We start from the raw sequence: 71058 nt of genomic DNA, 5'->3' as shown, positions 1-71058 counted from the left end.
AAGTTTCAAACTGTTCTAAATGCACATATTTGGAGGAGAAAACCCCCAAGAATCGCACTCCACTCATTATGGCGCCCCATCCACCGAGGAGGGTTAGGCATCCCCAACGTCAGTAAATATTATAGGGCCTCTTCTTTAGCACAGAGCTTGGACATCATGACCAAGAAAGCTAACCCGGTCTGGCTTAAATTGGAACAAGCATGTGGCAACATCCCATCCCTACCCAATGTACTGTGGTCCAAGTGCAACCATTCTTCCACGTCTTTATTGCCAAGCACAAAATTTCTTCTATGCTCCTGGAACTCATGGAGCACAATGTTATGTCCCAAAGAAGAACTACTTTACTTAGCTCCTCTAAGAGCTCTTACTGCGTTATCACCAGATCTTCCCATACACCACTGGCCAACACACGGTCTGACCAATGTTTACTCCTTATTTGACTCAACAGGCCTTCGATCCTTTCCTGACCTACAGTCCACTCATAACTTACTACATCGAGATATATTCCTTTACTTAAGAATAAAACACATAATACACACGGCTAATATCACACGCCTCGATTTATCATCATTAAGCCTGATAGGCCACACTTGCTACATGTCTGACAAATCTCGTTTCCCTCAGAAATTCCTTAAACTATGCTACCTAGCACAAGCAGAGGCCCGTAACCCTGTTAAACTCCCCTATATGATCAAATGGGAACGAGAGCTGGGCGTAGAATTTCACACACAAGATTGGCTCACAGCTATTTCATCCACTAAAAGATCCACTAAATGCGTAACTCTATGGGAGGCGTACTTCAAAGTGCTAATGTGATGGTACCTAGTTCCTAACAGACTTACCAAGATTTACCTTACCTCCACACCCACGTGCTGGAGATGCAACAAAGGTACAGGCTCATTCCTACACATTTTTTGGGACTGCCCGAAACTTCAAACCTTTTGGTATTTTGTAAAAAAAATTATACACTCTTTGTATGGCATGCAATTAACTTTAAACCCAGCAGGTTGCTTACTCCACTTGCTACCTGAGTTGCTATGTACCCCTATGAAAGTAGCGATTATCAATATCTTAATAGCTGCTAAATCATGTATTGCTACTCATTGGAAAAAGCAACATCTCCCCCTCTCTGCAAGAATTACTTAACAAAGTTAATACTATTTACTGTCATGAGAGAGAATGGGCCAAGAGAGTTGACTTGACCAATTTCAACGAACACTGGGAGAACTGGGAATCCATCTATAACCAATTTACCAAATTGATCTGATGCTCTTCACTACACCAACTACACTCCATAATTATGCATCACACTAGTGTGGCTCTCTAGCCTACTCCTCTTTTCACCCAATAACGCCTTGTTATTTTACACAACTGACACCCCCTACCTCCTATCCCTCTCACAAGTGAAGACGTACGCAACCTTGCAGCTGTGTGCAAACTTGCATTTAATTGAAGTTCTTTGTAAACGAGATACACTAAATGGCCCTATGTAATAGGTTATTGCACCCTCTACCTCTACCTGCTATTTATCCCTACTATTTGTCTCGGCAAAGACGTAAATGCACACACCAATATTATATCTTGCTGTGCTTCTACACATTACATCTTGACTGTGTTTATGATTACATATGTTTCTGTTTATATGTATAAGTTTATATGCATTTGCACGACCATAATTTTGGGTACATGGCCCTTGCAACCAACACACTGTGGTACAGTTTGCCATTACCTCCTATATGGCATAGTTGAAATCTTATCTGACGGTAAATGATGCTTAATCCTATATCTGCAAATATAATTAAGCGACGGTTTATATGCTATGCACACTGTTGTAACAGAATCTCTATGTTTTTATACCCACCTGTAACTAACCTGTAAAAGCGTAATATGACTGTGTCCGATCTCATCAATTATATCATAACGTACCTTTACCCCTTCCCCTTTTTCCTTTCTGTACCCCATTGTATGTTATTTCGAAGAAAATGTTAATAAAAATCAAACATTGAAAAAAAAAAAGAAGTAGTGATACACTCCCTCCCACATGAAAGAGCCCGGGCCAAGATGTCTTCACGGCCAAATACTACAAGAGCTTTTCCATCCAGCTCATACCCCCACTCCTAGACGCACTCAACTCCCTACTTAAAGACAATTCCATACCCCCACAGGCATCGGAAGCCACTATTGCACTCTACCCAAACCAGGTAAAGATTTGACCCAATGTGGGAGTTATTGGCCTATCTCACTTAAAAATATTGATTTAAAAAATGTTCACTAAAACACTAGCTAACCGCCTACGCCTCAAGCTCCCAGAGCTAATTCACCCAGACCAGGCTGGATTTATACAAGGCCGAGAAGCTAAAAAATAATATCACCAAACTCATTAATCTCATGCATCACTCTGAACACACAAACACCCAGACACTGTTACTCTCCAGAGATGCCGAAAAGGCTTTCAACAGGGTGGACTGGTCCCTGATGCTTGCCACCCTGGAACAGATGGGCTTTGGCCCAAACTGGCTAAGGTGGATGGGAGCTATATACTCCAGACCAACGGCTAGGCTACTCGTGAACGGCCAACTCTCACTCCCAGTACCCATCTCCAATAGCACCCCTCTTTGTTTCGTCCTGGTCCTGGAGCCATTCCTCCAGGGAGTTAGAGAAAATCCTAACATCAAGGGTTTCAAATTTGGAGGGGCAGAACACAAAATATCAGCATTTGCAGATGACATGCTATTCACGGTCTCCGAACCCAGCTCCTCACTCCCTCATATACTGGAGGAGATGTCTCTCTATAGCAAAGTGTTCACCTTTCATGCCACTCTAGGTAAATGTGAACTCCTCCCACTGAAAGTACTAAACTCGACCAAAACACATCTACAATCAAACTTCCCATTCTCCTGGGGAACAGAGCATATAACATATCTGGGGGTAGCACTACCATCCGTTATCTCACGACTATATGAAACCACCCCCCACCCCCCTGCTAATCCAAGCTAGAACCAAAGATCTTACTAAATGGCACACTTCGCAGTTCAGCTGGTTTTGCAGGATAAATATCCTGAAAATTAGTATTCTCCCAAGAATATTATACTTGCTGCAAGTTCTCCCGATCACTCTACCCACAACCTTCTTTGCTGCCATACAAAAACTATTTACGACATTTATTTGGTCCCACAAACGCCCCAGGCTAGCCTATCAGCTGCTCACAAGATCAAAGACGGAGGGGGGTCTGGGGCTGCCAGATGTGGAACGATACCACAGTGCAGTACTATTGGCCAGGATTTATGACTGGACAGGCAAGAACACGACCAAACAATGGGTAGATGTAGAGAATAACATCTTCCGTGTCCCCATACACACAATACCATGGCACAACTCTGGCCAATCCTTCCTTATGCACAAACAACACCCGACCATTACTCCGACACTGAGAATGTGGTCACACATGAGTCATTGGCGGCGGACATATCACCATACCCATCACCGCTATATCCACTGACTCACAATCCGCTCTTCAAGCCTGGTGAATCGGGAGCGGCATACAGAGAATATCATACCACAGCATACCTACCTTCACGAGACCTCCTTGACAATGAGGGAGTTAGGCCCCTGTCGTCCCTACACCCGCAGGGAACTCCCACGACCCTTCAAAAATTTCTCTACGATCAACTCATTCACTTTTTGCGGACCAACAAATACCCCCAACAAGGTCACCGAGCACTGACCAAATTCGAACTTACGTGCACCCAATGCACACTCAAAAAGAAACAGGTCAAAACCACATATGCCTACTACAGGACACTAGCCAACCAATCAACCTACTCTACAAAAAAGGACAGCAGGGAGTGAAAAAGAGCCAGAGGGGAAATACACTTTTTAGAGAACGGGGGGTAACCCCAAAAGTAACATAGCGACAAAAAAAGGCAAAAGTGTACCTATGTATATTGAGTGGTTGCTCAAAAATACGTTAATGCGGAGAGAGCTAAGGTGAGCTATACACAGAGTATTCAACTGTGGGACAACGTCTACCTTAGGTACGATGCTCAGCAAAAAAGAAAAGAAAAAGAAAAATAAATAAATTTTATTAATAAATATAAAACCACAACGTGCTAGTGTACAAAACTGTAAACCTAAGTTAGTGTTAACCAAAAAAAACAACATAGGTGTAGTAAGTGAAAGAAATTAAAAAGAGAGAGCAATCTCTTCCAGGAACTCTATCTTATTTATATATAGTAAGGAATATCAGGACTTATTGAGTTTATTCTAGGCCGCTGGGTAGGTGTGTAGAAGACCTCAAAACCTTCTTGCGGTAACACCCGGGAGATACGTATATTGTAGGCCCATATAATAAGGTTGCGTCCTTAATTGTGAATATATAGGTAAAGATAGACCGAGGAAACAGGCACTTTAGCACCGTGCCCGCGGGAAAATAGTGGCGGTCACAGTTGTATACACACTGTTACTGTGTAGCTAAATTAGTAATTTATTAGCGGTCTAGTTGTAAGATACTTGGTGACCGTAGGATTGTCCATATGATATCTGCAGCCTAAAGTCGTTGATAGTCAAATATTACATAAATTGTCGGCTGTTTGTATAATTAACGGACTCCTCACATGGACACTAATAAAGTGCTGTACACAGTGCAGTGGTTGTAATGACTTAGTGCGGAAACCAAGCAAAATCTATGAGCGGTCTAGTGAAAGGAACCGCCACTCCCCGTGCCTTCGAGGGCACCTAACACCCAACCCGCTCGAACAAACAAAGTAGACTGAGTATATAAAAATTAGCTTAGTATGGTTACTAGAGCGGAGTTAGTCAGTCGTCTTATGAGGAGAGAAATTTGCTAGTCCCCGTGCCTTCATGGGCACCTAACAGTAATCCCACTAAGTCGATTAAGATTGTCTTAGTTAATCAAAGTAGATAATTAATTTCAAAAGTCATTATCGCTAGGTGAGAAGGCTGGTCTGCCTGAGTGGCCAAGTTATTCTGCCATCGCCCTGGAGGACTGTGCCTTCGAGGGCACCTAAATGCTAACACCCCTGGAAGAGATGTCTATCCTCAGTGTAGCGAGGATCTGATAAGAACTTCTAACTGATAGTGCGCTGCCTAACGGCTCGAATGGGCACACAAGCCTTCGAATGTAGGAGAAATTCAATATAGTTAGAGAGTAGCGTGGTCGCTGGTTACAGTGCTTAACACTAAATCATAGGAGAAGCACTGGAGGACACCCTGACGCGCGCGTTTCGCCCGACCTGGCTCGTCAGAGGGGAACCGACCGGTACACTGCGTCTGGTTTAAATATGGAGGAAAGGATTCCTATTGGGTGAGAAGGACCATCGTCTGATAGGTGAATTCTCATTCCGTCATTAGTGACGGAGTGAGTGGGCGGGGCTTATTCGCGGAGTCGCTTAACCCCTTCAGCGCTGGGTTTGATGATAGGAACAAGGGATTCTAATAGTGTTGAATATGCTGAAATTGCCAGTACATGGGGCAGACATCCTGATGGGTGCCTGTATTTAGTTATAACTCGATGTTGATGGGGCTGCAGCGTAATTATATCATATTCTGCTACCCACTAGACTGTACCTCTGGTGAGAGAATGGGCTAAAAAATCTGTTAAATTTCGTATAAGCATGGACCGATCAAGTTGTGTATATATACATATTGGCCCGGTTCTAGTGGAATAGACCTCCAAAGGATGGTGCCCGTGTGTGTCATGTTCTATGCTTAAGGCAAAAGTTTCTTATAGGTTGTTCATTGGTGTATGAAAGGAGTGAAATTGAACTCTTCGTTCAGACCGTCAGGTGTTAGTGTTTTTAAGGCATAGATCCATCTGGACTCTTTCATCAGGAGAATTTTGTTAAAGTTCCCTTTTCTGGAGTTTAAAGTTAGTCTTTCCAGTGCCTGGAATGTAAGGTGTGTTGGGTCACCCTGATGAAAATTGCGGACGTGGTTCGATACTGGAGTGGAGATGTTTGGGTTAGTAATAGAGCAGATATGTTGTAATATCCTGCGTTTCAGTTGTTGATAAGTTTTTCCCACATATTGGATACTGCAGCTGCACGTGATCAAATACACTACTCTCGTCGAGCTACAATTAATAAACTCCTTAGTTTTATATTCTTTTTTTGTTATGGAGCTTGTAACGATTTTAGTGGGTTTAATGTATTTGCATGCCTTGCAGTGTCCGCAGCGGTAGGTTCCAGTAGTCTGCGTAAGCCATGTGGATTGCGATGGTCTGGTTGGTTCAGTATGGCTATGGACCAAAACGTCTCTCAGGTTTTTTGCCCTACGTGCAGTAATCTGAGGATAGCTGCCAATATTTTCACCAAGGTCTATGTCATGTTGGAGTATCGGCCAGTTGTGTGCCATTATACTTCTTACTTGGTCCCAATATAGATCACAGGTGCCTATGCAACGAGTAATTTTTGTTTCCAGCTTTGGTTTATTGGTTCTTATGCTTACGCTTCTGTCTATTGATAATGCTCGTTGAAAGGCGCGTTTTAAGACTCTATTTGGATATCCTTTCTGCTTAAACATAGTTCTCAGTTTACTCGCTTCCAGTAGGAAGCTTGTTTCGGTCGAGCAATTGCGTCTTGCGCGCAGATACTGGCCAAAAGGTATGCCTGACTTCAGCTTTATTGGGTGATAGCTTCTCCAGTGGAGCAGGCTATTGGTTGCTGTGTCTTTTCTAAATAGTTCAGTTTCTACTTTTCCATCTTCCAGGATTTTTATGTTTAGGTCTAGGAATACCAGATGTTCCGAGTCAATCACGTGGGTAAGTTGGAGGCCTATGGTATTATTGTTCAGGTCTCTTACCAGATTGAGAAATTCTTCCACAGAACCTAACCAAAAGACCAGTATGTCATCAATGTATCTATGCCAGCTGTAGATACATGTGTCATACTGGTCTTTGGTGACGGTTGGCAAGATGGTCTCCTCCCACCACCCTAAGTATAGGTTGGCGTAGCTGGGAGCACACGCCGTCCCCATAGCAGTCCCCTTAAGTTGCAGGTAGTGTTGGCCATTGAAGACAAAGAAGTTGTGCATTAAACACTAGCTAACCGCCTACGCCTCAAGCTCCCAGAGCTAATTCACCCAGACCAGGCTGGATTTATACAAGGCCGAGAAGCTAAAAAATAATATCACCAAACTCATTAATCTCATGCATCACTCTGAACACACAAACACCCAGACACTGTTACTCTCCAGAGATGCCGAAAAGGCTTTCAACAGGGTGGACTGGTCCCTGATGCTTGCCACCCTGGAACAGATGGGCTTTGGCCCAAACTGGCTAAGGTGGATGGGAGCTATATACTCCAGACCAACGGCTAGGCTACTCGTGAACGGCCAACTCTCACTCCCAGTACCCATCTCCAATAGCACCCCTCTTTGTTTCGTCCTGGTCCTGGAGCCATTCCTCCAGGGAGTTAGAGAAAATCCTAACATCAAGGGTTTCAAATTTGGAGGGGCAGAACACAAAATATCAGCATTTGCAGATGACATGCTATTCACGGTCTCCGAACCCAGCTCCTCACTCCCTCATATACTGGAGGAGATGTCTCTCTATAGCAAAGTGTTCACCTTTCATGCCACTCTAGGTAAATGTGAACTCCTCCCACTGAAAGTACTAAACTCGACCAAAACACATCTACAATCAAACTTCCCATTCTCCTGGGGAACAGAGCATATAACATATCTGGGGGTAGCACTACCATCCGTTATCTCACGACTATATGAAACCACCCCCCACCCCCCTGCTAATCCAAGCTAGAACCAAAGATCTTACTAAATGGCACACTTCGCAGTTCAGCTGGTTTTGCAGGATAAATATCCTGAAAATTAGTATTCTCCCAAGAATATTATACTTGCTGCAAGTTCTCCCGATCACTCTACCCACAACCTTCTTTGCTGCCATACAAAAACTATTTACGACATTTATTTGGTCCCACAAACGCCCCAGGCTAGCCTATCAGCTGCTCACAAGATCAAAGACGGAGGGGGGTCTGGGGCTGCCAGATGTGGAACGATACCACAGTGCAGTACTATTGGCCAGGATTTATGACTGGACAGGCAAGAACACGACCAAACAATGGGTAGATGTAGAGAATAACATCTTCCGTGTCCCCATACACACAATACCATGGCACAACTCTGGCCAATCCTTCCTTATGCACAAACAACACCCGACCATTACTCCGACACTGAGAATGTGGTCACACATGAGTCATTGGCGGCGGACATATCACCATACCCATCACCGCTATATCCACTGACTCACAATCCGCTCTTCAAGCCTGGTGAATCGGGAGCGGCATACAGAGAATATCATACCACAGCATACCTACCTTCACGAGACCTCCTTGACAATGAGGGAGTTAGGCCCCTGTCGTCCCTACACCCGCAGGGAACTCCCACGACCCTTCAAAAATTTCTCTACGATCAACTCATTCACTTTTTGCGGACCAACAAATACCCCCAACAAGGTCACCGAGCACTGACCAAATTCGAACTTACGTGCACCCAATGCACACTCAAAAAGAAACAGGTCAAAACCACATATGCCTACTACAGGACACTAGCCAACCAATCAACCTACTCTACAAAAAAGGACAGCAGGGAGTGAAAAAGAGCCAGAGGGGAAATACACTTTTTAGAGAACGGGGGGTAACCCCAAAAGTAACATAGCGACAAAAAAAGGCAAAAGTGTACCTATGTATATTGAGTGGTTGCTCAAAAATACGTTAATGCGGAGAGAGCTAAGGTGAGCTATACACAGAGTATTCAACTGTGGGACAACGTCTACCTTAGGTACGATGCTCAGCAAAAAAGAAAAGAAAAAGAAAAATAAATAAATTTTATTAATAAATATAAAACCACAACGTGCTAGTGTACAAAACTGTAAACCTAAGTTAGTGTTAACCAAAAAAAACAACATAGGTGTAGTAAGTGAAAGAAATTAAAAAGAGAGAGCAATCTCTTCCAGGAACTCTATCTTATTTATATATAGTAAGGAATATCAGGACTTATTGAGTTTATTCTAGGCCGCTGGGTAGGTGTGTAGAAGACCTCAAAACCTTCTTGCGGTAACACCCGGGAGATACGTATATTGTAGGCCCATATAATAAGGTTGCGTCCTTAATTGTGAATATATAGGTAAAGATAGACCGAGGAAACAGGCACTTTAGCACCGTGCCCGCGGGAAAATAGTGGCGGTCACAGTTGTATACACACTGTTACTGTGTAGCTAAATTAGTAATTTATTAGCGGTCTAGTTGTAAGATACTTGGTGACCGTAGGATTGTCCATATGATATCTGCAGCCTAAAGTCGTTGATAGTCAAATATTACATAAATTGTCGGCTGTTTGTATAATTAACGGACTCCTCACATGGACACTAATAAAGTGCTGTACACAGTGCAGTGGTTGTAATGACTTAGTGCGGAAACCAAGCAAAATCTATGAGCGGTCTAGTGAAAGGAACCGCCACTCCCCGTGCCTTCGAGGGCACCTAACACCCAACCCGCTCGAACAAACAAAGTAGACTGAGTATATAAAAATTAGCTTAGTATGGTTACTAGAGCGGAGTTAGTCAGTCGTCTTATGAGGAGAGAAATTTGCTAGTCCCCGTGCCTTCATGGGCACCTAACAGTAATCCCACTAAGTCGATTAAGATTGTCTTAGTTAATCAAAGTAGATAATTAATTTCAAAAGTCATTATCGCTAGGTGAGAAGGCTGGTCTGCCTGAGTGGCCAAGTTATTCTGCCATCGCCCTGGAGGACTGTGCCTTCGAGGGCACCTAAATGCTAACACCCCTGGAAGAGATGTCTATCCTCAGTGTAGCGAGGATCTGATAAGAACTTCTAACTGATAGTGCGCTGCCTAACGGCTCGAATGGGCACACAAGCCTTCGAATGTAGGAGAAATTCAATATAGTTAGAGAGTAGCGTGGTCGCTGGTTACAGTGCTTAACACTAAATCATAGGAGAAGCACTGGAGGACACCCTGACGCGCGCGTTTCGCCCGACCTGGCTCGTCAGAGGGGAACCGACCGGTACACTGCGTCTGGTTTAAATATGGAGGAAAGGATTCCTATTGGGTGAGAAGGACCATCGTCTGATAGGTGAATTCTCATTCCGTCATTAGTGACGGAGTGAGTGGGCGGGGCTTATTCGCGGAGTCGCTTAACCCCTTCAGCGCTGGGTTTGATGATAGGAACAAGGGATTCTAATAGTGTTGAATATGCTGAAATTGCCAGTACATGGGGCAGACATCCTGATGGGTGCCTGTATTTAGTTATAACTCGATGTTGATGGGGCTGCAGCGTAATTATATCATATTCTGCTACCCACTAGACTGTACCTCTGGTGAGAGAATGGGCTAAAAAATCTGTTAAATTTCGTATAAGCATGGACCGATCAAGTTGTGTATATATACATATTGGCCCGGTTCTAGTGGAATAGACCTCCAAAGGATGGTGCCCGTGTGTGTCATGTTCTATGCTTAAGGCAAAAGTTTCTTATAGGTTGTTCATTGGTGTATGAAAGGAGTGAAATTGAACTCTTCGTTCAGACCGTCAGGTGTTAGTGTTTTTAAGGCATAGATCCATCTGGACTCTTTCATCAGGAGAATTTTGTTAAAGTTCCCTTTTCTGGAGTTTAAAGTTAGTCTTTCCAGTGCCTGGAATGTAAGGTGTGTTGGGTCACCCTGATGAAAATTGCGGACGTGGTTCGATACTGGAGTGGAGATGTTTGGGTTAGTAATAGAGCAGATATGTTGTAATATCCTGCGTTTCAGTTGTTGATAAGTTTTTCCCACATATTGGATACTGCAGCTGCACGTGATCAAATACACTACTCTCGTCGAGCTACAATTAATAAACTCCTTAGTTTTATATTCTTTTTTTGTTATGGAGCTTGTAACGATTTTAGTGGGTTTAATGTATTTGCATGCCTTGCAGTGTCCGCAGCGGTAGGTTCCAGTAGTCTGCGTAAGCCATGTGGATTGCGATGGTCTGGTTGGTTCAGTATGGCTATGGACCAAAACGTCTCTCAGGTTTTTTGCCCTACGTGCAGTAATCTGAGGATAGCTGCCAATATTTTCACCAAGGTCTATGTCATGTTGGAGTATCGGCCAGTTGTGTGCCATTATACTTCTTACTTGGTCCCAATATAGATCACAGGTGCCTATGCAACGAGTAATTTTTGTTTCCAGCTTTGGTTTATTGGTTCTTATGCTTACGCTTCTGTCTATTGATAATGCTCGTTGAAAGGCGCGTTTTAAGACTCTATTTGGATATCCTTTCTGCTTAAACATAGTTCTCAGTTTACTCGCTTCCAGTAGGAAGCTTGTTTCGGTCGAGCAATTGCGTCTTGCGCGCAGATACTGGCCAAAAGGTATGCCTGACTTCAGCTTTATTGGGTGATAGCTTCTCCAGTGGAGCAGGCTATTGGTTGCTGTGTCTTTTCTAAATAGTTCAGTTTCTACTTTTCCATCTTCCAGGATTTTTATGTTTAGGTCTAGGAATACCAGATGTTCCGAGTCAATCACGTGGGTAAGTTGGAGGCCTATGGTATTATTGTTCAGGTCTCTTACCAGATTGAGAAATTCTTCCACAGAACCTAACCAAAAGACCAGTATGTCATCAATGTATCTATGCCAGCTGTAGATACATGTGTCATACTGGTCTTTGGTGACGGTTGGCAAGATGGTCTCCTCCCACCACCCTAAGTATAGGTTGGCGTAGCTGGGAGCACACGCCGTCCCCATAGCAGTCCCCTTAAGTTGCAGGTAGTGTTGGCCATTGAAGACAAAGAAGTTGTGCATTAAACACTAGCTAACCGCCTACGCCTCAAGCTCCCAGAGCTAATTCACCCAGACCAGGCTGGATTTATACAAGGCCGAGAAGCTAAAAAATAATATCACCAAACTCATTAATCTCATGCATCACTCTGAACACACAAACACCCAGACACTGTTACTCTCCAGAGATGCCGAAAAGGCTTTCAACAGGGTGGACTGGTCCCTGATGCTTGCCACCCTGGAACAGATGGGCTTTGGCCCAAACTGGCTAAGGTGGATGGGAGCTATATACTCCAGACCAACGGCTAGGCTACTCGTGAACGGCCAACTCTCACTCCCAGTACCCATCTCCAATAGCACCCCTCTTTGTTTCGTCCTGGTCCTGGAGCCATTCCTCCAGGGAGTTAGAGAAAATCCTAACATCAAGGGTTTCAAATTTGGAGGGGCAGAACACAAAATATCAGCATTTGCAGATGACATGCTATTCACGGTCTCCGAACCCAGCTCCTCACTCCCTCATATACTGGAGGAGATGTCTCTCTATAGCAAAGTGTTCACCTTTCATGCCACTCTAGGTAAATGTGAACTCCTCCCACTGAAAGTACTAAACTCGACCAAAACACATCTACAATCAAACTTCCCATTCTCCTGGGGAACAGAGCATATAACATATCTGGGGGTAGCACTACCATCCGTTATCTCACGACTATATGAAACCACCCCCCACCCCCCTGCTAATCCAAGCTAGAACCAAAGATCTTACTAAATGGCACACTTCGCAGTTCAGCTGGTTTTGCAGGATAAATATCCTGAAAATTAGTATTCTCCCAAGAATATTATACTTGCTGCAAGTTCTCCCGATCACTCTACCCACAACCTTCTTTGCTGCCATACAAAAACTATTTACGACATTTATTTGGTCCCACAAACGCCCCAGGCTAGCCTATCAGCTGCTCACAAGATCAAAGACGGAGGGGGGTCTGGGGCTGCCAGATGTGGAACGATACCACAGTGCAGTACTATTGGCCAGGATTTATGACTGGACAGGCAAGAACACGACCAAACAATGGGTAGATGTAGAGAATAACATCTTCCGTGTCCCCATACACACAATACCATGGCACAACTCTGGCCAATCCTTCCTTATGCACAAACAACACCCGACCATTACTCCGACACTGAGAATGTGGTCACACATGAGTCATTGGCGGCGGACATATCACCATACCCATCACCGCTATATCCACTGACTCACAATCCGCTCTTCAAGCCTGGTGAATCGGGAGCGGCATACAGAGAATATCATACCACAGCATACCTACCTTCACGAGACCTCCTTGACAATGAGGGAGTTAGGCCCCTGTCGTCCCTACACCCGCAGGGAACTCCCACGACCCTTCAAAAATTTCTCTACGATCAACTCATTCACTTTTTGCGGACCAACAAATACCCCCAACAAGGTCACCGAGCACTGACCAAATTCGAACTTACGTGCACCCAATGCACACTCAAAAAGAAACAGGTCAAAACCACATATGCCTACTACAGGACACTAGCCAACCAATCAACCTACTCTACAAAAAAGGACAGCAGGGAGTGAAAAAGAGCCAGAGGGGAAATACACTTTTTAGAGAACGGGGGGTAACCCCAAAAGTAACATAGCGACAAAAAAAGGCAAAAGTGTACCTATGTATATTGAGTGGTTGCTCAAAAATACGTTAATGCGGAGAGAGCTAAGGTGAGCTATACACAGAGTATTCAACTGTGGGACAACGTCTACCTTAGGTACGATGCTCAGCAAAAAAGAAAAGAAAAAGAAAAATAAATAAATTTTATTAATAAATATAAAACCACAACGTGCTAGTGTACAAAACTGTAAACCTAAGTTAGTGTTAACCAAAAAAAACAACATAGGTGTAGTAAGTGAAAGAAATTAAAAAGAGAGAGCAATCTCTTCCAGGAACTCTATCTTATTTATATATAGTAAGGAATATCAGGACTTATTGAGTTTATTCTAGGCCGCTGGGTAGGTGTGTAGAAGACCTCAAAACCTTCTTGCGGTAACACCCGGGAGATACGTATATTGTAGGCCCATATAATAAGGTTGCGTCCTTAATTGTGAATATATAGGTAAAGATAGACCGAGGAAACAGGCACTTTAGCACCGTGCCCGCGGGAAAATAGTGGCGGTCACAGTTGTATACACACTGTTACTGTGTAGCTAAATTAGTAATTTATTAGCGGTCTAGTTGTAAGATACTTGGTGACCGTAGGATTGTCCATATGATATCTGCAGCCTAAAGTCGTTGATAGTCAAATATTACATAAATTGTCGGCTGTTTGTATAATTAACGGACTCCTCACATGGACACTAATAAAGTGCTGTACACAGTGCAGTGGTTGTAATGACTTAGTGCGGAAACCAAGCAAAATCTATGAGCGGTCTAGTGAAAGGAACCGCCACTCCCCGTGCCTTCGAGGGCACCTAACACCCAACCCGCTCGAACAAACAAAGTAGACTGAGTATATAAAAATTAGCTTAGTATGGTTACTAGAGCGGAGTTAGTCAGTCGTCTTATGAGGAGAGAAATTTGCTAGTCCCCGTGCCTTCATGGGCACCTAACAGTAATCCCACTAAGTCGATTAAGATTGTCTTAGTTAATCAAAGTAGATAATTAATTTCAAAAGTCATTATCGCTAGGTGAGAAGGCTGGTCTGCCTGAGTGGCCAAGTTATTCTGCCATCGCCCTGGAGGACTGTGCCTTCGAGGGCACCTAAATGCTAACACCCCTGGAAGAGATGTCTATCCTCAGTGTAGCGAGGATCTGATAAGAACTTCTAACTGATAGTGCGCTGCCTAACGGCTCGAATGGGCACACAAGCCTTCGAATGTAGGAGAAATTCAATATAGTTAGAGAGTAGCGTGGTCGCTGGTTACAGTGCTTAACACTAAATCATAGGAGAAGCACTGGAGGACACCCTGACGCGCGCGTTTCGCCCGACCTGGCTCGTCAGAGGGGAACCGACCGGTACACTGCGTCTGGTTTAAATATGGAGGAAAGGATTCCTATTGGGTGAGAAGGACCATCGTCTGATAGGTGAATTCTCATTCCGTCATTAGTGACGGAGTGAGTGGGCGGGGCTTATTCGCGGAGTCGCTTAACCCCTTCAGCGCTGGGTTTGATGATAGGAACAAGGGATTCTAATAGTGTTGAATATGCTGAAATTGCCAGTACATGGGGCAGACATCCTGATGGGTGCCTGTATTTAGTTATAACTCGATGTTGATGGGGCTGCAGCGTAATTATATCATATTCTGCTACCCACTAGACTGTACCTCTGGTGAGAGAATGGGCTAAAAAATCTGTTAAATTTCGTATAAGCATGGACCGATCAAGTTGTGTATATATACATATTGGCCCGGTTCTAGTGGAATAGACCTCCAAAGGATGGTGCCCGTGTGTGTCATGTTCTATGCTTAAGGCAAAAGTTTCTTATAGGTTGTTCATTGGTGTATGAAAGGAGTGAAATTGAACTCTTCGTTCAGACCGTCAGGTGTTAGTGTTTTTAAGGCATAGATCCATCTGGACTCTTTCATCAGGAGAATTTTGTTAAAGTTCCCTTTTCTGGAGTTTAAAGTTAGTCTTTCCAGTGCCTGGAATGTAAGGTGTGTTGGGTCACCCTGATGAAAATTGCGGACGTGGTTCGATACTGGAGTGGAGATGTTTGGGTTAGTAATAGAGCAGATATGTTGTAATATCCTGCGTTTCAGTTGTTGATAAGTTTTTCCCACATATTGGATACTGCAGCTGCACGTGATCAAATACACTACTCTCGTCGAGCTACAATTAATAAACTCCTTAGTTTTATATTCTTTTTTTGTTATGGAGCTTGTAACGATTTTAGTGGGTTTAATGTATTTGCATGCCTTGCAGTGTCCGCAGCGGTAGGTTCCAGTAGTCTGCGTAAGCCATGTGGATTGCGATGGTCTGGTTGGTTCAGTATGGCTATGGACCAAAACGTCTCTCAGGTTTTTTGCCCTACGTGCAGTAATCTGAGGATAGCTGCCAATATTTTCACCAAGGTCTATGTCATGTTGGAGTATCGGCCAGTTGTGTGCCATTATACTTCTTACTTGGTCCCAATATAGATCACAGGTGCCTATGCAACGAGTAATTTTTGTTTCCAGCTTTGGTTTATTGGTTCTTATGCTTACGCTTCTGTCTATTGATAATGCTTGTTGAAAGGCGCGTTTTAAGACTCTATTTGGATATCCTTTCTGCTTAAACATAGTTCTCAGTTTACTCGCTTCCAGTAGGAAGCTTGTTTCGGTCGAGCAATTGCGTCTTGCGCGCAGATACTGGCCAAAAGGTATGCCTGACTTCAGCTTTATTGGGTGATAGCTTCTCCAGTGGAGCAGGCTATTGGTTGCTGTGTCTTTTCTAAATAGTTCAGTTTCTACTTTTCCATCTTCCAGGATTTTTATGTTTAGGTCTAGGAATACCAGATGTTCCGAGTCAATCACGTGGGTAAGTTGGAGGCCTATGGTATTATTGTTCAGGTCTCTTACCAGATTGAGAAATTCTTCCACAGAACCTAACCAAAAGACCAGTATGTCATCAATGTATCTATGCCAGCTGTAGATACATGTGTCATACTGGTCTTTGGTGACGGTTGGCAAGATGGTCTCCTCCCACCACCCTAAGTATAGGTTGGCGTAGCTGGGAGCACACGCCGTCCCCATAGCAGTCCCCTTAAGTTGCAGGTAGTGTTGGCCATTGAAGACAAAGAAGTTGTGCATTAAACACTAGCTAACCGCCTACGCCTCAAGCTCCCAGAGCTAATTCACCCAGACCAGGCTGGATTTATACAAGGCCGAGAAGCTAAAAAATAATATCACCAAACTCATTAATCTCATGCATCACTCTGAACACACAAACACCCAGACACTGTTACTCTCCAGAGATGCCGAAAAGGCTTTCAACAGGGTGGACTGGTCCCTGATGCTTGCCACCCTGGAACAGATGGGCTTTGGCCCAAACTGGCTAAGGTGGATGGGAGCTATATACTCCAGACCAACGGCTAGGCTACTCGTGAACGGCCAACTCTCACTCCCAGTACCCATCTCCAATAGCACCCCTCTTTGTTTCGTCCTGGTCCTGGAGCCATTCCTCCAGGGAGTTAGAGAAAATCCTAACATCAAGGGTTTCAAATTTGGAGGGGCAGAACACAAAATATCAGCATTTGCAGATGACATGCTATTCACGGTCTCCGAACCCAGCTCCTCACTCCCTCATATACTGGAGGAGATGTCTCTCTATAGCAAAGTGTTCACCTTTCATGCCACTCTAGGTAAATGTGAACTCCTCCCACTGAAAGTACTAAACTCGACCAAAACACATCTACAATCAAACTTCCCATTCTCCTGGGGAACAGAGCATATAACATATCTGGGGGTAGCACTACCATCCGTTATCTCACGACTATATGAAACCACCCCCCACCCCCCTGCTAATCCAAGCTAGAACCAAAGATCTTACTAAATGGCACACTTCGCAGTTCAGCTGGTTTTGCAGGATAAATATCCTGAAAATTAGTATTCTCCCAAGAATATTATACTTGCTGCAAGTTCTCCCGATCACTCTACCCACAACCTTCTTTGCTGCCATACAAAAACTATTTACGACATTTATTTGGTCCCACAAACGCCCCAGGCTAGCCTATCAGCTGCTCACAAGATCAAAGACGGAGGGGGGTCTGGGGCTGCCAGATGTGGAACGATACCACAGTGCAGTACTATTGGCCAGGATTTATGACTGGACAGGCAAGAACACGACCAAACAATGGGTAGATGTAGAGAATAACATCTTCCGTGTCCCCATACACACAATACCATGGCACAACTCTGGCCAATCCTTCCTTATGCACAAACAACACCCGACCATTACTCCGACACTGAGAATGTGGTCACACATGAGTCATTGGCGGCGGACATATCACCATACCCATCACCGCTATATCCACTGACTCACAATCCGCTCTTCAAGCCTGGTGAATCGGGAGCGGCATACAGAGAATATCATACCACAGCATACCTACCTTCACGAGACCTCCTTGACAATGAGGGAGTTAGGCCCCTGTCGTCCCTACACCCGCAGGGAACTCCCACGACCCTTCAAAAATTTCTCTACGATCAACTCATTCACTTTTTGCGGACCAACAAATACCCCCAACAAGGTCACCGAGCACTGACCAAATTCGAACTTACGTGCACCCAATGCACACTCAAAAAGAAACAGGTCAAAACCACATATGCCTACTACAGGACACTAGCCAACCAATCAACCTACTCTACAAAAAAGGACAGCAGGGAGTGAAAAAGAGCCAGAGGGGAAATACACTTTTTAGAGAACGGGGGGTAACCCCAAAAGTAACATAGCGACAAAAAAAGGCAAAAGTGTACCTATGTATATTGAGTGGTTGCTCAAAAATACGTTAATGCGGAGAGAGCTAAGGTGAGCTATACACAGAGTATTCAACTGTGGGACAACGTCTACCTTAGGTACGATGCTCAGCAAAAAAGAAAAGAAAAAGAAAAATAAATAAATTTTATTAATAAATATAAAACCACAACGTGCTAGTGTACAAAACTGTAAACCTAAGTTAGTGTTAACCAAAAAAAACAACATAGGTGTAGTAAGTGAAAGAAATTAAAAAGAGAGAGCAATCTCTTCCAGGAACTCTATCTTATTTATATATAGTAAGGAATATCAGGACTTATTGAGTTTATTCTAGGCCGCTGGGTAGGTGTGTAGAAGACCTCAAAACCTTCTTGCGGTAACACCCGGGAGATACGTATATTGTAGGCCCATATAATAAGGTTGCGTCCTTAATTGTGAATATATAGGTAAAGATAGACCGAGGAAACAGGCACTTTAGCACCGTGCCCGCGGGAAAATAGTGGCGGTCACAGTTGTATACACACTGTTACTGTGTAGCTAAATTAGTAATTTATTAGCGGTCTAGTTGTAAGATACTTGGTGACCGTAGGATTGTCCATATGATATCTGCAGCCTAAAGTCGTTGATAGTCAAATATTACATAAATTGTCGGCTGTTTGTATAATTAACGGACTCCTCACATGGACACTAATAAAGTGCTGTACACAGTGCAGTGGTTGTAATGACTTAGTGCGGAAACCAAGCAAAATCTATGAGCGGTCTAGTGAAAGGAACCGCCACTCCCCGTGCCTTCGAGGGCACCTAACACCCAACCCGCTCGAACAAACAAAGTAGACTGAGTATATAAAAATTAGCTTAGTATGGTTACTAGAGCGGAGTTAGTCAGTCGTCTTATGAGGAGAGAAATTTGCTAGTCCCCGTGCCTTCATGGGCACCTAACAGTAATCCCACTAAGTCGATTAAGATTGTCTTAGTTAATCAAAGTAGATAATTAATTTCAAAAGTCATTATCGCTAGGTGAGAAGGCTGGTCTGCCTGAGTGGCCAAGTTATTCTGCCATCGCCCTGGAGGACTGTGCCTTCGAGGGCACCTAAATGCTAACACCCCTGGAAGAGATGTCTATCCTCAGTGTAGCGAGGATCTGATAAGAACTTCTAACTGATAGTGCGCTGCCTAACGGCTCGAATGGGCACACAAGCCTTCGAATGTAGGAGAAATTCAATATAGTTAGAGAGTAGCGTGGTCGCTGGTTACAGTGCTTAACACTAAATCATAGGAGAAGCACTGGAGGACACCCTGACGCGCGCGTTTCGCCCGACCTGGCTCGTCAGAGGGGAACCGACCGGTACACTGCGTCTGGTTTAAATATGGAGGAAAGGATTCCTATTGGGTGAGAAGGACCATCGTCTGATAGGTGAATTCTCATTCCGTCATTAGTGATGGAGTGAGTGGGCGGGGCTTATTCGCGGAGTCGCTTAACCCCTTCAGCGCTGGGTTTGATGATAGGAACAAGGGATTCTAATAGTGTTGAATATGCTGAAATTGCCAGTACATGGGGCAGACATCCTGATGGGTGCCTGTATTTAGTTATAACTCGATGTTGATGGGGCTGCAGCGTAATTATATCATATTCTGCTACCCACTAGACTGTACCTCTGGTGAGAGAATGGGCTAAAAAATCTGTTAAATTTCGTATAAGCATGGACCGATCAAGTTGTGTATATATACATATTGGCCCGGTTCTAGTGGAATAGACCTCCAAAGGATGGTGCCCGTGTGTGTCATGTTCTATGCTTAAGGCAAAAGTTTCTTATAGGTTGTTCATTGGTGTATGAAAGGAGTGAAATTGAACTCTTCGTTCAGACCGTCAGGTGTTAGTGTTTTTAAGGCATAGATCCATCTGGACTCTTTCATCAGGAGAATTTTGTTAAAGTTCCCTTTTCTGGAGTTTAAAGTTAGTCTTTCCAGTGCCTGGAATGTAAGGTGTGTTGGGTCACCCTGATGAAAATTGCGGACGTGGTTCGATACTGGAGTGGAGATGTTTGGGTTAGTAATAGAGCAGATATGTTGTAATATCCTGCGTTTCAGTTGTTGATAAGTTTTTCCCACATATTGGATACTGCAGCTGCACGTGATCAAATACACTACTCTCGTCGAGCTACAATTAATAAACTCCTTAGTTTTATATTCTTTTTTTGTTATGGAGCTTGTAACGATTTTAGTGGGTTTAATGTATTTGCATGCCTTGCAGTGTCCGCAGCGGTAGGTTCCAGTAGTCTGCGTAAGCCATGTGGATTGCGATGGTCTGGTTGGTTCAGTATGGCTATGGACCAAAACGTCTCTCAGGTTTTTTGCCCTACGTGCAGTAATCTGAGGATAGCTGCCAATATTTTCACCAAGGTCTATGTCATGTTGGAGTATCGGCCAGTTGTGTGCCATTATACTTCTTACTTGGTCCCAATATAGATCACAGGTGCCTATGCAACGAGTAATTTTTGTTTCCAGCTTTGGTTTATTGGTTCTTATGCTTACGCTTCTGTCTATTGATAATGCTCGTTGAAAGGCGCGTTTTAAGACTCTATTTGGATATCCTTTCTGCTTAAACATAGTTCTCAGTTTACTCGCTTCCAGTAGGAAGCTTGTTTCGGTCGAGCAATTGCGTCTTGCGCGCAGATACTGGCCAAAAGGTATGCCTGACTTCAGCTTTATTGGGTGATAGCTTCTCCAGTGGAGCAGGCTATTGGTTGCTGTGTCTTTTCTAAATAGTTCAGTTTCTACTTTTCCATCTTCCAGGATTTTTATGTTTAGGTCTAGGAATACCAGATGTTCCGAGTCAATCACGTGGGTAAGTTGGAGGCCTATGGTATTATTGTTCAGGTCTCTTACCAGATTGAGAAATTCTTCCACAGAACCTAACCAAAAGACCAGTATGTCATCAATGTATCTATGCCAGCTGTAGATACATGTGTCATACTGGTCTTTGGTGACGGTTGGCAAGATGGTCTCCTCCCACCACCCTAAGTATAGGTTGGCGTAGCTGGGAGCACACGCCGTCCCCATAGCAGTCCCCTTAAGTTGCAGGTAGTGTTGGCCATTGAAGACAAAGAAGTTGTGCATTAAACACTAGCTAACCGCCTACGCCTCAAGCTCCCAGAGCTAATTCACCCAGACCAGGCTGGATTTATACAAGGCCGAGAAGCTAAAAAATAATATCACCAAACTCATTAATCTCATGCATCACTCTGAACACACAAACACCCAGACACTGTTACTCTCCAGAGATGCCGAAAAGGCTTTCAACAGGGTGGACTGGTCCCTGATGCTTGCCACCCTGGAACAGATGGGCTTTGGCCCAAACTGGCTAAGGTGGATGGGAGCTATATACTCCAGACCAACGGCTAGGCTACTCGTGAACGGCCAACTCTCACTCCCAGTACCCATCTCCAATAGCACCCCTCTTTGTTTCGTCCTGGTCCTGGAGCCATTCCTCCAGGGAGTTAGAGAAAATCCTAACATCAAGGGTTTCAAATTTGGAGGGGCAGAACACAAAATATCAGCATTTGCAGATGACATGCTATTCACGGTCTCCGAACCCAGCTCCTCACTCCCTCATATACTGGAGGAGATGTCTCTCTATAGCAAAGTGTTCACCTTTCATGCCACTCTAGGTAAATGTGAACTCCTCCCACTGAAAGTACTAAACTCGACCAAAACACATCTACAATCAAACTTCCCATTCTCCTGGGGAACAGAGCATATAACATATCTGGGGGTAGCACTACCATCCGTTATCTCACGACTATATGAAACCACCCCCCACCCCCCTGCTAATCCAAGCTAGAACCAAAGATCTTACTAAATGGCACACTTCGCAGTTCAGCTGGTTTTGCAGGATAAATATCCTGAAAATTAGTATTCTCCCAAGAATATTATACTTGCTGCAAGTTCTCCCGATCACTCTACCCACAACCTTCTTTGCTGCCATACAAAAACTATTTACGACATTTATTTGGTCCCACAAACGCCCCAGGCTAGCCTATCAGCTGCTCACAAGATCAAAGACGGAGGGGGGTCTGGGGCTGCCAGATGTGGAACGATACCACAGTGCAGTACTATTGGCCAGGATTTATGACTGGACAGGCAAGAACACGACCAAACAATGGGTAGATGTAGAGAATAACATCTTCCGTGTCCCCATACACACAATACCATGGCACAACTCTGGCCAATCCTTCCTTATGCACAAACAACACCCGACCATTACTCCGACACTGAGAATGTGGTCACACATGAGTCATTGGCGGCGGACATATCACCATACCCATCACCGCTATATCCACTGACTCACAATCCGCTCTTCAAGCCTGGTGAATCGGGAGCGGCATACAGAGAATATCATACCACAGCATACCTACCTTCACGAGACCTCCTTGACAATGAGGGAGTTAGGCCCCTGTCGTCCCTACACCCGCAGGGAACTCCCACGACCCTTCAAAAATTTCTCTACGATCAACTCATTCACTTTTTGCGGACCAACAAATACCCCCAACAAGGTCACCGAGCACTGACCAAATTCGAACTTACGTGCACCCAATGCACACTCAAAAAGAAACAGGTCAAAACCACATATGCCTACTACAGGACACTAGCCAACCAATCAACCTACTCTACAAAAAAGGACAGCAGGGAGTGAAAAAGAGCCAGAGGGGAAATACACTTTTTAGAGAACGGGGGGTAACCCCAAAAGTAACATAGCGACAAAAAAAGGCAAAAGTGTACCTATGTATATTGAGTGGTTGCTCAAAAATACGTTAATGCGGAGAGAGCTAAGGTGAGCTATACACAGAGTATTCAACTGTGGGACAACGTCTACCTTAGGTACGATGCTCAGCAAAAAAGAAAAGAAAAAGAAAAATAAATAAATTTTATTAATAAATATAAAACCACAACGTGCTAGTGTACAAAACTGTAAACCTAAGTTAGTGTTAACCAAAAAAAACAACATAGGTGTAGTAAGTGAAAGAAATTAAAAAGAGAGAGCAATCTCTTCCAGGAACTCTATCTTATTTATATATAGTAAGGAATATCAGGACTTATTGAGTTTATTCTAGGCCGCTGGGTAGGTGTGTAGAAGACCTCAAAACCTTCTTGCGGTAACACCCGGGAGATACGTATATTGTAGGCCCATATAATAAGGTTGCGTCCTTAATTGTGAATATATAGGTAAAGATAGACCGAGGAAACAGGCACTTTAGCACCGTGCCCGCGGGAAAATAGTGGCGGTCACAGTTGTATACACACTGTTACTGTGTAGCTAAATTAGTAATTTATTAGCGGTCTAGTTGTAAGATACTTGGTGACCGTAGGATTGTCCATATGATATCTGCAGCCTAAAGTCGTTGATAGTCAAATATTACATAAATTGTCGGCTGTTTGTATAATTAACGGACTCCTCACATGGACACTAATAAAGTGCTGTACACAGTGCAGTGGTTGTAATGACTTAGTGCGGAAACCAAGCAAAATCTATGAGCGGTCTAGTGAAAGGAACCGCCACTCCCCGTGCCTTCGAGGGCACCTAACACCCAACCCGCTCGAACAAACAAAGTAGACTGAGTATATAAAAATTAGCTTAGTATGGTTACTAGAGCGGAGTTAGTCAGTCGTCTTATGAGGAGAGAAATTTGCTAGTCCCCGTGCCTTCATGGGCACCTAACAGTAATCCCACTAAGTCGATTAAGATTGTCTTAGTTAATCAAAGTAGATAATTAATTTCAAAAGTCATTATCGCTAGGTGAGAAGGCTGGTCTGCCTGAGTGGCCAAGTTATTCTGCCATCGCCCTGGAGGACTGTGCCTTCGAGGGCACCTAAATGCTAACACCCCTGGAAGAGATGTCTATCCTCAGTGTAGCGAGGATCTGATAAGAACTTCTAACTGATAGTGCGCTGCCTAACGGCTCGAATGGGCACACAAGCCTTCGAATGTAGGAGAAATTCAATATAGTTAGAGAGTAGCGTGGTCGCTGGTTACAGTGCTTAACACTAAATCATAGGAGAAGCACTGGAGGACACCCTGACGCGCGCGTTTCGCCCGACCTGGCTCGTCAGAGGGGAACCGACCGGTACACTGCGTCTGGTTTAAATATGGAGGAAAGGATTCCTATTGGGTGAGAAGGACCATCGTCTGATAGGTGAATTCTCATTCCGTCATTAGTGATGGAGTGAGTGGGCGGGGCTTATTCGCGGAGTCGCTTAACCCCTTCAGCGCTGGGTTTGATGATAGGAACAAGGGATTCTAATAGTGTTGAATATGCTGAAATTGCCAGTACATGGGGCAGACATCCTGATGGGTGCCTGTATTTAGTTATAACTCGATGTTGATGGGGCTGCAGCGTAATTATATCATATTCTGCTACCCACTAGACTGTACCTCTGGTGAGAGAATGGGCTAAAAAATCTGTTAAATTTCGTATAAGCATGGACCGATCAAGTTGTGTATATATACATATTGGCCCGGTTCTAGTGGAATAGACCTCCAAAGGATGGTGCCCGTGTGTGTCATGTTCTATGCTTAAGGCAAAAGTTTCTTATAGGTTGTTCATTGGTGTATGAAAGGAGTGAAATTGAACTCTTCGTTCAGACCGTCAGGTGTTAGTGTTTTTAAGGCATAGATCCATCTGGACTCTTTCATCAGGAGAATTTTGTTAAAGTTCCCTTTTCTGGAGTTTAAAGTTAGTCTTTCCAGTGCCTGGAATGTAAGGTGTGTTGGGTCACCCTGATGAAAATTGCGGACGTGGTTCGATACTGGAGTGGAGATGTTTGGGTTAGTAATAGAGCAGATATGTTGTAATATCCTGCGTTTCAGTTGTTGATAAGTTTTTCCCACATATTGGATACTGCAGCTGCACGTGATCAAATACACTACTCTCGTCGAGCTACAATTAATAAACTCCTTAGTTTTATATTCTTTTTTTGTTATGGAGCTTGTAACGATTTTAGTGGGTTTAATGTATTTGCATGCCTTGCAGTGTCCGCAGCGGTAGGTTCCAGTAGTCTGCGTAAGCCATGTGGATTGCGATGGTCTGGTTGGTTCAGTATGGCTATGGACCAAAACGTCTCTCAGGTTTTTTGCCCTACGTGCAGTAATCTGAGGATAGCTGCCAATATTTTCACCAAGGTCTATGTCATGTTGGAGTATCGGCCAGTTGTGTGCCATTATACTTCTTACTTGGTCCCAATATAGATCACAGGTGCCTATGCAACGAGTAATTTTTGTTTCCAGCTTTGGTTTATTGGTTCTTATGCTTACGCTTCTGTCTATTGATAATGCTCGTTGAAAGGCGCGTTTTAAGACTCTATTTGGATATCCTTTCTGCTTAAACATAGTTCTCAGTTTACTCGCTTCCAGTAGGAAGCTTGTTTCGGTCGAGCAATTGCGTCTTGCGCGCAGATACTGGCCAAAAGGTATGCCTGACTTCAGCTTTATTGGGTGATAGCTTCTCCAGTGGAGCAGGCTATTGGTTGCTGTGTCTTTTCTAAATAGTTCAGTTTCTACTTTTCCATCTTCCAGGATTTTTATGTTTAGGTCTAGGAATACCAGATGTTCCGAGTCAATCACGTGGGTAAGTTGGAGGCCTATGGTATTATTGTTCAGGTCTCTTACCAGATTGAGAAATTCTTCCACAGAACCTAACCAAAAGACCAGTATGTCATCAATGTATCTATGCCAGCTGTAGATACATGTGTCATACTGGTCTTTGGTGACGGTTGGCAAGATGGTCTCCTCCCACCACCCTAAGTATAGGTTGGCGTAGCTGGGAGCACACGCCGTCCCCATAGCAGTCCCCTTAAGTTGCAGGTAGTGTTGGCCATTGAAGACAAAGAAGTTGTGCATTAAACACTAGCTAACCGCCTACGCCTCAAGCTCCCAGAGCTAATTCACCCAGACCAGGCTGGATTTATACAAGGCCGAGAAGCTAAAAAATAATATCACCAAACTCATTAATCTCATGCATCACTCTGAACACACAAACACCCAGACACTGTTACTCTCCAGAGATGCCGAAAAGGCTTTCAACAGGGTGGACTGGTCCCTGATGCTTGCCACCCTGGAACAGATGGGCTTTGGCCCAAACTGGCTAAGGTGGATGGGAGCTATATACTCCAGACCAACGGCTAGGCTACTCGTGAACGGCCAACTCTCACTCCCAGTACCCATCTCCAATAGCACCCCTCTTTGTTTCGTCCTGGTCCTGGAGCCATTCCTCCAGGGAGTTAGAGAAAATCCTAACATCAAGGGTTTCAAATTTGGAGGGGCAGAACACAAAATATCAGCATTTGCAGATGACATGCTATTCACGGTCTCCGAACCCAGCTCCTCACTCCCTCATATACTGGAGGAGATGTCTCTCTATAGCAAAGTGTTCACCTTTCATGCCACTCTAGGTAAATGTGAACTCCTCCCACTGAAAGTACTAAACTCGACCAAAACACATCTACAATCAAACTTCCCATTCTCCTGGGGAACAGAGCATATAACATATCTGGGGGTAGCACTACCATCCGTTATCTCACGACTATATGAAACCACCCCCCACCCCCCTGCTAATCCAAGCTAGAACCAAAGATCTTACTAAATGGCACACTTCGCAGTTCAGCTGGTTTTGCAGGATAAATATCCTGAAAATTAGTATTCTCCCAAGAATATTATACTTGCTGCAAGTTCTCCCGATCACTCTACCCACAACCTTCTTTGCTGCCATACAAAAACTATTTACGACATTTATTTGGTCCCACAAACGCCCCAGGCTAGCCTATCAGCTGCTCACAAGATCAAAGACGGAGGGGGGTCTGGGGCTGCCAGATGTGGAACGATACCACAGTGCAGTACTATTGGCCAGGATTTATGACTGGACAGGCAAGAACACGACCAAACAATGGGTAGATGTAGAGAATAACATCTTCCGTGTCCCCATACACACAATACCATGGCACAACTCTGGCCAATCCTTCCTTATGCACAAACAACACCCGACCATTACTCCGACACTGAGAATGTGGTCACACATGAGTCATTGGCGGCGGACATATCACCATACCCATCACCGCTATATCCACTGACTCACAATCCGCTCTTCAAGCCTGGTGAATCGGGAGCGGCATACAGAGAATATCATACCACAGCATACCTACCTTCACGAGACCTCCTTGACAATGAGGGAGTTAGGCCCCTGTCGTCCCTACACCCGCAGGGAACTCCCACGACCCTTCAAAAATTTCTCTACGATCAACTCATTCACTTTTTGCGGACCAACAAATACCCCCAACAAGGTCACCGAGCACTGACCAAATTCGAACTTACGTGCACCCAATGCACACTCAAAAAGAAACAGGTCAAAACCACATATGCCTACTACAGGACACTAGCCAACCAATCAACCTACTCTACAAAAAACACTGGGAACAAGAACTGCACTTATCTTTCGCAGATAATGACTGGAAGCAAATATTCCTCCTGACACAAAAATCATCCACCAGCTTAGCGACACAAGAAAGTAACTATAAGAAGATAGCTAGATGGCACTACACCCCATCCAAACTCAAACGGGCATTCCCAGGCACGTCCAATAACTGCTGTAGATGACTAGAGGCCATTGGGGACACGGCTCACATCTGGTGGTCATGCACGGTGAACCAAAAGTTCTGGTCACGGATCTCCAGTCTCATACACCTCATAACGGGAACCACCATACCCTACCCACCTTAAACACTCCTATATCTTATATTGCCTCCCTCCATACCAAGGGACACTAGGACCCTAGACATACATCTGCTCAAAGCAGCAAATCTGCTTATCACCCTCCACTGGAAAAAAAAAAAAAAAAAAAAAAAACAGCCCCACCTACCATTAGGGACTGGGTACGGAGAGTAGAAAGCATTAGAACAATGGAGGAAATTAGCTTCTCACTAACCGGCAAATACCACATATACATGACCTCCTGGGAACCCTAGTGTAACTTCATGAACACCAGTCAAACAGACCGATAGTGACACCCAGCTGGAGATAATATGAGACCTTGAACTACCAGCGAATCTATTTGAATATCAACGCCCTTATTATTTTTGGTCTTCACTTCCCCTCTATGTCGACTACAAGTATTTCTGTTACTGAATGTGAACTTTGTACTAGACATTATGACTAAAGCAGCAATGTTATACACATTTTTGAAGTATCAATTGTTACATTTGCAAGAATTTTAAAATAAACAATTTCTAAAAAAAAAAGGAAAAAGGAAAAAAAGCCGAACAGACACTGCTTGATCCGTTTTAGGTCAGCTTTGGGATTTCTAGGTAGTCTCAGTAAAATCCATTCTGAGTTCTCCTTATAACCGGCAGAAAAAAAAAAAAAAAAAAATATATATATATATATATATATATATATATATATATATCTGCGAGCGGTTCAACAGAACACTGCTTGCCGAGACTGGGAGCGACTCCTACCGCACTTCTTATGTGCATATTGGGAGGTACCGCAGGAACTGCTTTGGACTATTATATGGGAGAAGATTACGAGGACCTCATCACAGTGCATTGGGATGGGGGAATGTGCTAAAACTCTGTGACCACATGGAACAGTTGGCTAAGTTGGTAAAAGAGAACCTCCAAGCTGACAAGGGGTGACAGAAAGTATGGTATGACCGGGGTACCCGACTGCGTAGTTTCCGTGTTGGACAAAAGATTAAACCGGTCTGACATGATTAATTACAGGCGGCATGGCAGGGTCCCTACAAGGTGGTGGAGCATATCTGCAATACCACCTATGTGGTAGCCAGCTGTGCAGATGAGATAGTAAACTGCTCCTTCCACGTTAATATGCTTAAAGAGTACAAAAAAAGGAAGGACGATGTAACTGCAGTGTGCGCCCCAGCTTCTGAGGATCTAGACAGCCTCGCATTACCTGACTTGCTAGAGGGAGACTCCCAAGTTGACCTTATCGCTCAAGTCAAACTAGGAGACAAACTGACTGATAAAGAAATAGTTCAGGCCCACAAATTATTGAAAGCTAAACGAAAGACCTTCTCCCAAGACCCTGGGTACATCACCCTGGCTGTACACAACGTGGAAATCCCAGGACAAGCACCTATGAGGCAACCACCCCTACCACATTCTCGAGGCAGTCCGGTAAGAGATACGGAAGGATATACAGTAAATGCTGTGACTAGGAGTGATTGAGGCTTCAGACTTGGCTTGTAGTCCTAGTACCGAAGCGGGACGGAACAACACTCTTCTGCGTGGACTACAGGCGACTGAACGATCGGACTCTTACCAACTCTTATCCCATGCCCTGGAGGAACTATTTCATCATATAGCATGGGGACAGTATCTCGCCACAACAGACCTATGCAAGGGCTACTAGCAGATTCACCTGGCCGAGGAGGCTATCCCCAAGTCGGCATTCGTCACCCCGCTTGGCCTATTCCAATATCAGGTCATGCCGTTCTAGATGAAGAATGTCCCAGCCACCTTTCAACGTATGGTGGATAGGTTCCTCAATGGCTTCCAGGAATTTGCACGTGCGTACCTGGACAGCATAGCTATCAATTGTGACTCATAGGAGGAAGATTTCCCATGTAGGGAAGGTTATCGGCCGAATTAGAGCAGCTGGCTTAACTCTGAAGCCAGACAAGTGTCACATTGGTATGGCTGAAGTGCGGTATCTGGGACACAGAGTAGCTGGGAGACTTCTGCCCCTACCCGAGTGGCCACCACACACTGGATAACACAGTTCTACTTCACCCTTTACTAAGTCTTGGCTCGTGTTTTTTTTTAAATTCTTTATTTTATTTGTGCATGAAAAATCACATAAAGCACACAATGCCACAACAGCTAGAGCATGCAGAGCGTCATACATAGATTTACATTGGTTAGGCATTAAAACATAGCACAGTTTTATGGATTATTATCGCATGACAAAGAGTTATATCTAATAATATTATCAATAACAGCGTTAAACTAGGTTATCCAGGTTAGATTGTTATCAGCTATATATCAGAGAATTTACAACATTGAAAACAGGTTAGACTACAATGTTAAACCGGTGAGCTATAAAACCACCTGGTAAGCACGTTAATAGAGGTGAGATATCCCCAGCAGTACCTTTCTACATTAGTAAGCATGTTGGTAGCCTGGCTGTAATCAGGCTAAGTTAAGTAATGACATGCAATTAGCCGGCATAGATGTATCTGTGCCATGGAGTAATAAAACGAAAAAAAAAAACCAAATAGATAATGCTGCTTCTATCTATAACAAGCTCGTGTTGGGATAAAGTCACCCTCACAGGCCAGCAGTATGCATAAGGGCTAGTACTCGTGTTCGCCAAGAGGGACAGTTAATGTCCAGGGTGTAGTAGCAGTTTGTGAGTACGTCTCTCAACAGTCATGCTGTCCCAGGGCCGGTCCGACCCTCAGCCTGTTCCCCGTCTGGGAGAGTGCAGCAGGTCTGTGCCAAGGTGCTGGTCATATCGGGTGTTGGGCAGTGCATGATGGGTGACTACCTTCGGGTGGGCCCACTGCGTCTCCGATTTCTCCGATGTAGGAGCCGCTTTAGAGGCTGTTGGCGGTCCCCGCTGTTTGGTAGGCATGTAAGGGGTACGGAGATGAGTGCACCCGCTTGTCAGCTCTGTGTCGGGACGCTTTGTGCGGCTTCCTCCTCCGCTTCCCCGCTTGTGTAGCGCCAGCTTTCCGCCCTGGCTGTGGTGGTTTGTCCCCGTTCTGTGGAGGGCTTGTTGCAGCCGTGGGTCTTGTTTGGCTCTGTTTAGCTTGTTCCCAGTATTGCTCCCAAAAGCGTTCAAATGCCAGGGCAATGGGATCCCTGGAGTCTGGGACACACTTGGTCACGTGTTGGCGGCCATCTTTGCCCACTCCAAGCCGCACTCTTGCTGGGCTCATGTTTGGGTGAGACAGCTATACTCTGTGCAAGAGAGCTTAATCACTAGGACCCTGTTACAGGTTAGGAAAGTTTGGATAGACCCCAGCCAAGCTGCAGCGGGTAGGGGCTATAGCACTACTGGTGTCCCAGTGATAGCTAGGAAGCAAGCTTGGCAGAGGTGCCCAGTCAGGGTACCATGCAGTCCATCAAAGTGTGTCCAGGATTGTGTGTCCATGAATGGAGACCCCATGCTGGGGGTCTGTGTATAAATTCTGTGTGCCTTGCCTGAATAAACCAGATCTACTCCCAGCACTGGCGTACATACCGCGGTCGCAGGGGTTGCAGCTGCGACTGGGCCCGGCCCACCAGGGGGCCCGGCCACCTAGCGACTCGGTATGTACGCCAGTGTGGGCAGACTCTTCTACTGGGGGGACAAGGAGCTGGCCACATCAGGGCCCCCGAGGCCGGCCCTGGTGTTACCGGGCGCGCGCGCGAGGGAGCACTCTCCCCTGAGCGCTCTCTGATCAGCTCCCTTGCGCGCCCCGCACTTATGCTGCAGCCGGAATATGAAGTTATATTCTGGCTCCGGCATCAGTAAAAATGTGCGAGGGAGCTGGGCAGAGAGCGCTCAGGGGACAGTGCTCCCTCACGAGCCAGCAGGACCGGCCGCCGGGCAGCCCCTGGACTGGACTGGAAAGGGAGGCTGCGGGATTAAATCTGAAAAAAAAAACACACAAAAAACGTGTGTATGTGTGTTAGTGCTACAGTGTGTGTGTGTGTCTGTGTGTGTTAGTGCACATTTTTGTGCCAGTGTGTGTGTTACTGTGTCTGCTAGTGAGTGTCAGTGAGTGTGTTAGTTTTTGTTTGCGTGTGTTACTGTGTGTTAGTTGTGTGTGTCTGTTATTGAGTGTGTGTCTGTTAGTGAGTGTCAGTGTGTGTGTCTGTGTGTGAGTGAGTGTGTGTGTGTGTCTGTTACTGAGTGTGCTAGTTTGTGTGTGTCTGTTAGTGAGTCTGTTAGTGAGTCTAGTGAGTCATAGGTTAGTGAGTCTAGTGAGTCTTAGGTGTCTTAGTGAGTGTGTGTTTGTCAGTGAGAGTGTGTGTTTTATAAGTGAGTGTGTATGTGTCTCTGTCTGTCACTGAGTGTGTCTTTGGCAGTAAATTTGTGTGTCTGTTAGCTAGTGTGTATGCGTCTGTTCGTGAGAGTGTGTGTGTGTTTTAAACCCCTTAAGCACTTACCTTTCTCCAGCGCCGGACTCCCTTGGCGCTGGGGATCCCTCCGCCCCGACCTGCCTCTCAGCTCCCAATGCGCATGCGTGGCAAGAGCCGCGCGCGCATTCAAACCGCCCATAGAAAAGCATTACTCAATGCTTTCCTATGGACGTCGAGCGTCTTCTCACTGTGATTTTCACAGGGAGAATCGCGGAAGCGCCTCTAGCCGCTGTCAGTGACACAGCCACTAGAGGCTGGATTAACCATCAGTGAAACATAGCAGTTTCTCTGAAACTGCTATGTATTCAGCTGCAGGGTTAAACTAGAGGGCCCTGGAACCCAGACCACTTCATTGAGCTGAAGTGATCTGGGTGTCTAAAGTGGTCCTTTAAGTGTATGTGTATCTGCATACACTTGCGTACATACCGCGGTCACAGGGGTCGCAGCCCTGCAACCCGGAGCCTGCCGCCATCTGTTGCGACCCCGGCCCGCGCAGAGTAAGTGCGGGGGGAAGGGCACGGATCAATTTTAGCACCGGGGCCCCATGGGTCGTGTGTACGCCACTGACTCCCAGCATTACGTTTAGACAAATGTATTTGTGGAAAGCTGTACTAGCTAATACAACGGGAAAGGGAATCCATGAAGGTGATACCCTGGTGGTCCGCCACACAGATCAACATGTTAGCTCCTAATTTGGTGCTAAAATCAGGACAATTTTTGCTGTCATGTTTTTATCATGATTCGAAATAGCATTGAAATGTTTTTGATGTTTTGGAAAAAAGTCCCTAGAGTGCGGAACTCATTGCTGTTGTTTACTGTGCCAGACCTACACCAGGCTTCATAAAGGATTTCCTGGAGAACACAGTGTGTGTGTTTTAATATAACTGGTCTTAGTTGTTGTTAGAGGGTAAACATAGATATATAACATACAATTATGTAATTATGTAATTTAAAAATTGCCACGACTAAGAGCTCTTCTGCTATGATCTTACTACATCCTACCTGAGCTACCTGTCTGAACAAACGAGGATCAAAATCCCTTTTCTCTGTTTCTTTACGACACGAGCTTCAACCCACCTTGATAACACGGGCCCCTTCCCTTTCTTGCATAAGAGTGAGAAAGAAAACCTTGGAATATATTCTTTTAATAGTTATCACAGTAATGTTTGTGGCGAACATCAGGCTCATCCCAAAGGAGATGTGTCAGCTTTCACCGGCTCTGCTAGATCGTGACAACCCTCGGGACCCATGGAGCTGCTAATGAATTCTTGGTTAGATAGTTTAGTACATTCCACGATAGATGGCATCGACCTCCGTCCTCTTATTTTACCTAAATGTATTCGTTTTATCCATTCGGAAACACAGCGTGAGAGCAGAGTGTGAAAAGATGGAGTAGGGACAGTGGAGGGTGTGTCATAAGACTGTATCCAATCAGAGCGTGGTTAGATCAGCCAATAAGATGCTAGCTGGAGATGTATAATTTGGAGGCTGCTGCGGGCGCGTATTATTGCTTGATCTTCATAGAGAATAGTGACCATGTCTGAAGCCGCCCCAGCTCCCGCCGCCGCACCTGCGGTAGAAAGCGCCTCCAAGAAGAAGCAGCCCAAGAAAGCAGCCGGTGTCAAGAAAGCCGCTAAGCCCTCCGGTCCTAGCGTGTCCGAGCTCATTGTCAAAGCTGTGTCCGCTTCTAAAGAGCGCAGCGGGGTGTCCCTGGCAGCTCTGAAGAAGGCTTTGGCTGCTTCTGGTTATGATGTGGAAAAGAATAACAGCCGCCTCAAGCTGGCTCTCAAGGGCTTGGTGACTAAAAGCACTCTCGTCCAGGTCAAAGGAAGCGGAGCTTCCGGCTCCTTCAAGCTCAACAAAAAGCAGGCGGAGAGCAAGGACAAGGCTACCAAGAAAAAGGCACCGGCTAAAGTCAAGAAGCCTGCCCCGAAGAAAGCCACCAAGTCTCCAGCCAAACCTAAGAAGGTAGCTGCAAAGAGCCCGAAAAAGGCCAAAAAGCCGGCCGCCTCCGCCTCCGCTAAAAAGGCCACCAGTCCGAAGAAAGTCAAAGCCGCCAAGCCCAAGAAGGTAGTGAAAAGCCCGGCTAAGAAGACCGTGAAGAGCCCTGCCAAAAAGGCAGCCAAACCCAAAGCCGCAAAGAGTCCTGCAAAGGCTAAAAAGGCAGCTCCCAAAAAGAAATAAGCCTTGCTCGCATTTAATTTTATTTTCCAAACCCCAAAGGCTCTTGTAAGAGCCACCACATTCTCATTTCAGAGCTATATATCAGTGATGGCAACGTGTTTGTTTTGGTGTCATGTCACACATATCGTTCCCCCTCCATCCCTCATTCTAAAGTCAGGAATAACCTAATGAATCCTGTAATCCCAGCATCTAGTGCTCGAAAAGATTACACAGGAATGTATCTTGTCGGTGTGGCTAAGTCCCCGTATACCAGTGCTACACTTGAGCGTTGATTTTTTTTTATTTTTTTTGGCTTAGAAATTCCCTCCGTTCTAAGATACTGAGGGTGTTTCTTCATTAAATTGCGAAAGGCCAGTTTTAGTGAGAAACGCATATAATATATAGAATATCACACAGTGTCCTTCCAGACTAGATTTAATGTTATTGCCTTTTTCAGTAAGATAATAAAGCAGAACATATTTTAGGGATTGCGATTTTGTACATGGTGATAATAAAAGGGACTGTCCTCGTCCTCTCTCCACGTGTGAAACGGGCGCTTATTTCGATATTCAAAGAGTGATAAAGCCCAAGAAATGATACCTTGTGCAGTAGCTAAGCCGACTATCAAAGAAACACTAAAGACATGATAAAATGATTATACTTCAAAAGACTTCACGATTGTGAAATCTTTTGAAGCATAAACAGCTTTGGTTTTAAAAGCCAGAACCATTTCGAGCACGGAAGGAGAGGGTTAAGCATATTATTGAGAGGAAAAAAAAAAGTGAAGGGGCGTGTTTAAAACGCCCGCCTCCTTTGCTGCAGGTCCCCATACGGTCCGTCCGAGGAGTATATAAGGAAGAGCTTTGCACAGCATCTCATATCGTTCGTGCAGAAAGAAGAGCAGAACCATGTCTGGCAGAGGCAAAGGAGGAAAGGGTCTCGGAAAAGGTGGCGCTAAGCGTCACAGGAAGGTTCTTCGTGACAACATCCAGGGCATTACCAAGCCTGCAATTCGTCGCCTTGCTCGCAGGGGAGGCGTGAAGCGTATTTCCGGCCTCATCTATGAGGAGACTCGCGGGGTGCTGAAGGTATTCCTGGAGAACGTCATCCGGGACGCCGTCACTTACACCGAGCATGCTAAGAGGAAGACTGTCACCGCCATGGACGTAGTTTATGCTCTTAAGCGCCAGGGCCGCACTCTCTATGGCTTCGGAGGTTAAAACTCGGGCTTGACTTTACCGCACACCCCATTAACCCAAAGGCCCTTTTCAGGGCCACCCACTTTTTCACTAAAAGACTGAACCTAATCACTTTAACCCCTTCCACACCTGATAAATTGCCTGCTATCTACATAGATACACCGAGAAGGAGATAGTAGTAGAGGCTGCTCCCAAACATCTAGACGGGAAAGGTTGCTAAACACTGTATTTGTAGACCGCATTTTTGAACCATCGGAGGATTTGGAGCCGCCTTCTGTTAATGGTAGGGGATGTAAAAAAATATGAGCAAGTACGTACACACACACTGTCAAGAAAGCTCTGGTTTTGGTGTATTGTTACTGTTGCCTACATTTAATACATGCTTGCAGCCACTTAAATAGAAACATTGTTACTAGCTTTGCATATGCACTCCTGTGTTAACTATGTATTCTCCTCTAAGCGAAAAAGTAGTCTTTTTCCTGCTGCCTCTCCACACGATGGATTCTAAATAGTGAAGTTATTGTAAAATTGCCAGTGAAATAGACCAGCAGAGATGATGGCTACATCGTTGCCTGACGTGAAAATGGGATATGTGGGGACATTTGAGCATTGTAGTGTGAGGGCTCCTTAGCTAGCCCGCTCAAAGTCACAGGCTAAAAGACACGTTTTTATGAATGTGTTGGAGCTCGTTCGAGTGCAGATTTGGTGGCTCTTAAAAGAGCCTTTGTGTTTGTTAGCAGGTTTCAACTTAAGCACGTTCTCCTCGGATCCTACGAGCCAGCTGGATGTCTTTGGGCATGATTGTGACCCTCTTAGCGTGGATGGCGCACAAGTTGGTATCCTCAAAAAGACCAACCAGGTAAGCCTCGCTAGCCTCTTGCAGAGCCATGACAGCAGAGCTCTGGAAGCGCAGATCAGTCTTGAAATCCTGAGCGATCTCACGGACAAGGCGCTGGAAGGGCAGCTTGCGGATGAGCAGCTCGGTGGACTTCTGATAACGGCGGATCTCCCTGAGAGCCACAGTTCCTGGACGGTAACGGTGAGGCTTTTTCACTCCCCCGGTAGCTGGGGCGCTCTTTCTAGCAGCTTTGGTGGCTAGCTGCTTGCGGGGAGCCTTGCCTCCGGTCGACTTACGGGCTGTCTGCTTAGTTCTGGCCATTGTAGCAAAACGAAAGGGAATGAACGCTGCTCGCTGTAGCCTGGGCTTTATAGCCGATACGGCGTTTTCATTGGTTCATCAAGTGGGTGGTATGTTCTGATTGGCTGAAAACAAATAGTAAACCATTTCAAAATACCCGCTCAAATCAACTGCTTCTCATCCCCTCCCCCACATTCAAAATGCCCGCTCAAATCAACTGCTTCATCCCCTCCCCCCTCCTCCATCTATTGAGCACACGCGCCCAAAGAAGGGATCTAAGCCTTTAGTGACCCTTCCTGTCCTGACAGCATTTATTATAGACGCTACTAGTTGAAAGGAATGGCAGTGGGCAGTAATGGACGTATTCCTCCCAACATACTTATTAATAGCTGTATAGGCTTTATCGAGGGGGAGGGGTGCATGGGACATTGACCTCTTACACATGCAGAAAGGCCGCTTCTTTCGATGGGATAGAAGCCACGTCTGATAAAGGACTTTCACTCACAGGACGCTCAGTAGCCATACAAATGAGCTCCAGGAGACAGAGCAGCAGGAAATGTTACAAAGCATCCACTTATTGAAACAATGTTTTCAGCCGAGAGGCCAGGCTATTAAGGCTGCGTTAACTCATCCAGCAGCACAGACAACAGAGCTGTAGCGCCGCTAGGATTTGAACGCTCATAGTAGGTTTCACCCGGCATGTCCTCCAGACAGCGGGAGAGGGGGGAATCCTGAGAGTGAGCGACATGTAGAGATGCCCCGCTTAACAAAAGAGGACCTGTACACTATATACACTTGCCCCAATTGGTATTAATTTGCTGCTGCGTTTATCATAGACATGCATGGCAGCCATTGATTTTAACTAGTTCTATAGCTGGAATGTTGGACAGGATATGGACTGCAAATGGGACTCAGTCAGTGCTGTGACAGAAGCGCCCTAATATTTTAGCTTGCTTATGAGCTGCCAGCGTGGTGTGTGTGTGTGTGTAGATACAGGGAACGGTTTGCGCGCAGCAGAACAATTAATCGGCTCTTTGTGGAGAACGTGGGTGGCTCTTAAAAGAGCCTTTGTGTTTGGTAGGTGAGGGAGGCAGGTGCAGCAGCTGTCCGCTTTACTTGCTCTTGGGCTTGTGGCTCTCGGTCTTCTTGGGCAGCAGCACAGCCTGGATGTTAGGCAGGACACCTCCCTGGGCGATAGTCACTCCTCCCAGCAGTTTGTTGAGCTCTTCATCGTTACGGACAGCGAGCTGGAGATGGCGGGGAATGATGCGGGTCTTTTTGTTGTCTCTAGCGGCATTCCCTGCCAGCTCCAGAATCTCAGCGGTCAGGTACTCCAGCACTGCAGCCAGATAGACGGGGGCACCGGCTCCCACACGCTCTGCATAATTGCCCTTCCTCAGCAAACGGTGGACTCTGCCGACTGGGAACTGAAGTCCCGCTCGGGATGAGCGAGTCTTCGCCTTTGCACGGGTCTTTCCACCTTGCTTTCCGCGGCCAGACATGTTTGTTCTTGATTGAATGCAAGAAGATGAAAACTCCTCCCCTACCACAGGCTATTTATAAACACACTGTGCTCTGTGATTGGATGACTTTACAAGCAGCCAATTAGAGACACGTTATACAGGGAACCAATCTATTGCTGGAGCTAGTGTTAAACAGCCGCTTCCTTACGTCATCTGACTTTAGCAACCAATCGCAGGAAGGGAAGCGGAAGGGCCTCATTTACATGGTCCGCCTATAAATAGAACCGCCGGAGCAAGCAGCTTGCTATTCGCTCGCGAGCTAACAGCGTTAATCATGCCTGATCCAGCAAAGTCCGCACCAGCCCCCAAGAAAGGCTCCAAAAAAGCCGTCACCAAGACTCAGAAGAAAGATGGCAAGAAGCGTAGAAAGAGCAGGAAGGAGAGCTATGCCATCTACGTGTACAAGGTGCTGAAGCAGGTCCATCCCGACACCGGCATCTCATCCAAGGCAATGGGGATCATGAACTCCTTTGTCAATGATATCTTTGAGCGCATCGCAGGAGAAGCTTCTCGCCTGGCTCACTACAACAAGCGCTCCACCATCACCTCCCGGGAGATCCAGACTGCCGTGCGCCTGCTACTACCCGGAGAGCTGGCAAAGCACGCCGTGTCTGAGGGCACCAAGGCTGTCACAAAGTACACCAGCGCCAAGTAAATGTCCGCCTCCCTGACCACCCGCTAACACAAAGGCTCTTTTAAGAGCCACCCACACTGTCTCTCTCAGAGCTGGCATCACACCCATGCATCAACTCTACAGCTTACTTGCTGCCCACCACAAGCTCACGCAAACGTGTAGCTTTCCTTTCACTTAACCCTTTCCATGCTGTCCTGTAACTCTGAAGATCTCGAGCTGCTCGTGTTTGCACATTTTAGACACTTGTGTCACGCACATGCTGATTTAGCCACCTAATGCTCAGTTTGCTCCGCTCTATTACTTTCAAGTCTACCTAGATACCGGACTTGATCTTAGAAGATATTCGTTGGGCGGCTGTATATCTAGTAACTGTAGATTAGGGACAGGCTTCTTATTCAGGGTAGCGTTCGAAGTCGCATTAGGGATATTATAAAAGCTGCTACTGTAGGAGATCTTATACCTAATACTTTACCAAATGGCTACATGGCCAGGGATTTCACTCGATAAGTGTATCCGTTTCTTTCTCTTTTGTTATAGCCTATTGAAACAATGTTTCACTTCATCCTGATACTGTCTATTACTATGTTGCAACTCATGGAAGCCTAGTATGTGGTTCTAGCGTCTTTTTGCTCACGCTAGTATTTTACTAGACTTTAAAAGGTCTTTTTGACATATATACCTCAAAACAGCTAGTGTGCAATATCTAGCCTACCTACCCTATTTTCTATCATTTCCACTAGTTATGGGGAATGTGCGCAGGCTTACTTTGGAACATTTAGCAGGCTTTTCCCTTTATTGCACATTGGATATGTACGGATTTATTTTTGTAATTGTCTTTATTTTGTGTAAGTCTTGATATTGGTGACTTATTTTGGGGTATCCCACCCCTTTAGCTTTATTCTTATTAAAGGTTTAGTTGTATCCATTTGTTCAGCCAACCCCCGACTGAATTAGATACCTGTCCTTAGAAAGTATCTACATTAGTCCACATACGATTGTTCATTACTTTTTGGATACATGGAAATCCTCCTTTTTTTTTTTTTTTTTTTTGATTTGGTGTTTGCCAGTAAAGAACAATTTAGACCATTGAGGCTTCATCTAAATATCAGCATGATGATTTCAGTGTCTGCAGACATGTTGAGCTTATTAAAGACAATCTGATAAGCCTGTTTTGATCTTAAAGACATAAGCATTTTATTTTTTTTGTAACTTGCCTTTTTTTCCTGTTTATTGCGCCAACACATTATACACTTTCTCACCAGATGTGCCTGTATACACTCAAACAGCGTTTTCCAATTGGTTTTCTGCAGGAACCTATGGTCCAGCGAGAACAAAACTGGAGTTCTGTAGTGATTTGCCCATTGGGTAGCCCATACACTTAAAGATACCTGATGGGCATTGCTGCAGAGGGACTCGGTAAGCACTGTTTAATTGCCCAACGGGATCCCTGTAGCATGAGATGCTGGGAAGTGACTATCATTACCTCCCAGCTTCAAATAGAAAATGCTGCACTGGAGGGAGAGAGACCGCAGTCGGCACTGAGCAGCGATTTAGGCGGCTGCCTAAGGCCTAACTCGCCATCGGGCAGGCATACTGTGTCAGGTACAAGGACCCCACACCTTGCCCGGTATGCTGCTGGTTGCGAGGTCCCTCCACTCTGTCCTGAGAAGCAGAAAGCCAGCACAGTCTACAGCTCCGCTGACTATGCAGTGTCTCGCGATCTCTGGCCAATCAGACCGTCGCCGCGGGATACCACTTCAATGCTCTGACTTCTGGATATTGTGAGGCACTGCACAATCTGCAGCTCACACCTGGTGGAGTTGCAGACTGTGCAGTCTCTCAGGGCAAATTGTAGAGAGAGCTTACTGGAGCACCAGGGATCAAAGACACCAGGGGCCACCAGTTGCAATCCCCTCCCTCACTTTCACACCACTGTGCAACCCGCTCCCTTACTGTGTCACCCCGTCTCTCCCTCAGGCACTCTACCACCGTTCACCACCTCCCTCAATCTTCCACCTCCTCCCTACATCTCTCTGCCACCTAACCCCTCCCTTAGTTGATCCTGTTTTGTAGATTTAAGCACCAGAACCTTTTGTTTCTGTTTCTTCTGTCTCTCCTGGGCCATTTTCAACCGAACTGATTCAGTAAGAGCCTGCAGCTGGTCCCAGAGTTCCAGATCATATGGCACAATGTGGAGGTTCCCTCTTCTCCCATGTCTCCCCCCCCCCCCCCACACCTCCACAGTGCTCTCTTACTAGGTCTAACAATCCCTTTACTCTTCTACCATACAACAATTCCAAGGGTTAGAAGGTTAGAACCCAGTGGAATCTTATGGGAATTCTCTTTATGCGAGCAGTAAGTTGGGTAAGAACCTTTCCCAGTCCATGTGGGTGGCGGTAAAATTCTTAAGCATCTGCTTAAGGGTACCGTTAAAGAACTCACATAATCCATTGGTTTGGGGGTGATATGGGGATGTGATATTAGGCTCTGCTCTGCAACTTTGCCACATCTGTTGAGTCAGAGTTGCTGTAAACTGGGTTTCTTGGTCAGATTGTATTTCTCTGGGAAACCCAACCGTGGTTAATATACTAACCAAGACGTCTGCAACCAGTTCAGCTTTTATATTGGGAGGGCAATAGCTTCCGCGTATATGCTTGCGTAATCTACCACCGCTATGACAAATTTCTTCCCCGATGGGCTAGACTTACTTAGGGGCCATATGAGATCCACTGCTACTCGGTGAAAGGGTTCATCTACTATGGGTAGGGATTTTTTTTTTTTTTTGTATTGTCAATCTTTCTTTTATTAAAGGCATATAGTGTGGGATACAGAAGAGAAATTGGAGGAAACGTTTAAGTGATTTACAGTATAGGGTTGGTACATCAATATGCAAAAGTAGATTACATTTCCAGATCTTCTATGCCTCATTTTTTGTTTTTTATGTATTGTAGTGAAACTTCAGTTTGAAAATACAAGCTAAGGATCAAAGGATCCGGATTGGTAACTCGCTAAGTCCTGTTAGTCAGGCGTCTGGTGACACATGGGCGAGTAAAACAAATTCAAATAGTAGTAACACGCTACCACAGTACGCGATTAGCTGCGTGCAAAATTGAGTCATAACATGCTATAAACAAAAACAGGCTAGTGCGGTTGCATGAACTAGTGATAGTATACGTGTGATGTAAACAGGTTGCTTATCCAAAATATGCTAGATTCACGTATTAAAGCCACTGGGTATAATCCGAAGACTTTTCGGGAGGCTATGTGGGCTATTGACATCAGGCTGAGAGGTGCTAGACATTTGTGGCTGTGTGTAGGCAGGCTAGCTAAACATGAAGTCACATAGGCAGTGGAAACAATATGCCATTGGGTATAGGCCCAGGCACAGCAAATTGCGGGACCTGTAGGGTTAAAAATTATAGGTTACAAACTGAACAGAGCTAAGCTAGTAAGTCCTCAAAAAAAAAAAAAATGGGGAGTCTCTTATCTGGCATGTCCCTTCTCTCGGTGTCTTCAGTGAGGCACCAGGAGCTCCGGGTGAGGTCTCAGGTGCCCGGTCATCCGATCCCCAATAGCGGCAGGGGCGGTACAAGTGTAGGTGAGTCCCATCGATTATCTACCGCAGTGTGCCGTTTAATGGCTCCCTTCCAGCTCCGGATCTGCAGATGAGGAAATGTCGTTGCTCTTTCGTCCCTGGTGTACATGAGGGGTTGTAGGGGACCGCGGTCATGGCGGGCGGCATTCCGCTTGCTTGGCTGTTGCAGAGAGACTGTGCTTCGGGTCGTTATCAGCTTGGGAGAGTGGGCAGTTTGGCGGGTCGTGAGCTGCAGATAGCGGTCATCGGGTACACCGGCAACGGGTGCGGGGGACTGTGCTCCAGCCCCAGGCTGTTGTGGTAGCCGACACCTTCTGTCCACGGACTCGATACCTGAATGCAGCCCGGTCCAGGCCCCTTAAGGGGCAGGTGGAGAATCGCGGTGACATCCGCCGCCTGCGGCGAGCGTTCTTCTCCCTGTGTGGTCGATGTCTCGAGGCCAGGCCTCTGTTGGCTATCAGCCCGGGCGGGCGGTCACTGGTGCGATGAGGCGTTATGCGGAGTGTGAAGCCCGGAGGGGAATCACCCGCTTCCCGCTCTGTACACCGGCTGGGTTGGTCAGCAGTGACTCGGGTCTGCAGTTTGTCCCAAAATGCCTGGAATAGGGTGTCCAGCCTGGCTTCAAGAGTGTCTGGGAACAGCTCACATGCCTGTGCGGGAGTGTGCCGTGACTGCGGTATGGCCTCCGCCATTTTGTGAGGTTGGAGTGCCTCGTGTCGCCTGCTGCGTTCAGATAGCTGGGGTGGTGATTGATGCCACAGTCTGTTCCCCCAGTGGGGACCGGGATAACCCCCACCGGTCCAGAGGGGGGGGGGGTAGGAGACCTGTAGAGACGCTTGGTGTGTCTGGCGTCGGGGTGAGCGGCCGTCTCTCCCCGGCTCCAACTTTAGTAGGCCGCACTCGGCGTTTCGGTTTCCCTGCCTCGACGGGTTTCAGAGGGGTGTCCTTCGGTTCCGCAGTGCATTCCCAGCATGGGTAGCACAACCCGGTGAGTCTGCGGTCAGTGTAGCCGTTGAGTTTGACCCAAATTTGGCCCGTCAGGCGAGAGCTCGTGGTGCCCACGTCTGTACTGCTTGGCGGTCAGGCTCCGCCCCCTGGGTACGGATTTTTATTTAGTTTTCGGGTATTCACCTTTTTTCTCTACTCGCTGACACATATCAAAGGTTTGGCTATATCCCTGTATGATCCGATGATTTGCTTTCCAAATGCCTAATTGCCCTGCAAGGGGAATATCATGGCTGAGCTTCAAAATGCCCATTTGGTATAGTAGTCTTTGTGCCCTTAACGTAATCCTCTAGTTTGTTTGTTTGTCCGGTAGGTTTCCGGGGTTATATTGTATTGAACCATTCATTTCTCCTTGACCTTCTCGTATAGATGCATTTCCGATTCTGATACTGCTCGATATGCCTCTGCCGGACAATTTGCTAGTTAAAATAGGTGCCCGGTTGTTTGTTGAAACACTTGAATCCACAGACAAAACCAACCTAGACCTCACCACATATAAAACACTTTTGGATAAACGCTCAGAGCTAGCCACCCTTAATGGAACACAAATCGAGAAAAGTCTTCTTCTTACCAGACACCGGTACTATACCCAAGGGGGCAAAGGGGGACGACTATCAGCGCAAGCTCTAAAAACACAAAGACAAACCACATTTATCTCATCCATACAGACTCCACAAGGGACCAAGTCAAATCTGATGGCGGACATCATGCTAGCCTTCCAGGAGTTTTACCACAAACTTTACAACTTGAGGGACTCTCCCCCCAGATGTTACTGACATAAGAGCCTTCCTCAAACAAAGGATCGCCAAGACAATCCCACCCAACGTACAACAAAGACTTGACTCTCCCACAACTAAAGAGGAGTTAGAAGTAGTGATACACTCCCTCCCACTAGGAAAGAGCCCGGGCCCAGATGTCTTCACGGCCAAATACTACAAGAGCTTTTCCATCCATCTCATACCCCCACTCCTAGACGCACTCAACTCCCTACTTAAAGACAATTCCATACCCCCACAGGCATCGGAAGCCACTATTGCACTCTACCCAAACCAGGTAAAGATTTGACCCAATGTGGGAGTTATTCGCCTATCTCACTTAAAAATATTGATTTAAAAAATGTTCACTAAAACACTAGCTAACCGCCTACGCCTCAAGCTCCCAGAGCTAATTCACCCAGACCAGGCTGGATTTATACAAGGCCGAGAAGCTAAAAAATAATATCACCAAACTCATTAATCTCATGCATCACTCTGAACACACAAACACCCAGACACTGTTACTCTCCAGAGATGCCGGAAAGGCTTTCAACAGGGTGGACTGGTCCCTGATGCTTGCCACCCTGGAACAGATGGGCTTTGGCCCAAACTGGCTAAGGTGGATGGGAGCTATATACTCCAGACCAACGGCTAGGCTACTCGTGAACGGCCAACTCTCACTCCCAGTACCCATCTCCAATAGCACCCCTCTTTGTTTCGTCCTGGTCCTGGAGCCATTCCTCCAGGGAGTTAGAGAAAATCCTAACATCAAGGGTTTCAAATTTGGAGGGGCAGAACACAAAATATCAGCATTTGCAGATGACATGCTATTCACGGTCTCCGAACCCAGCTCCTCACTCCCTCATATACTGGAGGAGATGTCTCTCTATAGCAAAGTGTTCACCTTTCATGCCACTCTAGGTAAATGTGAACTCCTCCCACTGAAAGTACTAAACTCGACCAAAACACATCTACAATCAAACTTCCCATTCTCCTGGGGAACAGAGCATATAACATATCTGGGGGTAGCACTACCATCCGTTATCTCACGACTATATGAAACCACCCCCCACCCCCCTGCTAATCCAAGCTAGAACCAAAGATCTTACTAAATGGCACACTTCGCAGTTCAGCTGGTTTTGCAGGATAAATATCCTGAAAATTAGTATTCTCCCAAGAATATTATACTTGCTGCAAGTTCTCCCGATCACTCTACCCACAACCTTCTTTGCTGCCATACAAAAACTATTTACGACATTTATTTGGTCCCACAAACGCCCCAGGCTAGCCTATCAGCTGCTCACAAGATCAAAGACGGAGGGGGGTCTGGGGCGTCCAGATGTGGAACGATACCACAGTGCAGTACTATTGGCCAGGATTTATGACTGGACAGGCAAGAACACGACCAAACAATGGGTAGATGTAGAGAATAACATCTTCCGTGTCCCCATACACACAATACCATGGCACAACTCTGGCCAATCCTTCCTTATGCACAAACAACACCCGACCATTACTCCGACACTGAGAATGTGGTCACACATGAGTCATTGGCGGCGGACATATCACCATACCCATCACCGCTATATCCACTGACTCACAATCCGCTCTTCAAGCCTGGTGAATCGGGAGCGGCATACAGAGAATATCATACCACAGCATACCTACCTTCACGAGACCTCCTTGACAATGAGGGAGTTAGGCCCCTGTCGTCCCTACACCCGCAGGGAACTCCCACGACCCTTCAAAAATTTCTCTACGATTAACTCATTCACTTTTTGCGGACCAACAAATACCCCCAACAAGGTCACCGAGCACTGACCAAATTCGAACTTACGTGCACCCAATGCACACTCAAAAAGAAACAGGTCAAAACCACATATGCCTACTACAGGACACTAGCCAACCAATCAACCTACTCTACAAAAAACACTGGGAACAAGAACTGCACTTATCTTTCGCAGATAATGACTGGAAGCAAATATTCCTCCTGACACAAAAATCATCCACCAGCTTAGCGACACAAGAAAGTAACTATAAGAAGATAGCTAGATGGCACTACACCCCATCCAAACTCAAACGGGCATTCCCAGGCACGTCCAATAACTGCTGTAGATGACTAGAGGCCATTGGGGACACGGCTCACATCTGGTGGTCATGCACGGTGAACCAGTCTCATACACCTCATAACGGGAACCACCATACCCTACCCACCTTAAACACTCCTATATCTTATATTGCCTCCCTCCATACCAAGGGACACTAGGACCCTAGACATACATCTGCTCAAAGCAGCAAATCTGCTTATCACCCTCCACTGGAAAAAAAAAAAAAAAAAAAAAAACAGCCCCACCTACCATTAGGGACTGGGTACGGAGAGTAGAAAGCATTAGAACAATGGAGGAAATTAGCTTCTCACTAACCGGCAAATACCACATATACATGACCTCCTGGGAACCCTAGTGTAACTTCATGAACACCAGTCAAACAGACCGATAGTGACACCCAGCTGGAGATAATATGAGACCTTGAACTACCAGCGAATCTATTTGAATATCAACGCCCTTATTATTTTTGGTCTTCACTTCCCCTCTATGTCGACTACAAGTATTTCTGTTACTGAATGTGAACTTTGTACTAGACATTATGACTAAAGCAGCAATGTTATACACATTTTTGAAGTATCAATTGTTACATTTGCAAGAATTTTAAAATAAACAATTTCTAAAAAAAAAAGGAAAAAGGAAAAAAAGCCGAACAGACACTGCTTGATCCGTTTTAGGTCAGCTTTGGGATTTCTAGGTAGTCTCAGTAAAATCCATTCTGAGTTCTCCTTATAACCGGCAGAAAAAAAAAAAAAAAATATATATATATATATATCTGCGAGCGGTTCAACAGAACACTGCTTGCCGAGACTGGGAGCGACTCCTACCGCACTTCTTATGTGCATATTGGGAGGTACCGCAGGAACTGCTTTGGACTATTATATGGGAGAAGATTACGAGGACCTCATCACAGTGCATTGGGATGGGGGAATGTGCTAAAACTCTGTGACCACATGGAACAGTTGGCTAAGTTGGTAAAAGAGAACCTCCAAGCTGACAAGGGGTGACAGAAAGTATGGTATGACCGGGGTACCCGACTGCGTAGTTTCCGTGTTGGACAAAAGATTAAACCGGTCTGACATGATTAATTACAGGCGGCATGGCAGGGTCCCTACAAGGTGGTGGAGCATATCTGCAATACCACCTATGTGGTAGCCAGCTGTGCAGATGAGAGAGTAAACTGCTCCTTCCACGTTAATATGCTTAAAGAGTACAAAAAAAGGAAGGACGATGTAACTGCAGTGTGCGCCCCAGCTTCTGAGGATCTAGACAGCCTCGCATTACCTGACTTGCTAGAGGGAGACTCCCAAGTTGACCTTATCGCTCAAGTCAAACTAGGAGACAAACTGACTGATAAAGAAATAGTTCAGGCCCACAAATTATTGAAAGCTAAACGAAAGACCTTCTCCCAAGACCCTGGGTACATCACCCTGGCTGTACACAACGTGGAAATCCCAGGACAAGCAACTATGAGGCAACCACCCCTACCACATTCTCGAGGCAGTCCGGTAAGAGATACGGAAGGATATACAGTAAATGCTGTGACTAGGAGTGATTGAGGCTTCAGACTTGGCTTGTAGTCCTAGTACCGAAGCGGGACGGAACAACACTCTTCTGCGTGGACTACAGGCGACTGAACGATCGGACTCTTACCAACTCTTATCCCATGCCCTGGAGGAACTATTTCATCATATAGCATGGGGACAGTATCTCGCCACAACAGACCTATGCAAGGGCTACTAGCAGATTCACCTGGCCGAGGAGGCTATCCCCAAGTCGGCATTCGTCACCCCGCTTGGCCTATTCCAATATCAGGTCATGCCGTTCTAGATGAAGAATGTCCCAGCCACCTTTCAACGTATGGTGGATAGGTTCCTCAATGGCTTCCAGGAATTTGCACGTGCGTACCTGGACAGCATAGCTATCAATTGTGACTCATAGGAGGAAGATTTCCCATGTAGGGAAGGTTATCGGCCGAATTAGAGCAGCTGGCTTAACTCTGAAGCCAGACAAGTGTCACATTGGTATGGCTGAAGTGCGGTATCTGGGACACAGAGTAGCTGGGAGACTTCTGCCCCTACCCGAGTGGCCACCACACACTGGATAACACAGTTCTACTTCACCCTTTACTAAGTCTTGGCTCGTGTTTTTTTTTAAATTCTTTATTTTATTTGTGCATGAAAAATCACATAAAGCACACAATGCCACAACAGCTAGAGCATGCAGAGCGTCATACATAGATTTACATTGGTTAGGCATTAAAACATAGCACAGTTTTATGGATTATTATCGCATGACAAAGAGTTATATCTAATAATATTATCAATAACAGCGTTAAACTAGGTTATCCAGGTTAGATTGTTATCAGCTATATATCAGAGAATTTACAACATTGAAAACAGGTTAGACTACAATGTTAAACCGGTGAGCTATAAAACCACCTGGTAAGCACGTTAATAGAGGTGAGATATCCCCAGCAGTACCTTTCTACATTAGTAAGCATGTTGGTAGCCTGGCTGTAATCAGGCTAAGTTAAGTAATGACATGCAATTAGCCGGCATAGATGTATCTGTGCCATGGAGTAATAAAACGAAAAAAAAAAACCAAATAGATAATGCTGCTTCTATCTATAACAAGCTCGTGTTGGGATAAAGTCACCCTCACAGGCCAGCAGTATGCATAAGGGCTAGTACTCGTGTTCGCCAAGAGGGACAGTTAATGTCCAGGGTGTAGTAGCAGTTTGTGAGTACGTCTCTCAACAGTCATGCTGTCCCAGGGCCGGTCCGACCCTCAGCCTGTTCCCCGTCTGGGAGAGTGCAGCAGGTCTGTGCCAAGGTGCTGGTCATATCGGGTGTTGGGCAGTGCATGATGGGTGACTACCTTCGGGTGGGCCCACTGCGTCTCCGATTTCTCCGATGTAGGAGCCGCTTTAGAGGCTGTTGGCGGTCCCCGCTGTTTGGTAGGCATGTAAGGGGTATGGAGATGAGTGCACCCGCTTGTCAGCTCTGTGTCGGGACGCTTTGTGCGGCTTCCTCCTCCGCTTCCCCGCTTGTGTAGCGCCAGCTTTCCGCCCTGGCTGTGGTGGTTTGTCCCCGTTCTGTGGAGGGCTTGTTGCAGCCGTGGGTCTTGTTTGGCTCTGTTTAGCTTGTTCCCAGTATTGCTCCCAAAAGCGTTCAAATGCCAGGGCAATGGGATCCCTGGAGTCTGGGACACACTTGGTCACGTGTTGGCGGCCATCTTTGCCCACTCCAAGCCGCACTCTTGCTGGGCTCATGTTTGGGTGAGACAGCTATACTCTGTGCAAGAGAGCTTAATCACTAGGACCCTGTTACAGGTTAGGAAAGTTTGGATAGACCCCAGCCAAGCTGCAGCGGGTAGGGGCTATAGCACTACTGGTGTCCCAGTGATAGCTAGGAAGCAAGCTTGGCAGAGGTGCCCAGTCAGGGTACCATGCAGTCCATCAAAGTGTGTCCAGGATTGTGTGTCCATGAATGGAGACCCCATGCTGGGGGTCTGTGTATAAATTCTGTGTGCCTTGCCTGAATAAACCAGATCTACTCCCAGCACTGGCGTACATACCGCGGTCGCAGGGGTTGCAGCTGCGACTGGGCCCGGCCCACCAGGGGGCCCGGCCACCTAGCGACTCGGTATGTACGCCAGTGTGGGCAGACTCTTCTACTGGGGGGACAAGGAGCTGGCCACATCAGGGCCCCCGAGGCCGGCCCTGGTGTTACCGGGCGCGCGCGCGAGGGAGCACTCTCCCCTGAGCGCTCTCTGATCAGCTCCCTTGCGCGCCCCGCACTTATGCTGCAGCCGGAATATGAAGTTATATTCTGGCTCCGGCATCAGTAAAAATGTGCGAGGGAGCTGGGCAGAGAGCGCTCAGGGGACAGTGCTCCCTCACGAGCCAGCAGGACCGGTCTGTTAGTGAGTGTCAGTGTGTGTGTCTGTGTGTGAGTGAGTGTGTGTGTGTGTCTGTTACTGAGTGTGCTAGTTTGTGTGTGTCTGTTAGTGAGTCTGTTAGTGAGTCTAGTGAGTCATAGGTTAGTGAGTCTAGTGAGTCTTAGGTGTCTTAGTGAGTGTGTGTTTGTCAGTGAGAGTGTGTGTTTTATAAGTGAGTGTGTATGTGTCTCTGTCTGTCACTGAGTGTGTCTTTGGCAGTAAATTTGTGTGTCTGTTAGCTAGTGTGTATGCGTCTGTTCGTGAGAGTGTGTGTGTGTTTTAAACCCCTTAAGCACTTACCTTTCTCCAGCGCCGGACTCCCTTGGCGCTGGGGATCCCTCCGCCCCGACCTGCCTCTCAGCTCCCAATGCGCATGCGTGGCAAGAGCCGCGCGCGCATTCAAACCGCCCATAGAAAAGCATTACTCAATGCTTTCCTATGGACGTCGAGCGTCTTCTCACTGTGATTTTCACAGGGAGAATCGCGGAAGCGCCTCTAGCCGCTGTCAGTGACACAGCCACTAGAGGCTGGATTAACCATCAGTGAAACATAGCAGTTTCTCTGAAACTGCTATGTATTCAGCTGCAGGGTTAAACTAGAGGGCCCTGGAACCCAGACCACTTCATTGAGCTGAAGTGATCTGGGTGTCTAAAGTGGTCCTTTAAGTGTATGTGTATCTGCATACACTTGCGTACATACCGCGGTCACAGGGGTCGCAGCCCTGCAACCCGGAGCCTGCCGCCATCTGTTGCGACCCCGGCCCGCGCAGAGTAAGTGCGGGGGGAAGGGCACGGATCAATTTTAGCACCGGGGCCCCATGGGTCGTGTGTACGCCACTGACTCCCAGCATTACGTTTAGACAAATGTATTTGTGGAAAGCTGTACTAGCTAATACAACGGGAAAGGGAATCCATGAAGGTGATACCCTGGTGGTCCGCCACACAGATCAACATGTTAGCTCCTAATTTGGTGCTAAAATCAGGACAATTTTTGCTGTCATGTTTTTATCATGATTCGAAATAGCATTGAAATGTTTTTGATGTTTTGGAAAAAAGTCCCTAGAGTGCGGAACTCATTGCTGTTGTTTACTGTGCCAGACCTACACCAGGCTTCATAAAGGATTTCCTGGAGAACACAGTGTGTGTGTTTTAATATAACTGGTCTTAGTTGTTGTTAGAGGGTAAACATAGATATATAACATACAATTATGTAATTATGTAATTTAAAAATTGCCACGACTAAGAGCTCTTCTGCTATGATCTTACTACATCCTACCTGAGCTACCTGTCTGAACAACGAGGATCAAAATCCCTTTTCTCTGTTTCTTTACGACACGAGCTTCAACCCACCTTGATAACACGGGCCCCTTCCCTTTCTTGCATAAGAGTGAGAAAGAAAACCTTGGAATATATTCTTTTAATAGTTATCACAGTAATGTTTGTGGCGAACATCAGGCTCATCCCAAAGGAGATGTGTCAGCTTTCACCGGCTCTGCTAGATCGTGACAACCCTCGGGACCCATGGAGCTGCTAATGAATTCTTGGTTAGATAGTTTAGTACATTCCACGATAGATGGCATCGACCTCCGTCCTCTTATTTTACCTAAATGTATTCGTTTTATCCATTCGGAAACACAGCGTGAGAGCAGAGTGTGAAAAGATGGAGTAGGGACAGTGGAGGGTGTGTCATAAGACTGTATCCAATCAGAGCGTGGTTAGATCAGCCAATAAGATGCTAGCTGGAGATGTATAATTTGGAGGCTGCTGCGGGCGCGTATTATTGCTTGATCTTCATAGAGAATAGTGACCATGTCTGAAGCCGCCCCAGCTCCCGCCGCCGCACCTGCGGTAGAAAGCGCCTCCAAGAAGAAGCAGCCCAAGAAAGCAGCCGGTGTCAAGAAAGCCGCTAAGCCCTCCGGTCCTAGCGTGTCCGAGCTCATTGTCAAAGCTGTGTCCGCTTCTAAAGAGCGCAGCGGGGTGTCCCTGGCAGCTCTGAAGAAGGCTTTGGCTGCTTCTGGTTATGATGTGGAAAAGAATAACAGCCGCCTCAAGCTGGCTCTCAAGGGCTTGGTGACTAAAAGCACTCTCGTCCAGGTCAAAGGAAGCGGAGCTTCCGGCTCCTTCAAGCTCAACAAAAAGCAGGCGGAGAGCAAGGACAAGGCTACCAAGAAAAAGGCACCGGCTAAAGTCAAGAAGCCTGCCCCGAAGAAAGCCACCAAGTCTCCAGCCAAACCTAAGAAGGTAGCTGCAAAGAGCCCGAAAAAGGCCAAAAAGCCGGCCGCCTCCGCTAAAAAGGCCACCAAAAGTCCGAAGAAAGTCAAAGCCGCCAAGCCCAAGAAGGTAGTGAAAAGCCCGGCTAAGAAGACCGTGAAGAGCCCTGCCAAAAAGGCAGCCAAACCCAAAGCCGCAAAGAGTCCTGCAAAGGCTAAAAAGGCAGCTCCCAAAAAGAAATAAGCCTTGCTCGCATTTAATTTTATTTTCCAAACCCCAAAGGCTCTTGTAAGAGCCACCACATTCTCATTTCAGAGCTATATATCAGTGATGGCAACGTGTTTGTTTTGGTGTCATGTCACACATATCGTTCCCCCTCCATCCCTCATTCTAAAGTCAGGAATAACCTAATGAATCCTGTAATCCCAGCATCTAGTGCTCGAAAAGATTACACAGGAATGTATCTTGTCGGTGTGGCTAAGTCCCCGTATACCAGTGCTACACTTGAGCGTTGATTTTTTTTTATTTTTTTTGGCTTAGAAATTCCCTCCGTTCTAAGATACTGAGGGTGTTTCTTCATTAAATTGCGAAAGGCCAGTTTTAGTGAGAAACGCATATAATATATAGAATATCACACAGTGTCCTTCCAGACTAGATTTAATGTTATTGCCTTTTTCAGTAAGATAATAAAGCAGAACATATTTTAGGGATTGCGATTTTGTACATGGTGATAATAAAAGGGACTGTCCTCGTCCTCTCTCCACGTGTGAAACGGGCGCTTATTTCGATATTCAAAGAGTGATAAAGCCCAAGAAATGATACCTTGTGCAGTAGCTAAGCCGACTATCAAAGAAACACTAAAGACATGATAAAATGATTATACTTCAAAAGACTTCACGATTGTGAAATCTTTTGAAGCATAAACAGCTTTGGTTTTAAAAGCCAGAACCATTTCGAGCACGGAAGGAGAGGGTTAAGCATATTATTGAGAGGAAAAAAAAAAGTGAAGGGGCGTGTTTAAAACGCCCGCCTCCTTTGCTGCAGGTCCCCATACGGTCCGTCCGAGGAGTATATAAGGAAGAGCTTTGCACAGCATCTCATATCGTTCGTGCAGAAAGAAGAGCAGAACCATGTCTGGCAGAGGCAAAGGAGGAAAGGGTCTCGGAAAAGGTGGCGCTAAGCGTCACAGGAAGGTTCTTCGTGACAACATCCAGGGCATTACCAAGCCTGCAATTCGTCGCCTTGCTCGCAGGGGAGGCGTGAAGCGTATTTCCGGCCTCATCTATGAGGAGACTCGCGGGGTGCTGAAGGTATTCCTGGAGAACGTCATCCGGGACGCCGTCACTTACACAGAGCATGCTAAGAGGAAGACTGTCACCGCCATGGACGTAGTTTATGCTCTTAAGCGCCAGGGCCGCACTCTCTATGGCTTCGGAGGTTAAAACTCGGGCTTGACTTTACCGCACACCCCATTAACCCAAAGGCCCTTTTCAGGGCCACCCACTTTTTCACTAAAAGACTGAACCTAATCACTTTAACCCCTTCCACACCTGATAAATTGCCTGCTATCTACATAGATACACCGAGAAGGAGATAGTAGTAGAGGCTGCTCCCAAACATCTAGACGGGAAAGGTTGCTAAACACTGTATTTGTAGACCGCATTTTTGAACCATCGGAGGATTTGGAGCCGCCTTCTGTTAATGGTAGGGGATGTAAAAAAATATGAGCAAGTACGTACACACACACTGTCAAGAAAGCTCTGGTTTTGGTGTATTGTTACTGTTGCCTACATTTAATACATGCTTGCAGCCACTTAAATAGAAACATTGTTACTAGCTTTGCATATGCACTCCTGTGTTAACTATGTATTCTCCTCTAAGCGAAAAAGTAGTCTTTTTCCTGCTGCCTCTCCACACGATGGATTCTAAATAGTGAAGTTATTGTAAAATTGCCAGTGAAATAGACCAGCAGAGATGATGGCTACATCGTTGCCTGACGTGAAAATGGGATATGTGGGGACATTTGAGCATTGTAGTGTGAGGGCTCCTTAGCTAGCCCGCTCAAAGTCACAGGCTAAAAGACACGTTTTTATGAATGTGTTGGAGCTCGTTCGAGTGCAGATTTGGTGGCTCTTAAAAGAGCCTTTGTGTTTGTTAGCAGGTTTCAACTTAAGCACGTTCTCCTCGGATCCTACGAGCCAGCTGGATGTCTTTGGGCATGATTGTGACCCTCTTAGCGTGGATGGCGCACAAGTTGGTATCCTCAAAAAGACCAACCAGGTAAGCCTCGCTAGCCTCTTGCAGAGCCATGACAGCAGAGCTCTGGAAGCGCAGATCAGTCTTGAAATCCTGAGCGATCTCACGGACAAGGCGCTGGAAGGGCAGCTTGCGGATGAGCAGCTCGGTGGACTTCTGATAACGGCGGATCTCCCTGAGAGCCACAGTTCCTGGACGGTAACGGTGAGGCTTTTTCACTCCCCCGGTAGCTGGGGCGCTCTTTCTAGCAGCTTTGGTGGCTAGCTGCTTGCGGGGAGCCTTGCCTCCGGTCGACTTACGGGCTGTCTGCTTAGTTCTGGCCATTGTAGCAAAACGAAAGGGAATGAACGCTGCTCGCTGTAGCCTGGGCTTTATAGCCGATACGGCGTTTTCATTGGTTCATCAAGTGGGTGGTATGTTCTGATTGGCTGAAAACAAATAGTAAACCATTTCAAAATACCCGCTCAAATCAACTGCTTCTCATCCCCTCCCCCACATTCAAAATGCCCGCTCAAATCAACTGCTTCATCCCCTCCCCCCTCCTCCATCTATTGAGCACACGCGCCCAAAGAAGGGATCTAAGCCTTTAGTGACCCTTCCTGTCCTGACAGCATTTATTATAGACGCTACTAGTTGAAAGGAATGGCAGTGGGCAGTAATGGACGTATTCCTCCCAACATACTTATTAATAGCTGTATAGGCTTTATCGAGGGGGAGGGATGCATGGGACATTGACCTCTTACACATGCAGAAAGGCCGCTTCTTTCGATGGGATAGAAGCCACGTCTGATAAAGGACTTTCACTCACAGGACGCTCAGTAGCCATACAAATGAGCTCCAGGAGACAGAGCAGCAGGAAATGTTACAAAGCATCCACTTATTGAAACAATGTTTTCAGCCGAGAGGCCAGGCTATTAAGGCTGCGTTAACTCATCCAGCAGCACAGACAACAGAGCTGTAGCGCCGCTAGGATTTGAACGCTCATAGTAGGTTTCACCCGGCATGTCCTCCAGACAGCGGGAGAGGGGGGAATCCTGAGAGTGAGCGACATGTAGAGATGCCCCGCTTAACAAAAGAGGACCTGTACACTATATACACTTGCCCCAATTGGTATTAATTTGCTGCTGCGTTTATCATAGACATGCATGGCAGCCATTGATTTTAACTAGTTCTATAGCTGGAATGTTGGACAGGATATGGACTGCAAATGGGACTCAGTCAGTGCTGTGACAGAAGCGCCCTAATATTTTAGCTTGCTTATGAGCTGCCAGCGTGGTGTGTGTGTGTGTAGATACAGGGAACGGTTTGCGCGCAGCAGAACAATTAATCGGCTCTTTGTGGAGAACGTGGGTGGCTCTTAAAAGAGCCTTTGTGTTTGGTAGGTGAGGGAGGCAGGTGCAGCAGCTGTCCGCTTTACTTGCTCTTGGGCTTGTGGCTCTCGGTCTTCTTGGGCAGCAGCACAGCCTGGATGTTAGGCAGGACACCTCCCTGGGCGATAGTCACTCCTCCCAGCAGTTTGTTGAGCTCTTCATCGTTACGGACAGCGAGCTGGAGATGGCGGGGAATGATGCGGGTCTTTTTGTTGTCTCTAGCGGCATTCCCTGCCAGCTCCAGAATCTCAGCGGTCAGGTACTCCAGCACTGCAGCCAGATAGACGGGGGCACCGGCTCCCACACGCTCTGCATAATTGCCCTTCCTCAGCAAACGGTGGACTCTGCCGACTGGGAACTGAAGTCCCGCTCGGGATGAGCGAGTCTTCGCCTTTGCACGGGTCTTTCCACCTTGCTTTCCGCGGCCAGACATGTTTGTTCTTGATTGAATGCAAGAAGATGAAAACTCCTCCCCTACCACAGGCTATTTATAAACACACTCTGCTCTGTGATTGGATGACTTTACAAGCACCAATTAGAGACACGTTATACAGGGAACCAATCTATTGCTGGAGCTAGTGTTAAACAGCCGCTTCCTTACGTCATCTGACTTTAGCAACCAATCGCAGGAAGGGAAGCGGAAGGGCCTCATTTACATTGTCCGCCTATAAATAGAACCGCCGGAGCAAGCAGCTTGCTATTCGCTCGCGAGCTAACAGCGTTAATCATGCCTGATCCAGCAAAGTCCGCACCAGCCCCCAAGAAAGGCTCCAAAAAAGGCGTCACCAAGACTCAGAAGAAAGATGGCAAGAAGCGTAGAAAGAGCAGGAAGGAGAGCTATGCCATCTACGTGTACAAGGTGCTGAAGCAGGTCCATCCCGACACCGGCATCTCCTCCAAGGCAATGGGGATCATGAACTCCTTTGTCAATGATATCTTTGAGCGCATCGCAGGAGAAGCTTCTCGCCTGGCTCACTACAACAAGCGCTCAACCATCACCTCCCGGGAGATCCAGACTGCCGTGCGCCTGCTACTACCCGGAGAGCTGGCAAAGCACGCCGTGTCTGAGGGCACCAAGGCTGTCACAAAGTACACCAGCGCCAAGTAAATGTCCGCCTCCCTGACCACCCGCTAACACAAAGGCTCTTTTAAGAGCCACCCACACTGTCTCTCTCAGAGCTGGCATCACACCCATGCATCAACTCTACAGCTTACTTGCTGCCCACCACAAGCTCACGCAAACGTGTAGCTTTCCTTTCACTTAACCCTTTCCATGCTGTCCTGTAACTCTGAAGATCTCGAGCTGCTCGTGTTTGCACATTTTAGACACTTGTGTCACGCACATGCTGATTTAGCCACCTAATGCTCAGTTTGCTCCGCTCTATTACTTTCAAGTCTACCTAGATACCGGACTTGATCTTAGAAGATATTCGTTGGGCGGCTGTATATCTAGTAACTGTAGATTAGGGACAGGCTTCTTATTCAGGGTAGCGCTTGAAGTCACATTAGGGATATTATAAAAGCTGCTACTGTAGGAGATCTTATACCTAATACTTTACCAAATGGCTACATGGCCAGGGATTTCACTCGATAAGTGTATCCGTTTCTTTCTCTTTTGTTATAGCCTATTGAAACAATGTTTCACTTCATCCTGATACTGTCTATTACTATGTTGCAACTCATGGAAGCCTAGTATGTGGTTCTAGCGTCTTTTTGCTCACGCTAGTATTTTACTAGACTTTAAAAGGTCTTTTTGACATATATACCTCAAAACAGCTAGTGTGCAATATCTAGCCTACCTACCCTATTTTCTATCATTTCCACTAGTTATGGGGAATGTGCGCAGGCTTACTTTGGAACATTTAGCAGGCTTTTCCCTTTATTGCACATTGGATATGTACGGATTTATTTTTGTAATTGTCTTTATTTTGTGTAAGTCTTGATATTGGTGACTTATTTTGGGGTATCCCACCCCTTTAGCTTTATTCTTATTAAAGGTTTAGTTGTATCCATTTGTTCAGCCAACCCCCGACTGAATTAGATACCTGTCCTTAGAAAGTATCTACATTAGTCCACATACGATTGTTCATTACTTTTTGGATACATGGAAATCCTCCTTTTTTTTTTTTTTTTTTTTGATTTGGTGTTTGCCAGTAAAGAACAATTTAGACCATTGAGGCTTCATCTAAATATCAGCATGATGATTTCAGTGTCTGCAGACATGTTGAGCTTATTAAAGACAATCTGATAAGCCTGTTTTGATCTTAAAGACATAAGCATTTTATTTTTTTTGTAACTTGCCTTTTTTTCCTGTTTATTGCGTCAACACATTATACACTTTCTCACCAGATGTGCCTGTATACACTCAAACAGCGTTTTCCAATTGGTTTTCTGCAGGAACCTATGGTCCAGCGAGAACAAAACTGGAGTTCTGTAGTGATTTGCCCATTGGGTAGCCCATACACTTAAAGATACCTGATGGGCATTGCTGCAGAGGGACTCGGTAAGCACTGTTTAATTGCCCAACGGGATCCCTGTAGCATGAGATGCTGGGAAGTGACTATCATTACCTCCCAGCTTCAAATAGAAAATGCTGCACTGGAGGGAGAGAGACCGCAGTCGGCACTGAGCAGCGATTTAGGCGGCTGCCTAAGGCCTAACTCGCCATCGGGCAGGCATACTGTGTCAGGTACAAGGACCCCACACCTTGCCCGGTATGCTGCTGGTTGCGAGGTCCCTCCACTCTGTCCTGAGAAGCAGAAAGCCAGCACAGTCTACAGCTCCGCTGACTATGCAGTGTCTCGCGATCTCTGGCCAATCAGACCGTCGCCGCGGGATACCACTTCAATGCTCTGACTTCTGGATATTGTGAGGCACTGCACAATCTGCAGCTCACACCTGGTGGAGTTGCAGACTGTGCAGTCTCTCAGGGCAAATTGTAGAGAGAGCTTACTGGAGCACCAGGGATCAAAGACACCAGGGGCCACCAGTTGCAATCCCCTCCCTCACTTTCACACCACTGTGCAACCCGCTCCCTTACTGTGTCACCCCGTCTCTCCCTCAGGCACTCTACCACCGTTCACCACCTCCCTCAATCTTCCACCTCCTCCCTACATCTCTCTGCCACCTAACCCCTCCCTTAGTTGATCCTGTTTTGTAGATTTAAGCACCAGAACCTTTTGTTTCTGTTTCTTCTGTCTCTCCTGGGCCATTTTCAAGCTCTCCCGAACTGATTCAGTAAGAGCCTGCAGCTGGTCCCAGAGTTCCAGATCATATGGCACAATGTGGAGGTTCCCTCTTCTCCCATGTCCCCCCCCCCCCCCCCCACACCTCCACAGTGCTCTCTTACTAGGTCTAACAATCCCTTTACTCTTCTACCATACAACAATTCCAAGGGTTAGAAGGTTAGAACCCAGTGGAATCTTATGGGAATTCTCTTTATGCGAGCAGTAAGTTGGGTAAGAACCTTTCCCAGTCCATGTGGGTGGCGGTAAAATTCTTAAGCATCTGCTTAAGGGTACCGTTAAAGCACTCACATAATCCATTGGTTTGGGGGTGATATGGGGATGTGATATTAGGCTCTGCTCTGCAACTTTGCCACATCTGTTGAGTCAGAGTTGCTGTAAACTGGGTTTCTTGGTCAGATTGTATTTCTCTGGGAAACCCAACCGTGGTTAATATACTAACCAAGACGTCTGCAACCAGTTCAGCTTTTATATTGGGAGGGCAATAGCTTCCGCGTATATGCTTGCGTAATCTACCACCGCTATGACAAATTTCTTCCCCGATGGGCTAGACTTACTTAGGGGCCATATGAGATCCACTGCTACTCGGTGAAAGGGTTCATCTACTATGGGTAGGGATTTTTTTTTTTTTTTGTATTGTCAATCTTTCTTTTATTAAAGGCATATAGTATGGGATACAGAAGAGAAATTGGAGGAAACGTTTAAGTGATTTACAGTATAGGGTTGGTACATCAATATGCAAAAGTAGATTACATTTCCAGATCTTCTATGCCTCATTTTTTGTTTTTTATGTATTGTAGTGAAACTTCAGTTTGAAAATACAAGCTAAGGATCAAAGGATCCGGATTGGTAACTCGCTAAGTCCTGTTAGTCAGGCGTCTGGTGACACATGGGCGAGTAAAACAAATTCAAATAGTAGTAACACGCTACCACAGTACGCGATTAGCTGCGTGCAAAATTGAGTCATAACATGCTATAAACAAAAACAGGCTAGTGCGGTTGCATGAACTAGTGATAGTATACGTGTGATGTAAACAGGTTGCTTATCCAAAATATGCTAGATTCACGTATTAAAGCCACTGGGTATAATCCGAAGACTTTTCGGGAGGCTATGTGGGCTATTGACATCAGGCTGAGAGGTGCTAGACATTTGTGGCTGTGTGTAGGCAGGCTAGCTAAACATGAAGTCACATAGGCAGTGGAAACAATATGCCATTGGGTATAGGCCCAGGCACAGCAAATTGCGGGACCTGTAGGGTTAAAAATTATAGGTTACAAACTGAACAGAGCTAAGCTAGTAAGTCCTCAAAAAAAAAAAAAAATGGGGAGTCTCTTATCTGGCATGTCCCTTCTCTCGGTGTCTTCAGTGAGGCACCAGGAGCTCCGGGTGAGGTCTCAGGTGCCCGGTCATCCGATCCCCAATAGCGGCAGGGGCGGTACAAGTGTAGGTGAGTCCCATCGATTATCTACCGCAGTGTGCCGTTTAATGGCTCCCTTCCAGCTCCGGATCTGCAGATGAGGAAATGTCGTTGCTCTTTCGTCCCTGGTGTACATGAGGGGTTGTAGGGGACTGCGGTCATGGCGGGCGGCATTCCGCTTGCTTGGCTGTTGCAGAGAGACTGTGCTTCGGGTCGTTATCAGCTTGGGAGAGTGGGCAGTTTGGCGGGTCGTGAGCTGCAGATAGCGGTCATCGGGTACACCGGCAACGGGTGCGGGGGACTGTGCTCCAGCCCCAGGCTGTTGTGGTAGCCGACACCTTCTGTCCACGGACTCGATACCTGAATGCGGCCCGGTCCAGGCCCCTTAAGGGGCAGGTGGAGAATCGCGGTGACATCCGCCGCCTGCGGCGAGCGTTCTTCTCCCTGTGTGGTCGATGTCTCGAGGCCAGGCCTCTGTTGGCTATCAGCCCGGGCGGGCGGTCACTGGTGCGATGAGGCGTTATGCGGAGTGTGAAGCCCGGAGGGGAATCACCCGCTTCCCGCTCTGTACACCGGCTGGGTTGGTCAGCAGTGACTCGGGTCTGCAGTTTGTCCCAAAATGCCTGGAATAGGGTGTCCAGCCTGGCTTCAAGAGTGTCTGGGAACAGCTCACATGCCTGTGCGGGAGTGTGCCGTGACTGCGGTATGGCCTCCGCCATTTTGTGAGGTTGGAGTGCCTCGTGTCGCCTGCTGCGTTCAGATAGCTGGGGTGGTGATTGATGCCACAGTCTGTTCCCCCAGTGGGGACCGGGATAACCCCCACCGGTCCAGAGGGGGGGGGGTAGGAGACCTGTAGAGACGCTTGGTGTGTCTGGCGTCGGGGTGAGCGGCCGTCTCTCCCCGGCTCCAACTTTAGTAGGCCGCACTCGGCGTTTCGGTTTCCCTGCCTCGACGGGTTTCAGAGGGGTGTCCTTCGGTTCCGCAGTGCATTCCCAGCATGGGTAGCACAACCCGGTGAGTCTGCGGTCAGTGTAGCCGTTGAGTTTGACCCAAATTTGGCCCGTCAGGCGAGAGCTCGTGGTGCCCACGTCTGTACTGCTTGGCGGTCAGGCTCCGCCCCCTGGGTACGGATTTTTATTTAGTTTTCGGGTATTCACCTTTTTTCTCTACTCGCTGACACATATCAAAGGTTTGGCTATATCCCTGTATGATCCGATGATTTGCTTTCCAAATGCCTAATTGCCCTGCAAGGGGAATATCATGGCTGAGCTTCAAAATGCCCATTTGGTATAGTAGTCTTTGTGCCCTTAACGTAATCCTCTAGTTTGTTTGTTTGTCCGGTAGGTTTCCGGGGTTATATTGTATTGAACCATTCATTTCTCCTTGACCTTCTCGTATAGATGCATTTCCGATTCTGATACTGCTCGATATGCCTCTGCCGGACAATTTGCTAGTTAAAATAGGTGCCCGGTTGTTTGTTGAAACACTTGAATCCACAGACAAAACCAACCTAGACCTCACCACATATAAAACACTTTTGGATAAACGCTCAGAGCTAGCCACCCTTAATGGAACACAAATCGAGAAAAGTCTTCTTCTTACCAGACACCGGTACTATACCCAAGGGGGCAAAGGGGGACGACTATCAGCGCAAGCTCTAAAAACACAAAGACAAACCACATTTATCTCATCCATACAGACTCCACAAGGGACCAAGTCAAATCTGATGGCGGACATCATGCTAGCCTTCCAGGAGTTTTACCACAAACTTTACAACTTGAGGGACTCTCCCCCCAGATGTTACTGACATAAGAGCCTTCCTCAAACAAAGGATCGCCAAGACAATCCCACCCAACGTACAACAAAGACTTGACTCTCCCACAACTAAAGAGGAGTTAGAAGTAGTGATACACTCCCTCCCACTAGGAAAGAGCCCGGGCCCAGATGTCTTCACGGCCAAATACTACAAGAGCTTTTCCATCCATCTCATACCCCCACTCCTAGACGCACTCAACTCCCTACTTAAAGACAATTCCATACCCCCACAGGCATCGGAAGCCACTATTGCACTCTACCCAAACCAGGTAAAGATTTGACCCAATGTGGGAGTTATTCGCCTATCTCACTTAAAAATATTGATTTAAAAAATGTTCACTAAAACACTAGCTAACCGCCTACGCCTCAAGCTCCCAGAGCTAATTCACCCAGACCAGGCTGGATTTATACAAGGCCGAGAAGCTAAAAAATAATATCACCAAACTCATTAATCTCATGCATCACTCTGAACACACAAACACCCAGACACTGTTACTCTCCAGAGATGCCGGAAAGGCTTTCAACAGGGTGGACTGGTCCCTGATGCTTGCCACCCTGGAACAGATGGGCTTTGGCCCAAACTGGCTAAGGTGGATGGGAGCTATATACTCCAGACCAACGGCTAGGCTACTCGTGAACGGCCAACTCTCACTCCCAGTACCCATCTCCAATAGCACCCCTCTTTGTTTCGTCCTGGTCCTGGAGCCATTCCTCCAGGGAGTTAGAGAAAATCCTAACATCAAGGGTTTCAAATTTGGAGGGGCAGAACACAAAATATCAGCATTTGCAGATGACATGCTATTCACGGTCTCCGAACCCAGCTCCTCACTCCCTCATATACTGGAGGAGATGTCTCTCTATAGCAAAGTGTTCACCTTTCATGCCACTCTAGGTAAATGTGAACTCCTCCCACTGAAAGTACTAAACTCGACCAAAACACATCTACAATCAAACTTCCCATTCTCCTGGGGAACAGAGCATATAACATATCTGGGGGTAGCACTACCATCCGTTATCTCACGACTATATGAAACCACCCCCCACCCCCCTGCTAATCCAAGCTAGAACCAAAGATCTTACTAAATGGCACACTTCGCAGTTCAGCTGGTTTTGCAGGATAAATATCCTGAAAATTAGTATTCTCCCAAGAATATTATACTTGCTGCAAGTTCTCCCGATCACTCTACCCACAACCTTCTTTGCTGCCATACAAAAACTATTTACGACATTTATTTGGTCCCACAAACGCCCCAGGCTAGCCTATCAGCTGCTCACAAGATCAAAGACGGAGGGGGGTCTGGGGCGTCCAGATGTGGAACGATACCACAGTGCAGTACTATTGGCCAGGATTTATGACTGGACAGGCAAGAACACGACCAAACAATGGGTAGATGTAGAGAATAACATCTTCCGTGTCCCCATACACACAATACCATGGCACAACTCTGGCCAATCCTTCCTTATGCACAAACAACACCCGACCATTACTCCGACACTGAGAATGTGGTCACACATGAGTCATTGGCGGCGGACATATCACCATACCCATCACCGCTATATCCACTGACTCACAATCCGCTCTTCAAGCCTGGTGAATCGGGAGCGGCATACAGAGAATATCATACCACAGCATACCTACCTTCACGAGACCTCCTTGACAATGAGGGAGTTAGGCCCCTGTCGTCCCTACACCCGCAGGGAACTCCCACGACCCTTCAAAAATTTCTCTACGATTAACTCATTCACTTTTTGCGGACCAACAAATACCCCCAACAAGGTCACCGAGCACTGACCAAATTCGAACTTACGTGCACCCAATGCACACTCAAAAAGAAACAGGTCAAAACCACATATGCCTACTACAGGACACTAGCCAACCAATCAACCTACTCTACAAAAAACACTGGGAACAAGAACTGCACTTATCTTTCGCAGATAATGACTGGAAGCAAATATTCCTCCTGACACAAAAATCATCCACCAGCTTAGCGACACAAGAAAGTAACTATAAGAAGATAGCTAGATGGCACTACACCCCATCCAAACTCAAACGGGCATTCCCAGGCACGTCCAATAACTGCTGTAGATGACTAGAGGCCATTGGGGACACGGCTCACATCTGGTGGTCATGCACGGTGAACCAAAAGTTCTGGTCACGGATCTCCAGTCTCATACACCTCATAACGGGAACCACCATACCCTACCCACCTTAAACACTCCTATATCTTATATTGCCTCCCTCCATACCAAGGGACACTAGGACCCTAGACATACATCTGCTCAAAGCAGCAAATCTGCTTATCACCCTCCACTGGGAAAAAAAAAAAAAAAAAAAAAAAACAGCCCCACCTACCATTAGGGACTGGGTACGGAGAGTAGAAAGCATTAGAACAATGGAGGAAATTAGCTTCTCACTAACCGGCAAATACCACATATACATGACCTCCTGGGAACCCTAGTGTAACTTCATGAACACCAGTCAAACAGACCGATAGTGACACCCAGCTGGAGATAATATGAGACCTTGAACTACCAGCGAATCTATTTGAATATCAACGCCCTTATTATTTTTGGTCTTCACTTCCCCTCTATGTCGACTACAAGTATTTCTGTTACTGAATGTGAACTTTGTACTAGACATTATGACTAAAGCAGCAATGTTATACACATTTTTGAAGTATCAATTGTTACATTTGCAAGAATTTTAAAATAAACAATTTCTAAAAAAAAAAGGAAAAAGGAAAAAAAGCCGAACAGACACTGCTTGATCCGTTTTAGGTCAGCTTTGGGATTTCTAGGTAGTCTCAGTAAAATCCATTCTGAGTTCTCCTTATAACCGGCAGAAAAAAAAAAAAAAAATATATATATATATATATATCTGCGAGCGGTTCAACAGAACACTGCTTGCCGAGACTGGGAGCGACTCCTACCGCACTTCTTATGTGCATATTGGGAGGTACCGCAGGAACTGCTTTGGACTATTATATGGGAGAAGATTACGAGGACCTCATCACAGTGCATTGGGATGGGGGAATGTGCTAAAACTCTGTGACCACATGGAACAGTTGGCTAAGTTGGTAAAAGAGAACCTCCAAGCTGACAAGGGGTGACAGAAAGTATGGTATGACCGGGGTACCCGACTGCGTAGTTTCCGTGTTGGACAAAAGATTAAACCGGTCTGACATGATTAATTACAGGCGGCATGGCAGGGTCCCTACAAGGTGGTGGAGCATATCTGCAATACCACCTATGTGGTAGCCAGCTGTGCAGATGAGAGAGTAAACTGCTCCTTCCACGTTAATATGCTTAAAGAGTACAAAAAAAGGAAGGACGATGTAACTGCAGTGTGCGCCCCAGCTTCTGAGGATCTAGACAGCCTCGCATTACCTGACTTGCTAGAGGGAGACTCCCAAGTTGACCTTATCGCTCAAGTCAAACTAGGAGACAAACTGACTGATAAAGAAATAGTTCAGGCCCACAAATTATTGAAAGCTAAACGAAAGACCTTCTCCCAAGACCCTGGGTACATCACCCTGGCTGTACACAACGTGGAAATCCCAGGACAAGCACCTATGAGGCAACCACCCCTACCACATTCTCGAGGCAGTCCGGTAAGAGATACGGAAGGATATACAGTAAATGCTGTGACTAGGAGTGATTGAGGCTTCAGACTTGGCTTGTAGTCCTAGTACCGAAGCGGGACGGAACAACACTCTTCTGCGTGGACTACAGGCGACTGAACGATCGGACTCTTACCAACTCTTATCCCATGCCCTGGAGGAACTATTTCATCATATAGCATGGGGACAGTATCTCGCCACAACAGACCTATGCAAGGGCTACTAGCAGATTCACCTGGCCGAGGAGGCTATCCCCAAGTCGGCATTCGTCACCCCGCTTGGCCTATTCCAATATCAGGTCATGCCGTTCTAGATGAAGAATGTCCCAGCCACCTTTCAACGTATGGTGGATAGGTTCCTCAATGGCTTCCAGGAATTTGCACGTGCGTACCTGGACAGCATAGCTATCAATTGTGACTCATAGGAGGAAGATTTCCCATGTAGGGAAGGTTATCGGCCGAATTAGAGCAGCTGGCTTAACTCTGAAGCCAGACAAGTGTCACATTGGTATGGCTGAAGTGCGGTATCTGGGACACAGAGTAGCTGGGAGACTTCTGCCCCTACCCGAGTGGCCACCACACACTGGATAACACAGTTCTACTTCACCCTTTACTAAGTCTTGGCTCGTGTTTTTTTTTAAATTCTTTATTTTATTTGTGCATGAAAAATCACATAAAGCACACAATGCCACAACAGCTAGAGCATGCAGAGCGTCATACATAGATTTACATTGGTTAGGCATTAAAACATAGCACAGTTTTATGGATTATTATCGCATGACAAAGAGTTATATCTAATAATATTATCAATAACAGCGTTAAACTAGGTTATCCAGGTTAGATTGTTATCAGCTATATATCAGAGAATTTACAACATTGAAAACAGGTTAGACTACAATGTTAAACCGGTGAGCTATAAAACCACCTGGTAAGCACGTTAATAGAGGTGAGATATCCCCAGCAGTACCTTTCTACATTAGTAAGCATGTTGGTAGCCTGGCTGTAATCAGGCTAAGTTAAGTAATGACATGCAATTAGCCGGCATAGATGTATCTGTGCCATGGAGTAATAAAACGAAAAAAAAAAAAACAAATAGATAATGCTGCTTCTATCTATAACAAGCTCGTGTTGGGATAAAGTCACCCTCACAGGCCAGCAGTATGCATAAGGGCTAGTACTCGTGTTCGCCAAGAGGGACAGTTAATGTCCAGGGTGTAGTAGCAGTTTGTGAGTACGTCTCTCAACAGTCATGCTGTCCCAGGGCCAGTCCGACCCTCAGCCTGTTCCCCGTCTGGGAGAGTGCAGCAGGTCTGTGCCAAGGTGCTGGTCATATCGGGTGTTGGGCAGTGCATGATGGGTGACTACCTTCGGGTGGGCCCGCTGCGTCTCCGATTTCTCCGATGTAGGAGCCGCTTTAGAGGCTGTTGGCGGTCCCCGCTGTTTGGTAGGCATGTAAGGGGTACGGAGATGAGTGCACCCGCTTGTCAGCTCTGTGTCGGGACGCTTTGTGCGGCTTCCTCCTCCGCTTCCCCGCTTGTGTAGCACCAGCTTTCCGCCCTGGCTGTGGTGGTTTGTCCCCGTTCTGTGGAGGGCTTGTTGCAGCCGTGGGTCTTGTTTGGCTCTGTTTAGCTTGTTCCCAGTATTGCTCCCAAAAGCGTTCAAATGCCAGGGCAATGGGATCCCTGGAGTCTGGGACACACTTGGTCACGTGTTGGCGGCCATCTTTGCCCACTCCAAGCCGCACTCTTGCTGGGCTCATGTTTGGGTGAGACAGCTATACTCTGTGCAAGAGAGCTTAATCACTAGGACCCTGTTACAGGTTAGGAAAGTTTGGATAGACCCCAGCCAAGCTGCAGCGGGTAGGGGCTATAGCACTACTGGTGTCCCAGTGATAGCTAGGAAGCAAGCTTGGCAGAGGTGCCCAGTCAGGGTACCATGCAGTCCATCAAAGTGTGTCCAGGATTGTGTGTCCATGAATGGAGACCCCATGCTGGGGGTCTGTGTATAAATTCTGTGTGCCTTGCCTGAATAAACCAGATCTACTCCCAGCACTGGCGTACATACCGCGGTCGCAGGGGTTGCAGCTGCGACCGGGCCCGGCCCACCAGGGGGCCCGGCCACCTAGCGACTCGGTATGTACGCCAGTGTGGGCAGACTCTTCTACTGGGGGGACAAGGAGCTGGCCACATCAGGGCCCCCGAGGCCGGCCCTGGTGTTACCGGGCGCGCGCGCGAGGGAGCACTCTCCCCTGAGCGCTCTCTGATCAGCTCCCTTGCGTGCCCCGCACTTATGCTGCAGCCGGAATATGAAGTTATATTCTGGCTCCGGCATCAGTAAAAATGTGCGAGGGAGCTGGGCAGAGAGTGCTCAGGGGACAGTGCTCCCTCACGAGCCAGCAGGACCGGCCGCCGGGCAGCCCCTGGACTGGACTGGAAAGGGAGGCTGCGGGATTAAATCTGAAAAAAAAAACACACAAAAAACGTGTGTATGTGTGTTAGTGCTACAGTGTGTGTGTGTGTGTGTGTGTTAGTGCACATTTTTGTGCCAGTGTGTGTGTTACTGTGTCTGCTAGTGAGTGTCAGTGAGTGTGTTAGTTTTTGTTTGCGTGTGTTACTGTGCGTTAGTTGTGTGTGTCTGTTATTGAGTGTGTGTCTGTTAGTGAGTGTCAGTGTGTGTGTCTGTGTGTGAGTGAGTGTGTGTGTCTGTTACTGAGTGTGCTAGTTTGTGTGTGTCTGTTAGTGAGTCTGTTAGTGAGTCTAGTGAGTCTTAGGTTAGTGAGTCTAGTGAGTCTTAGGTGTCTTAGTGAGTGTGTGTTTGTCAGTGAGAGTGTGTGTTTTATAAGTGAGTGTGTATGTGTCTCTGTCTGTCACTGAGTGTGTCTTTGGCAGTAAATTTGTGTGTCTGTTAGCTAGTGTGTATGCGTCTGTTCGTGAGAGTGTGTGTGTGTTTTAAACCCCTTAAGCACTTACCTTTCTCCAGCGCCGGACTCCCTTGGCGCTGGGGATCCCTCCGCCCCGACCTGCCTCTCAGCTCCCAATGCGTATGCGTGGCAAGAGCCGCGCGCGCATTCAAACCGCCCATAGAAAAGCATTACTCAATGCTTTCCTATGGACGTCGAGCGTCTTCTCACTGTGATTTTCACAGGGAGAATCGCGGAAGCGCCTCTAGCCGCTGTCAGTGACACAGCCACTAGAGGCTGGATTAACCATCAGTGAAACATAGCAGTTTCTCTGAAACTGCTATGTATTCAGCTGCAGGGTTAAACTAGAGGGCCCTGGAACCCAGACCACTTCATTGAGCTGAAGTGATCTGGGTGTCTAAAGTGGTCCTTTAAGTGTATGTGTATCTGCATACACTTGCGTACATACCGCGGTCACAGGGGTCGCAGCCCTGCAACCCGGAGCCTGCCGCCATCTGTTGCGACCCCGGCCCGCGCAGAGTAAGTGCGGGGGGAAGGGCACGGATCAATTTTAGCACCGGGGCCCCATGGGTCGTGTGTACGCCACTGACTCCCAGCATTACGTTTAGACAAATGTATTTGTGGAAAGCTGTACTAGCTAATACAACGGGAAAGGGAATCCATGAAGGTGATACCCTGGTGGTCCGCCACACAGATCAACATGTTAGCTCCTAATTTGGTGCTAAAATCAGGACAATTTTTGCTGTCATGTTTTTATCATGATTTGAAATAGCATTGAAATGTTTTTGATGTTTTGGAAAAAAGTCCCTAGAGTGCGGAACTCATTGCTGTTGTTTACTGTGCCAGACCTACACCAGGCTTCATAAAGGATTTCCTGGAGAACACAGTGTGTGTGTTTTAATATAACTGGTCTTAGTTGTTGTTAGAGGGTAAACATAGATATATAACATACAATTATGTAATTATGTAATTTAAAAATTGCCACGACTAAGAGCTCTTCTGCTATGATCTTACTACATCCTACCTGAGCTACCTGTCTGAACAAACGAGGATCAAAATCCCTTTTCTCTGTTTCTTTACGACACGAGCTTCAACCCACCTTGATAACACGGGCCCCTTCCCTTTCTTGCATAAGAGTGAGAAAGAAAACCTTGGAATATATTCTTTTAATAGTTATCACAGTAATGTTTGTGGAGAACATCAGGCTCATCCCAAAGGAGATGTGTCAGCTTTCACCGGCTCTGCTAGATCGTGACAACCCTCGGGACCCATGGAGCTGCTAATGAATTCTTGGTTAGATAGTTTAGTACATTCCACGATAGATGGCATCGACCTCCGTCCTCTTATTTTACCTAAATGTATTCGTTTTATCCATTCGGAAACACAGTGTGAGAGCAGAGTGTGAAAAGATGGAGTAGGGACAGTGGAGGGTGTGTCATAAGACTGTATCCAATCAGAGCGTGGTTAGATCAGCCAATAAGATGCTAGCTGGAGATGTATAATTTGGAGGCTGCTGCGGGCGCGTATTATTGCTTGATCTTCATAGAGAATAGTGACCATGTCTGAAGCCGCCCCAGCTCCCGCCGCCGCACCTGCGGTAGAAAGCGCCTACAAGAAGAAGCAGCCCAAGAAAGCAGCCGGTGTCAAGAAAGCCGCTAAGCCCTCCGGTCCTAGCGTGTCCGAGCTCATTGTCAAAGCTGTGTCCGCTTCTAAAGAGCGCAGCGGGGTGTCCCTGGCAGCTCT

The 71058-nt window shown here is 46.5% G+C and overlaps 9 protein-coding genes across 9 annotated transcripts in view; 7 read left to right on the top strand and 2 right to left on the bottom strand.

The window, feature by feature from the left end:
• The first annotated feature begins 33939 nt into the window (after nucleotides 1-33939).
• Nucleotides 33940-34587, top strand: LOC134578004 (histone H1-like). Its single transcript, XM_063436964.1, has one exon. It carries the CDS (start codon nucleotides 33940-33942, stop codon nucleotides 34585-34587), a length of 648 nt encoding a protein of 215 aa, XP_063293034.1.
• Nucleotides 34588-35474: 887 nt separating this feature from the next.
• On the top strand, nucleotides 35475-35786 carry LOC134576816 (histone H4). Its single transcript, XM_063435512.1, has one exon. The coding sequence runs from the start codon at nucleotides 35475-35477 to the stop codon at nucleotides 35784-35786; it is 312 nt and encodes a 103-aa protein (XP_063291582.1).
• Nucleotides 35787-36513: 727 nt separating this feature from the next.
• LOC134576814 (histone H3) lies at nucleotides 36514-36924 on the bottom strand. Its single transcript, XM_063435511.1, has one exon. The coding sequence runs from the start codon at nucleotides 36922-36924 to the stop codon at nucleotides 36514-36516; it is 411 nt and encodes a 136-aa protein (XP_063291581.1).
• A 1659-nt stretch (nucleotides 36925-38583) lies between these two features.
• On the top strand, nucleotides 38584-39081 carry LOC134578006 (histone H2B 1.1-like). The gene has a single exon (XM_063436965.1). The coding sequence runs from the start codon at nucleotides 38701-38703 to the stop codon at nucleotides 39079-39081; it is 381 nt and encodes a 126-aa protein (XP_063293035.1). The 5' UTR covers nucleotides 38584-38700.
• Nucleotides 39082-52270: 13189 nt separating this feature from the next.
• LOC134576813 (histone H1B-like) lies at nucleotides 52271-52915 on the top strand. Its single transcript, XM_063435510.1, has one exon. The coding sequence runs from the start codon at nucleotides 52271-52273 to the stop codon at nucleotides 52913-52915; it is 645 nt and encodes a 214-aa protein (XP_063291580.1).
• An 887-nt stretch (nucleotides 52916-53802) lies between these two features.
• LOC134576812 (histone H4) lies at nucleotides 53803-54114 on the top strand. The gene has a single exon (XM_063435509.1). The coding sequence runs from the start codon at nucleotides 53803-53805 to the stop codon at nucleotides 54112-54114; it is 312 nt and encodes a 103-aa protein (XP_063291579.1).
• Nucleotides 54115-54841: 727 nt separating this feature from the next.
• LOC134576811 (histone H3) lies at nucleotides 54842-55252 on the bottom strand. The gene has a single exon (XM_063435508.1). It carries the CDS (start codon nucleotides 55250-55252, stop codon nucleotides 54842-54844), a length of 411 nt encoding a protein of 136 aa, XP_063291578.1.
• A 1773-nt stretch (nucleotides 55253-57025) lies between these two features.
• On the top strand, nucleotides 57026-57406 carry LOC134578009 (histone H2B 1.1-like). Its single transcript, XM_063436968.1, has one exon. It carries the CDS (start codon nucleotides 57026-57028, stop codon nucleotides 57404-57406), a length of 381 nt encoding a protein of 126 aa, XP_063293038.1.
• A 13467-nt stretch (nucleotides 57407-70873) lies between these two features.
• The window catches only part of LOC134576810 (histone H1-like), a 645-nt gene continuing 460 nt past the window's right edge, over nucleotides 70874-71058 (top strand). The window contains exon 1 of the mRNA XM_063435507.1: nucleotides 70874-71058. This exon is cut by the window's right edge and continues 460 nt beyond it. Within this exon, the coding sequence (XP_063291577.1) occupies nucleotides 70874-71058 (185 nt within the window).

The sequence above is a fragment of the Pelobates fuscus genome, chromosome 11, assembly GCF_036172605.1.
Source record: "Pelobates fuscus isolate aPelFus1 chromosome 11, aPelFus1.pri, whole genome shotgun sequence".
In the NCBI taxonomy this organism is placed as follows: Eukaryota; Metazoa; Chordata; class Amphibia; order Anura; family Pelobatidae; genus Pelobates; species Pelobates fuscus.
This window is presented reverse-complemented; position numbering and strand designations above follow the sequence as displayed.

What these genes read in the sequence shown, in the direction of transcription:
- LOC134578006 (XM_063436965.1), top strand. Translation starts at nt 38,701, where the DNA reads ATGCCTGATCCAGCAAAGTCCGCACCAGCCCCCAAGAAAGGCTCCAAA.
- LOC134578004 (XM_063436964.1), top strand. Translation starts at nt 33,940, where the DNA reads ATGTCTGAAGCCGCCCCAGCTCCCGCCGCCGCACCTGCGGTAGAAAGC.
- LOC134576813 (XM_063435510.1), top strand. Translation starts at nt 52,271, where the DNA reads ATGTCTGAAGCCGCCCCAGCTCCCGCCGCCGCACCTGCGGTAGAAAGC.
- LOC134578009 (XM_063436968.1), top strand. Translation starts at nt 57,026, where the DNA reads ATGCCTGATCCAGCAAAGTCCGCACCAGCCCCCAAGAAAGGCTCCAAA.
- LOC134576812 (XM_063435509.1), top strand. Translation starts at nt 53,803, where the DNA reads ATGTCTGGCAGAGGCAAAGGAGGAAAGGGTCTCGGAAAAGGTGGCGCT.
- LOC134576811 (XM_063435508.1), bottom strand. Translation starts at nt 55,252, where the DNA reads ATGGCCAGAACTAAGCAGACAGCCCGTAAGTCGACCGGAGGCAAGGCT.
- LOC134576814 (XM_063435511.1), bottom strand. Translation starts at nt 36,924, where the DNA reads ATGGCCAGAACTAAGCAGACAGCCCGTAAGTCGACCGGAGGCAAGGCT.
- LOC134576816 (XM_063435512.1), top strand. Translation starts at nt 35,475, where the DNA reads ATGTCTGGCAGAGGCAAAGGAGGAAAGGGTCTCGGAAAAGGTGGCGCT.